At 42.5% G+C, this 72,089-nt stretch overlaps 1 protein-coding gene across 1 annotated transcript; it reads right to left on the reverse strand.

The window, feature by feature from the left end:
- Positions 1-6,249: 6,249 nt before the first annotated feature.
- Positions 6,250-17,440, reverse strand: LOC121859115 (ras association domain-containing protein 10-like). The gene is made up of 3 exons (XM_042355813.1): positions 17,222-17,440; positions 15,981-16,180; positions 6,250-10,699 (listed from the first exon to the last, which is right to left on the reverse strand). Exons 1-3 carry the CDS (start codon positions 17,435-17,437, stop codon positions 9,526-9,528), a joined length of 1,590 nt encoding a protein of 529 aa, XP_042211747.1. The 5' UTR covers positions 17,438-17,440; the 3' UTR covers positions 6,250-9,525.
- Positions 17,441-72,089: the final 54,649 nt, after the last annotated feature.

Here is a 72,089-nt window from a genome sequence, read left to right on the forward strand (position 1 = left end):
CTTCTTTTTGGGTCGACGCTGACGCTCCATACTATCCCCAGATCATTGCAGATTTCTTTGGCATAATTAACTCCATTACTCACTAGCTTGTCCCTGTTTTCAACTAGAAATGTTTCTAATGCCCTGAGTTTTATATCACATTGTTGTATGTTCAAGCCCTTGGTTTGGAGGTAAGTCTGTGTGTCGTTAATTTCTAGAAGGACGGGTCCCCACAGGCCAAGAAAGCACAAAAAGGAAAATGATTGCAACGCACCAAGTAGAACACCAGCATCTGCCCTGGTAGCTGTATTTTCTTCTTCACCAGTTAACTTTTCTAGGGCACTTAAGATTTTTGAGAAATGTTTCTTTACAACACTTACAGCTTCTCCCCTCGCACTCCACCGAGTTTCTATTATGCGCTTGACACTTTGACCAGTGACTGAAGTTAGAACATCCCAGCGATGGGTTGATGAAGGAAAATACAAACAAACGTTCCACACGTCCAAAAAAGGTAACAGAATTCACAGCAACAGAAGCTGCATGAACACCCGCCAAATTCAGCGAGTGATTTGTACAAGCGACAAATTCTGCATTTTTATTAATTTCCTTGATACGTTTCTGAACACCAGTATGAACACCAGCCATCACCGCAGCATTATCATATGCTTGCCCTCTACAATTTTGAATATCAATTCCGTCTTTCTCTAATTTTTCCAAAATCATCATTGAAATGTTCTCGGCGGTTTTACCTTTTGTTTCAATGAAATCGACAAATGATTCCACAACCTTCACCTTATCTCCATTGATCATAACATAGCGTAAAACTTGGCTCGTTTGATCCTTATGTGAAATATCAGGAGTGCTGTCGAATATCATGGAAAAGTACTTTGCTTCTTTTACTTGCTTGATGACTTTGCTTCTTACGTTTTCTCCCAAAATTTCTATAAACTCGTTCTGAATAGTAGGAGACAGATAGGAAGTAGCAAACTTGTTTCCCAGCTGGATTCTTAGATGATGTTCACGTAGCACTGGATCATATTTCGCCAACAAATCAACTAGCTCTAAAAAATTTCCTCTATTTTCCGTTGCTTCAGTCTCGTTTCTCTCATAATTCATTCCTTCTCGGTGGCCTCGTAAAGCCAAATTCTGTTTAGCTAGGAATCTAATAATATCAAGCAATCTTGAAAGGATTTCCTTCCACTTTTTCACTTGGCTTTCAACAACTTCTTGTTCTTTTTTATCAATTGTTGCCCCACGAGCAATCATAATTTCCAACTCCTTCCATTGTGTGAAATTCCGAACGTGAGCTGCACTGGATTCGTGCTCGGATATTCAAGGATTCAGTTTCCACCATATGTTGAATCCATCCTCAGAATTAAATTTTGAGTTACTTCTGTCTGAAAACAGTTTGCAACAAAAGCAGTAAAGAGGATTAACTTGCCGCCGATACAAAGGGATGGATTAACGTCTCCAGTAGCTGCAGATATGGGTGATGAGCAGACCCAAAAGTGTCGCCCCCCAAAAGTGCCGCCCGGGGCGGCCTGCCCCCCTAGCTACGCTAGTGCCTATGACCCTTCAGGCTTTTACGCCCTTAATGTACGAGTCATAAAGGCAAGTATGAACTTTTCATACTTCCCTGTTGGGCGCTGTAAACGCTTCTGCGCTTCACCTTGCACAGGATGTAAGGGGGCGCCCAATAAACTAGCCCCCTCGGGGGCAAATCTGAAATCTGAATCTGCTACTCCTCACCTAGTAACTCCTTAGCACTGCTCTGTACAACAATATATATACAGAAAACCCATCGTGAGTTTCTATTCTACCTGAGTGTGAGATATCTACATGTACGTACGTTTGTGTGGCCATACAAAGAGAAAATAGACATCTAAAGAGAATTGACTACTGGCCACACCACAGTACTCTACAATATCGATGCCTCATTGGTTACGACTGGATGACGTCAGTCAACACTGCGCGTGCGTAATGCGCAGATAACCTCTCGCAGAAGAAGAAGACTGAAAACTACTTAAAATCAATTAAACTCAATTGTGTAGCTATTATTCATTTCCACCATGTATATATGGGATTCAAAATGCTCAGAATAGCGAGATCTAAATGTTTCAGTAGTTTATATTTTTCGGGGGCGCTATGTCCGAAAGTAAAATAATACCCGAAAGTTCAATTCCACATTATTTGCCAACAATATCACTTTCCTTGGCTCCTAAAGAAAATGACTTGTTTTATTTACTTTACAATTATAAGCATTGATTACGTGCAAAAATAAGCAATACTCATATCAAGTCAAGGTTTAACATGAAATATCATATAATCTTCGTTTAAAATGGTTGCACTGAAAGCTATGAATACAAAATATTTTTATATCCAGTAGTTGTTTTAGTTCGTTTCCTGGCTTGGCATGAGTTTTATTCTTCAGTCTTGTGGTTGATTCATCGAATATTTATGTATATTACAGTCAAACTGTAATCAGGCATTTTGCAAAATGGTTTAACGAATTTTTCAATCGGGTGAGGTTAGGTGCTAACCCAACCTAATCTAATCTAACGTTGACTCTAACCTAACTAACGTAACGTAATATTCCATAACCTGACAAGTTACGTTATGTTACATTAGTTAGGTTAGGGCCTAACCGGATTGAAACATTCATTTCACTATTTGAAGAAAAAAATAATTGCGAGATGCCCGATCACTGTACACGGTTTGACTGATAGTTTTTTCTCTTAGTACATTTTGTGTTACAGCATTTACTATTATGATAAAGAGCATAACTGTTAACTATTTGTAAAATATATATTGGTCTTCAGCTGTTAATTCATCTGATAGTGTGAAATACTTAATATAACATCTAATGGAATCATCCAATCCAAGAGTATTTTAAATCAAGTCTGTGAACAATTTTATATAAACTTTCTGTACACACAAGTGCTCTTATATGCTTTATTTTGTTTATGCTATTCCCATAGTTTACTGTTCCTTCCCCCTTTCGGATTTTAGGCTTACAGTACTTTAAAAAATTCTGGTAATTATATAGGATTAACCAGTGAGCGAAATTTATTGAACAAATGATGAAAACACCAGATTTTCACTCTTATATTATAGTGGACACTGTTGTAGTTTGGAAATATAATAAAAATTGGATATTTTAAAAATAAACGTTACATAACATTTGTGGGTATAAAAACAGACCTAACCAAATAAACCTACCTAACTTTACCTAACTTCCTTACTGGGGGGCTCTGCCCCCCGGTATATTAAACAGAAAGAACTTTCTTTGATATGTTGAGATTTGAGGCATTTTCTGGATGTGAGATGATACGGCTGCATTGGCGCCATACACCCCGGGCGGTGGAATGATTTACTGTGTTGGCGGGTTCCACAATAAATGATTATCATATCACAACTCACTGATGAAAATAATGTAAGAAAATAAACAGTCTCTATGTAAAGGAACAATGTCGTGATCTTTAAACAATTGAAGGGTCTCGTTGTCTTTATCCCTAAATCCACAAATTATGTCCATGTAAGATTGGCGACAACTTTCATACATGCTGAAAAACAAACTGCCCGGGCGTAGGAAAAGTCCCTCAGCAGAGCGCATCCTCATTACCACCCGCAAGATAAACTAGTGCACGACTAATTATATATGAAACATCTATGAAACAAACGATTTCCACAGTAAATGATTATCATATTAGAACTCACTGATGAAAATATTCTAAGAAAATAAACAGTAACAAAAATAACTCCCTCACTGGTTAGTCCTATATATTAACCCAAATTCTTCATCTCTTATCTGACAGTTTATTTTTATTCATGTATTGCACTCTTCCCACACCTTTATCATCTACCGCATACGAAGAAATATAAACATCCACTCTGTACTTTATGTCAGTCACTCCTGGTACAAATGTCTCCCAATTGTTAAGTAACTCCCATGTTAGGGCGTCAAATACAGAGTAGGTTGGTCAGATCACAGATATGCGAGTGCTGCTTTGCATGAACCAATGAATCTACTGCACTGTAGTTTCTTTCTTTTTCCTTTACGATTCCTTCGTAAGTGGCTCTAGTCTGAGTCTATCACAAAGTTCTTTGTTGATGCATATAGGCACCTCAACTACCCTGAAAGGTTGGAGCGCCTGAACTTGCCTAGCTTATACTACAGACGGGCAAGGGGCAACCTAAATGAGGTGTATAAGCATCTCAAGGGGCACTACTCAGTCGAGTGTCGTTACCTGGAGCTGGGGGACGCTCGCCCCACAAGGGGTCACAGCTCAATGTTGAAGAAGCCGCAGATCCAGAAAACTGTGAGGGCAAACTTTTTCGGAGTGAGAGTTGTAAACTCTTGGAACAACCTGCCAGAAAGTGTTGTGGCGGCACCGAGTGTGAGCTATTTCAAGACCAGACTTGACCAACACTGGAGCAGGTTCAAGTACATTCAGGAGCCGGTGCATGCCCAGTACTTGCCAACAGTGCATAACAGACGTGACCAATCGCCCAAGCGGCTAACGAGCCGATCAGTGGTGAAGAAGATAAAAGTCAAAAGTAAAATGGTGATATGGGGTAAAGAAATAGTCTTTCAGATTGACACCGGTTCTCATGTGAATACTCTGCCCCTCAGTTTTGCCAAACATGTCAAACCTACAAGTAGAGTCCTTAAGACCTGGAAACAAGGCACTTAGGTTCCAGTTGGTATATGCACTAAGAATTTGTACAACCCTGTAACTGGTCAGAAATGTCCTATTGATTTCATTGTCCTTTAAGAGAATCTTACACCACATTCAAGTACTACTGTCTTAGGCTCTTAGCTGCTCAAGATGCAGCTGGAGCAGCCAGTGGGCTGCGGGTTGCATGTAAGAGGGATGCGGCCCAGTTTGACACCCCTGCTCTACAGTATACAGGCATGGAAACCCTACCTCCAGAAGGAGCTAACATCCTCAGAAAAGGTGCAACACAGAGTGACCAAGATGATTCCGGAACTATGTCATCTCGACTATCCAAGTTGACTGATGCCTTTAGTACTAACAACTCTTCAGACAAGGCACAATACGGCAGATATCAGACAAGGCACTATAAGGTAGATCTCAGTGAAACATTCAAAATTCCTGAAAGGGATGGAAAACGTGAACCTGGGCCATTTCTTTGTGATGTCACGCACCATCAACATGAGAAGACAAGCTGACCAAGTTATTATTCAGAACAAATATAAGGAAATACTTTTTCACACAGAGGCTGGTAGGCTTATGTTAAAGTCTAACAGCCCAAGATGTGAAACCAAGAGCAGTATTGGGCTGCAAAATAGCCCTTGACAAACTTATCAAGAACAATGGAGGGATCCTACACAGGCCACTGGCCTTCCCTTGGCATGGCCACCTCTAGGGGGGGGGGTGGCCATTAGGTAAATAAACTAAGTTGTGCATTTCTTAACTTTAAATGCATTTTACTCAAAACGTAATTTTGGCATTTTCCCCCTTCCTTCTCGTGACACTTCATACAAGTGATAAGGGTTGCGTGTAAACGGGGCTGCCTATAGTTTGTTCACTTGAAGCTTACAATCGAGACCTAGGGTCAGCAAGGCAAGAGCTACAGTACAATACTATAGTGATTCATTGGGTGTCCTTTCACTAGCCAATCAGCTGCATTACTACAAACTGACCCTAGACCTCAATAGCAAATTTACTATACGTACAGTAAAAAAAAGATATGTTTGACAAACTTTATTATCGATAGGATCATATGTACACAAGTTATAAAATCTCTACACAGTATGTACATCTGTTAAGAATATTCATAAAAATAGCATTATCAACATTGATTTCTGAAGGTATACACATTTGTACCAAGATGCAAGTGAAGATGTCAAATACTGATGGTGTAAGGCACGGGGGGCATGTTTGGATTCAGTAGAATATATACAGTAGTACAAGTATTGTATAATCTCGGAGAAAAATAAACTTCCTACAGGATACTTTTAAGCAGCATGAGTGAACTATGTGAGGCACAGGTGTACACAGGTAAATAATGGTAAGTGGGATAATCAGAATAAACTCTTCAGTGCTGTAGTGAGTGTGGCACCTAAAGAAAAATCACACCACAAACATTTCAATGACTCATTACCATATTAAAATATATGATGCTAAATGTATACCAAGTTATAATTTTCCTGACACTTTAAAAAATAATTACAGTACTGTACTGTATTATATCCATGTAGTAAACTACTTGAATATCAAATAATTCTTCTGGTACAATTTTCAAGAAAAAACTAGTCATGGGAAATTAATTTTCATTAACTTAAGTTACTACCCAGTATAAAAATAAATTAATCACCTCCACACTAAACTCCAATCAACACAGCTAGCAAGAGGTAGTGACTGTATACAACACTAACCCTTCCAACTTGTCATTATGATAATCTTAAAGTTTTCTCTCTACAAATGTAACTAAAGTATTACTGTATTATTATTACCGGGTATTTACTTTTAAGTACGTTCCCCTTAATCTTGGATACAATAGCATGCTATATTCCAACACAATGGTGATTTTGTTGATTGTTAGCAAGATAAATTTATATTTTTTATATTATCTATGGTACGTAAGTCACTACTTTGAAAGGTACAACAGTGAATAATGATGAAAAAATAAATCTGTTAGAAGACAGTAAAGATGAATAAATAATACTGCTAGTAATACTGAACAAAACAAATGTTCATTCTGATTCTGCTGCTACTTGTCACTGAAGACTCCATTACTGCTATAGTATTTTGATTTTTGATGTTGGCTCACTGACCATGACAGACTCTATTTCAATTTCCAAGCATTCTTGTTTCTTATAGTGTTAGCAAATGGTGAATTCCATCTATGTCAGTCACAGAAATCCCTCAACTTCTTTGTCAGTTGTTTTGATCATTTCTGGTTTTTTTTCCTTTTTAATAATTAAATGTGTTCTGAAGACATGGTGGCTACTGAAGGTTGTGCTTTGAATATAGAACAAAATATTTAATATAAAGGTAGAGACAGAGAACATGGACACAGTTTTCTCTTAAAATGACCAAAAAATAAAAGAGAACATTACAGGTATTTAAATCGAAAGAATACACTGTACAAATACTACCCAGTTATAGTTCAGTGGTACACTGTATTAAGTAAAATACATTATACAGTACTGTACAGTGTGTGAAATTTAATAAGACAAATGCTTGTTGGAAGACGGACTCAACAATATTATAAAGGAAACAATTTGTAACAGCTAAGAATTAAATCATTGTTCATCACCAGAGGATGATTTATTCTAGAATGTTAAATGACACAAAACTATACAGTATAGTATATGAAAAATGATTTATGACAATTTCTTGAAAAATAACCTATAATGTAATGTAAGTTAGGGAGAAGGGTAATTCTTTCCATGTTAATCATTAAGTATTTTTAAATAACTTTACGACAAGTGGATTTATGACAGTCAGTTATGACAAATGCTTGATGAAGTACAGTTCAGAGGTTCTTGATACTAAATGTACCTCAGACGAGTACAGATAAATATGCATATATTGAAGACAGAAAAACTAAGGACAGTACTATACCTGTACTGTACTTCAATACAGTACAGAAAGTGTGATGGATTCTTGAAGTTTAGGCAATATTTATTTATTAGTATTATGTTCTTTGGATTTGCTTCTATTCCAAGTTTCCATCAAATGTACTCAAGTTATTATGTTTGTGAAAAGAACTATATTACACCACTCCTCGGTAATAAGTATGATGGCTGAATTCTGGGGCTGAAAAATGCAGTAACATTTTTACTACAGTATTACAATGAAGGTTCCACAATGACAAAATAAATAGAATTAAAATGACAGTATGTTTGTTGAAAAATTATACACTAAGTATTTATAAGCAAGTCAATATAAATACTATCAGAGCCTTGGTGTATCTGGCCCCTTTGTTTACTATTACTTTATGTAGCTTATGTTATTTACTTAATTAACACATCTACACTAACTTATGATCTTCCATGTGTACAGGAACAAAATTTAGCTACAGAACAATTAACCAGTACAGTACAAGCAATGGGAACTGAGTGAATCCTTCCAGGGATCTTCATTAAAGCTATCATCTGTGAGCGTGTGTTGGAAGCATGTGTCCAATTCATTATTTGATTTATCACTAAAGTAAATGTGTTTCCAAGTTTACAGGACAAATCTATCACTAAAGTGTGTGAAGCCAATATAGTCTAATTGCTGTATAACAATGAAATTAACTCCTACTGTCACAAGATAATGTTATCTAGCATAATGTGAACTGTAATTAGTGTTACCGTAGTGGTTCAAGTTGATCAATAAAAACTGGCAACATTTACTACCGCTGCAGCAGACTAATGCACAGTTGAATCACTGATACTGGTCCCTGTATTCAACTTCAATCTTAATACATTTAACTGTAAACTGATTCTTTATTGATTTACTTGTTCTGCGAGGATATAAGAGAAGTTTTAAGTTCATAAATGCTTTATCCTTGCTGTGTGTGTTAGTTATCGCTAAGCAGAGTTGAGGTGTAAGTGTGCTGCAGCATCATTACTTACCCACCTGTATACACTATCATTAATTGGCTCATACAGTTTAAATCACAAAAGCCAAAATAAATATTTTTAACTCCATTAGAGAGAATAAAAAGTGATTAACTTTTTCTTGTCAGGAGAATAATAATATGCTTCACTGAAAATCCCTGAAAACATGGATAACCCACACCATGCAGTTTGCAAAGTAGCAGTTCTGCAGAGCACTGAACTTACACATTACTTGATGAGAAAAATCAAGTCAAGGCAGTGTTCCACAAATAAGATAAATAATATGATGAATCAAGTAATTCTGACCTACATGCCCTTCTTCCGTAAGATTAGTCTTCACTTGAGTGGAATAAAGCCACTTCAATGTGATTGATTTTTGTGTTTGTAATGGAAGAAAATCTTGACATAGTGTTCACAAGAAGCTCAGAGTTACCTTACTCTTCACACAGTTATTCCTTAAAATTCATGATAAAGCTTCAAAACTGAGCTGATGGTGACCCTCTTCCCAAAGGCACCAAGGAAGTAAGTAAAGAAAATAATAATCTTTGATATATGAGTATAAACACGGTGAGTATAGATCCAGTCACACATACTCACTATATACATTATATAGTACTGTGCACAGATTTATTCCAGTAAATTATCAATAATTGTCAATTAATAAGAGTATGAGCACAGCATTAATGACTTCACTGAGTACATATTTGGTTCACTGGTTGTATAGTTCTGCAATTTCCACCAACTGTTCACTACACCGTCAGCACTCAACACCTCTACAATGAGATCACAAGACTGAGACGTTTATGGTACACAAACATGTCACTTCAAGACCCTGTCTGTTGAAAAATGTTTCATGGCCATGTATTTTTCAACACTGAAGGGAATATGTGCATAAACTGTATGTTCCACTCTCAGGCACTTTAATGGTCACCCCACATGTATGAAATAGTTTAGACAGGTTTTGTTCCTCAGACGAGAGTGTCCAATACATATACACCTTCATCACTACTACTGTGAAGTGAACTCAACCCTGTGTCTGAATTAGAGTCTGTTGAGTCTGTATCCTTTCCTCCTGTTTCGTTTGTTTTAGAGGAAGAGGGAGGAGAGGAAGAGGAGGTCTTGCTTGGCGCTGAGCTGCTGGGTGTTTTACTGTTAATGCCGCTCGTGCTACTGCTGGTTGATGCCTCTGATGAGGTACTGGACCGTGAACTGACACACAAACTGCTATTTTTGGCTGAATCTCGATCGTCCTCCTCCTCATCTTCCTCCATGATTGGCGGCGGACACATTGGAAGAGGAGGTGGAATGTCACTGTTCTCCACTATTATTTTTTTGTTGGGTTTGGTTGACACTTTTAGGATATCTGTGTTAGTGTCACAACTGTTTAGTAGCGGCACTCTGTTGGTGGTAACTGTGTTTGCTGTGGGCACCTGGGGATCACTGATCTCATCAGCTGGGAGCTGAAAGGCAGAGGGAGGAAGATGGATAATGTAGTCGAGGTGCTTTTTTAATGCACGAGTCTCCAAGTCGGACTCTGTCTCTTCTTTGAGCAGCATCTCGAGTTGTTTCCGCTGTTCCCACAAGATGACCTCAGTATCTCGGAGAGTCTGTTCGTTTTGCCGCACATCTGCCACCAGCTGGGCGTGGACGTGGGTGACACACAACAGTTCTTCCTGAAGTAGCTCTGCCTCGTCCTTGTGTTGCTCGTATGCTGCGGTGACAGCTGTAGACATGCCTGCAAAAGCCTCCTCCTCATGTAACAGCCGAGTGTTAATCTCTTCCATCCTTGCCAAAATGGATGCAAATTCCTCAATTTCCTCCAGGCCCGCAGCTGTCGCTGCCTCCTCCTCTGCTGTGACTCCTTCAAGACTTTGGCCAAGGGTTGCCTCCACCACCTCCTCTGTCACCACACCAGAATCATTACTCTTTTCTTCACTACTGGGTTCGTCCTTGGCCTCACACTGGTCGTCCTTGAGGTAAGAGTGGAGAAGGTAGTCAGTGCCAAGGTTCTGAACACGGAGTAGATGCATCTGCTGCTCGTACTGTTCTATCTGGTGTTCCCTCTCTTGAAGGCGCCGCAGCTGTGCCTGGATAGTCTCCCCTTGAGCCACCACCAGCCGCATCAACCTCTCCATCGTCTCACTGAAAAAACAACGACACGGTAATGTCCACCTCTACCACTGCGTAATATTTGCCATGGCTGTAACATAACCTCCACCACGGCCACACAGCCATATCTGCTAATACATTAATGCAAACACGACCACTACCACAACTCAGCAATGACCACAGGTTATAAGACTGAGTGACTACAGAACCAATAGGATGCTTCCATCCTAAGTACATTATAGAGCAATAGTGAAGTACTGTACAGCACAAGCTGTGGCAGAGCAATAGTGAAGCACAGGCTGTGGCATGGCAATAGTTAAGCACAAGCTGTGGCAGAGCAACAGTGAAGCACAGGCTGTGGCAGAGCAACAGTGAAGCACAAGCTGTGGCAGAGCAATATTTAAGTACAACCTGTGGCAGAGCATTAGTGAAGCACAAGCTGTGGCAGAGCAATAGTGAAGCACAAGCTGTGGCATGGCAATAGTTAAGCACAAGCTGTGGCAGAGCAACAGTGAAGCACAAGCTGTGGCAGAGCAATAGTTAAGTACAACCTGTGGCAGAGCAATAGTGAAGCACAAGCTGTGGCAGAGCAATAGTGAAGCACAAGCTGTGGCATGGCAATAGTTAAGCACAAGCTGTGGCAGAGCAACAGTGAAGCACAAGCTGTGGCATGGCAATAGTTAAGCACAAGCTGTGGCAGAGCAACAGTGAAGCACAGGCTGTGGCAGAGCAACAGTGAAGCACAGGCTGTGGCAGAGCAATATTTAAGTACAACCTGTGGCAGAGCATTAGTGAAGCACAAGCTGTGGCATGGCAATAGTTAAGCACAAGCTGTGGCAGAGCAACAATGAAGCACAAGATGTGGCAGAGTATTAGTGAAGTAGAAATAGCACTAGCACCATAACACTAGTAGTAATGGTAGGGCGAAGCACTAGCAATAATGGTGGGACAAAGCACGAGCAGTAACGGTACAGTGAAGCAGTAGTGGTATGGTGAAGCACTAGCAGTAATGGTACGGTGAAGCACCAGCTGTAACAGTGGGGTGAAGCACCAGCAGTAACAGTAAGGTGAAGCACCAGCCGTAACAGTAGGGTGAAGCACCAGCAGTAAAGTAGGGTGAAGCACCAGTAATAATGGTAGGGTGAAGCATAGAAGCACCAGTAGGGTGAAGCACCAGCAGTAAAGTAAAGAAGCACCAGTAATAATGGTAGGGTGAAGCACTAGCAGTAATGGTACGGTGAAGCACCAGCTGTAACAGTGGGGTGAAGCACCAGCAGTAACAGTAAGGTGAAGCACCAGTAATAATGGTAGGGTGAAGCACCATCAGTAACAGTAGGGTGAAGCACCAGCAGTAACAGTGGGGTGAAGCACCAGCAGTAACATAGTTGAACACCAGCCGTAACAGTAGGGTGAAGCACCAACAGTAAGTAGGGTGAAGCACCAGTAATAATGTAGGGTGAAGCACCAGCAGTAAAGGTAGAATTGAAGCACCAGTAATAATGGTAGGGTGAAGCACCGGTAATAACAGTAGGTTGAAGCACCAACAGTTACAGTAGGGTGAAGCACCAGCAGTAATGTAGGGTGAAGCACCAATAATGGTACATTGAAGCACCAGTAATAACAGTAGGTTGAAGCACCAACAATGTGGGGTGAAGCACCAGAACAGTGAATTGAAGCACCAGCAGTAAAGTAGGGTGAAGCACCAGTAATAATGGTAATTGAAGCACCAGTAATAACAGTGGGTTGAAGCACCAACAGCAATGGGTGAAGCACCAGCAGCAAATGAAGCACCAGTAATAGGTAGGGTGGAAGCACCAGTAATAACAGTAGGTTGGCACCAACAGTAGCAGTAGGGTGAAGCACCAGCTGTAACAGTAGGATGAAGCACCAGCAGTAACAGTAGGATGAAGCACCAACAGTAGCAGTAGGGTGAAGCACCAACAGTAACAGTAGGTGTGAAGCACCAGCAGTAACAGTAGGGTGAAGCACCAGCAGTAACAGTAGGGTGAAGCACCAGCAGTAACAGTAAGGTAAAGCACCAGCTGTAACAGTAGGATGAAGCACCAGCAGTAACAGTAGGATGAAGCACCAACAGTAGCAGTAGGGTGAAGCACCAACAGTAACAGTAGGTGTGAAGCACCAGCAGTAACAGTAGGGTGAAGCACCAGCAGTAACAGTAGGGTGAAGCACCAGCAGTAACAGTAAGGTAAAGCACCAGCTGTAACAGTAGGATGAAGCACCAGCAGCAACAGTAGGGTGAAGCACCAGCAGGATGAAGCACTAGCAGTAACAGTAGGGTGAAGCAGTAACAGCATACCTTTTAAAGGGAAGTAACATGGACAGGTGTGCGGAGGCGCCACACCTGGGCCGACACACATTATGTATAAACTTCATGTTGATAGTCAGTCAATTAAGGAATAACACACATACATCAACAACTATGACTCACTTAGGCCTGACTCTCTATTCTGATATATAATTTTGTCATCTAATAGTGTCTTCACTAGCCTAGTTTTTAAATGGTTAGTTAGTAATAAGATTCTATATCAACTACAGTATTCAGTCTGTCCCCCTGGTGGCCAGAATATACAGGTATGTCATCTGCCTCGTTAGCATCTATATATTGTGTGATATACAGTAGGTCAATGAACGAACAAAATAATTATATATCCATTCTTTGGTGAAATGGGAAAGACGGTATTTGAAGGAAAGAAGCGTGTATGATTATGTTTTTTCCGCCAATCACGTTAATCTGACCATGCTATTACAAGTGAAAGGTCAGCCTTGAGACGTAGGTTCCCGTCCCTTCTCCCACTGGTCGCAGTGCTATCCAGTGCCTAAACATTTCTCTTCACCACCTCATTTATCCTTCATAACCTTCATTAAACCCTTAAAGTCATTGCTTATTTTACATTTACTATCATTAATGTACACTAAAGCCTTATCTGTCCGTGTGGTGGTCAAGCCTGTGTCGCGTGTGTCGTCAGGCGTCTTCTTCCCGAGGCTGATAACGCCACTAATATTCAAGGCACACGTGTCCGGGGGCTTTCCACAAGCAGTAGTTCTTTCTGTAATAACTCTCAGTCTCCTCCACCACGGGAATTGTGAGTTAGTAAGGCGTCCCCCGGGCAACGTAAGTCCCTCCCTTGGCACTACACAAACCAACTGTGGGCCAGGTGTGGGTGCCACCTGGCCACTACCAACGCGCGGTCCGTCCTGTGCCCTTCACCTGCGTGTTGGAGGACACTGCCCGACACTCATTCAGCTACACACACCTCTTATGATATCAACTTAAGAGGTAAACCAATACACAAACTATGCTACTCAAACCATTAGCAATGAGAAAAATCCCGAATACAATTGTAACGCCGTTGTTAAGTCAGCAAATTGAACCTGTATAAGGCTAGACAGCAACTGAGCAGCGTGGACCCTTCACCTCAGGGATGTCCGACCTATGACTTTTTCATTCAGTTGTCTAACTTGTCTATAGTGGCAGTAATGTTTTTGTGACGGGTGGCGTAACGCTGGTCAGTGATAGCGAGAGTATTCACCCACCTGCCTCCTCCCTCACGCTAGACACAATATACTCATGCTACAACAAGGCAACTGACTATAACCTAGCAACAATGTGTTTTTCAGCCTCGACAGCAGTTGATGCACCATGACTCATTCATTCATAATCGCCCTCACGAGGTTGTTTTAATAATAAGCTGACAGTTTATGATAAAATTTCATGAAACACGAGACACGACCATCCCCGTTACCGACTGAGCCGCATCGTCATCAGTTACGACAAAAACAGCCTTATAAAGAATCATTCATTGCAGTGTGGGCAAGACTCGGGAAGCGCGTGTGTGTCGGGATGGTCGAAAACCTCACCTCACCACCTGCCACCACCACTCTTACCCTACCTCACCCACGCTCTCAAAACACGTTCCCGCCACACTATATCCAGTTTTTCGTTTGTCTGTTTTAACTTTCGCGCAAACTCGTTAATTATCTTAATTCAACCAAGAAAATTTAGAGGATAGCCTGAAATCAACCTTTCCGGGATAAAACTAGTTTTTTCTCCTACAAAATTAATTTAGAAAGTAGTTAAAGGAAATATCAAAATGTACAACGTGACGATGGAAAAATATATGTGATTTAGGCTATTTTTATCATTTATAAAGTGAGTTGTTAGTTGTTGCTGTTTGAAAGTCTGGAGGCTGACAGTATATTGGAGACTAGTCGTATTTTGGAGGCCGATACTGAAGTGGCAGTTGACTGGGGTTGCGTAGGCTGTGCGGGACAAGAGGGAGGAGGGCGGCCGTCAGTCAAGATCCACCTGGCGTATGTACACATGGCGGAGGGAGTAGTCAAGAGGCCGGAGTCACGATCCAGGGGTCCACCTTTTCCCCATTAAACAGGGTTACTCAAGGCAGCTCCTTTTGACCCTACTAGCCAGGCAACCCTAGGTGATGACCCCATTAGCCCGGGGGGAGGGGGGTAACAGAGATGAATTGTGCAATATAAGTATAGAGAGCAACAGGAAAGGGTTACGACAACATATAAAAAATACTCAATATTGTATGAAGCGGATCCTTAACATCTAAATTGATCCACGAAGCTTCATAGTCAGTGTGCAAGCTAAGATGACTCGCCAGGTTCGTTACAGTTACCCTCATCATGTACCCAAGGTCACTGGACAATGACAATGAAAAGAGGAAACAATCCTAACAGTGTAATAGTTTTCTATATATGATGTTAACATAACAGATATCTTAACAACGCGGCCGGTAATAGGAAATGATAACGTTAAAATAGTTTCAGTTTACACGAAGTTTGACTAGGTTGCGTTGGCACTAAGACCGTTTACAACAAATTAAGTAAAGTTAGAGGGGTGATTATACTTCCATACAGTTTCCACTACTGTATATTTCAGTTGGGACTCACCTGGAACGGACCTCAGACACGTGGCTTACTTCCGTGTATATGATTCCTTACAAACGTGGCACTCATACCTGCAATTCCTCCGCTAGATGTGATAACCTTACAGCCTTGGTACGCCTACAACTAACTACTATAGATATGAACACCAAACACACTACTTCCCATAAATATGACCCCCACACACAAACACGTCCCCACACATCCCCCCACACATACACGTCCCCCCACACACACAAAAACACGTCCCCCCACACACACACGTCCCTCCACACATACACAAAAACACGTCCCCCCACACACACAAACACACGCCCCCCACACACAAACACGTCCCCCACACGTCCCCACCCACACATGGATCGTCCTCCTTTTCTCCACTCACCTGAACTTGGGGTCTTCTCTGGCAAGCTTCTTCGGGTGGAGTGTCTCTTTGGACCCGTGGGCGTGCTTCCATTTCTGGCGTCTTCTGCTACGTTCAGGACGCCCGCTGCTGTTGTTGTTGACTCCACCGTTCTCCCCGTCTCGTACTCGCCGCAGGGAGAACCGCACCTCGCCCACTGCCTCGCCCCACGTCCGCCACACCTGTAGGAGGCACAGAAGGTATTATCGCTGCCACACACACTTTCCCTTAACCGAATAACTACTGATTTGTGTAAAATTTGCGTAAATGCCACTTTTTTACTTTTTAAGTTATCGGCGACTTGGGTTCAATTACTAGATTTTGTTCCTTAAAATATAAAAGTATTTAACAATTAAGTGCACAATGAAATTTTGTTTCTGTGCGAGTGAGAGACATATACAGTACTAACTTAGAGATTATTTAGCTAACATAACACACGTACAGTCTACAAGGACCTCACCTGACCTTATCTTTGGTTAGGTTAAATCAAAATACTTAGAAATACTCTGCACGTTATAGTGTACTGTATATAACATGCTTCAGTAACACCGGATAACCTGAAGATTAATTCCCAAGCTTAATATTCACCTTTAATTAACTACCCTAACACTAATCTAACCTTATCTTTATGTGACCCAGATTAAATAAAGTGCTTCCATATATCATTAACTGCTTTCACTAGACTCACCAAAACGTCCACCAAATCAATATATCCCTTACATGTCTATATTTACCAAGGCCCTTTATAATCTATACTTGTGAACGTATGTATGTATGTATGTGTGGAACAAGCTTAGCAACTTTGTAGTAAGTGCTGGAACGCTGGAAAGTTTCAAAAGGAGGCTGGGTAGGTTCATGGATGATAGAGAGTGGTAGTAATTCTTGACAGGAGCTGCCATGCACAGGCCAACCGGCCTATTGCAGACTCCTTATTTTCTTATGTTCTTATGTGTATGTTTTCTATAGTGTACTTGACTCAGTTTACCTGTTTCAATGTATACCTTCTTAATGATGATTGTAAACACCCTAACCTAGCCTAATGCTAACCGAGCCTTATATAATGCACCTGCCGAATGTACTGTACCTCCCCGATATGTACTGGACGTATTTCTTCATAACTTCCCAGTGTATTTTCTTCGTTGTATAGTGTACCGTCAAGAGAGTACCTAACTAGCTGTGCCTTCAACAAAGTACCTACGGACGGATTAGACTAACACCCTCACCTTAAGTATCCGCTGTTCGTGGTCAAGTGGTCTCTCAACTTTCCGCCAGCGTTCCACGATGACGTACTGGATGACGTCACTGTCGTCGGCGCGGCCATTGTGCTGGGCTCTGAGGAGCGCCTTGATGATGTCGTGGCAGGTGGTGCGGCGCGTCACCCCCGTCACCCACTTCTGCACGCCCTCCACCCACACTCCAATCTCCACCTCGCTAGTCATCACGCCCCTGGAATATAACAAGGACAAGTTACATCACTGTTAGTTAAGGAAATGTTAGATATTTGTTAGTTACGTTAGTTACCAACTCTTCACACCACGGTTAGTAAGTCAAGGTGTACCCCAGGTATGCCGCTAGAGTGGTCAAGGAAGAGTTTAATTGGCACACCTGCGTGACGCCGCCACTCAGGTGAAGGTCAGACCACCACAGGAGTCAGGTTACAGGTCCGCTAGTCATCGGGTCATATGAATACAAACAAAAATCAATGACAATAACATCCCTTGTGAGGTTTCTGTACAATGGTTAGAATTATGCATGTGTAATGAGATAGTTTTACATACTGCAATACTATGTGAAGCTTTGAACGTTAAGAAATTACCGTATTTTAAGTATGAGAGTAATTAAAGTATCACCTTGAGATTCGCCCCTAGCTTATTTTACCTGAAGATCAACCGCCAAACTGTCCCTAGAGGGTTGAGTTGGGTCAGGATAGGTTGTAAACTTGGGGATCGAATCTTCAGGTGACCCTAATTAAAAACGTGTTAGGTATCAGGAACAAGTATTGCTGACGGAACACCTGTGGTAATAAAACCACAGAGTCTCCAGTAACATGAGTTTCTTCTCTCCACCTCAGCACCGGACAGTAAAACGACTCTAGTTCGTCCAGGAGCCACAAATTCCTCAACTCATCAGCTAATCAAATAGTAAAGCCAAACAAACACAAACTAAACCTCAGCCGAGTCTCTTAATATCTACTGTGTGTGGATTTCGAGTCAGACAGGATGGCCACTTAACCTCCCCCTAGACTGAACAAGATGAGAGTAACATTAAAACATAACCAAGGTCAGAAAACACCCCAATGTAGAGTAGGTTAGAGTAAGTGGACGTGAGGTACTGAGGAGGAAGAAACTCAATTTACAGAGACATACAGACGTAAGTAAAGATTATAATGATGATATTCCTTCCTTACTAATGGCGGGAAAAACAAAACAATCCCATAAGATAAGAAACTGTATATCGGCGACTGTTTATGATTCATGACCTCACATAACACAAAGTCTTTCCTGTATACAAACATGTGTGTATACGTAAGTCTGTACTGTTTGAAGGTTTATCCCGTAAGTGTTATTGACTGATACTTGGCACCGAGAACACTTAGATTTTCGCCGACAGACTAAAAGTTAAATGTTAGTTTAGTCAATATTTCTAGTGATGTAGTAAGTTGTCATGGAAGGAAGTTTTTAAAGGGGACACACACAAAACAAATGATAAACACAGCGTACAAGAAGTAATGACCAAATCTTTACGGGTTAAAGTACAAGAAATCTGATAGATGCTGGTGAGTTGTGTCACCACGCTGGGATATAGGTGGTGGGGGTGGTGTGGGGAGGAGGGGGGGTATAGGGTAGACAAGGAGTGACACGGGGAAAGGGAAGGAGGAGATGTGACAGTTTAGGAGAGATGAAAGAAGGAGGAGAGAATCAGGGAAGGAGGGAAGAGCCACGCTTCACCACACAGGTCAAATTGCACAAGGTCACCGCAGCAGCGTGACACATGACCCATCCTCCCCCACCGATCACCCCCCACTACAAGTTACATAACACATTCTACCATCCCGTATGCTTCCAAGTGTGGGTAAACAACACGGCCTCTGTACACAACCTTCTCTAAAGTAAACAAAGATATATGACAACTTTCCTTACTCACATTTACAACTACGTAAACACGACTTACCAATATATACGATATATCCCGACGTAAACAATCATGCCTCGTGTGATATAATATACGTAAACTAAAAATACTAACGCACATGCATGATATATCCCCACTTAACGTGATATAACGATGTATGTGAATGATTTCTCTTAACTGATTATACAAACTGTGATATATTAATGGTAAATGAATATAACAATGTGCTTCTGAAGACGAACTATAGATAATGGCTCTCTTCAACAATGATATACTTGCAGTCATATATCATGCACAACAGTATATTAATGGCGTATGAGATGACATATTGGCACACACATATTCGCGGTGATGGATATACTGTGATATATTCATGCTAACATATATCCCATGACATGAGTGAATCTCCCTCCCATTTTCATCTTTCTTTTGTACGTATATAGACATTCATAGAGACATTGGCTGTGACAGGTAAGTGGTATCTTCATGATGCTATATTTATGTGGTGATGTATACTACCTGTACCTCTCTCTCTCTCTCTCTCTCTCTCCCTCTCTCTCTCTCTTTGTAATGCGGTGACCTTGTGACCTTGACCTTTTGACCTAAAGAACCTCACATAAGGGATCACATACAGACAGCACTGACCGCTCAACTCAGTGAACTTCGTAGATATGAGGAACAAAAATAAAACGCTTTTAACTCATCTACAATTATCACAACACAATAATACAACAAACTTCATGCTAAGCAAGACAAGAATGTAAACAATTGCCTGCAAAATAAACAAACAAACAAAGGCATAAGATTTTTGACTTCAAAACACAAAATTATGTTACAAAAAAGTACCAAATACGGAACTACAACAACAAACTACAAAAGCGCTAATAAATAAGAAGAAAAGTATATGCACTACTTCTACAACAATATATAAAAGCACTAAATTAATAATAAGATAAACGAACAACTAATACAACAATATAAAAACAATAAATAATGAAAATGGATAAAGGTATCAAACAAAAGAGGAGCCAAACAGACATACAAGAACACAGTCCACTAACGAGCAGTCGATACCTGGGCCAGGCAGGTGTCATGGCCTCACCACCGACACATACAACAGCAGCTAAACGCTAAGTGGTGTTGCCTCTACGTGTCTTACAGGGACTCGTACAACCCTAAAGGAGTTTCCGGGTTACAGTGAAATCCTGTAGGACCCGCCAAGACTAATGGGACCCTGTAAGACCTATCGAGGACACAAGGACACTGTCAGACGTCAGAGGCCTCAGCAGGACCTATAAGGACCCCACAAGACAGTGTAGAGGCCAAGTATCCCTAGAAGGGCCCGCAGGTGAGGACGCGACCACCTGTCCTGATAAGGCGGGTGCTGCGGCTCCACACTTGTCCCGACAAAACACTCAAAACACATTAGAGGAACCGCAGTGCTGCCACCGCCCGGCGCCTCTCTCCTCCTCACTCTCCTGTGGCAAATTAAGCTCGTCCATTAACGTCTAAAGATGTAAATAATGTTACGTACCAAAGAAATAAGTGTACACACGCCTTATGAACCAAACACGATAAACAACAATTATATAAACATCGTCGGCGCGGTAAAGAGAGCAGAATGAAAGACCGAGGTGGAAGGTCATTGTTGTTTATGTTACGCCGGGCTACCTGGCCCACTCGTACACTGCCGTAGATGTCTTCGATAAAAACCAAGCCGCTCGATTTAGGTCGATCTTTATCTCTGCCATTTGTACGACATGTGTTAAAAAACATGGTGGACTCCTAAAAGCATTTTATCTTGCTGGACCATGTGTGCCGCGTCTCCCGATCTTACAGATAAAACAAAGTACAAATATTTTACGAGGAAGTTTTGTGGGGAAGAATTAACAGCTGTGTTGCGTGTTCGTCCTCTGTACCGACAAGTACAGTTACCAGCCATAATGATAACAACTGTGATGTAGTGAAGACTGTTACAAAGTGGCTTTCTAATTTAACATATGTAATCTCACGTAATAAAACATTACTACAACGCTCTCCTCCCTCAACATTATGTTTTAACTTTTATTTACAATATTTTTTGCTTCATAAATTTAATAGTAATTTTGAATCTTACTTTAAATATTTACAGCACCATTTTTTCTTGGGTTTATGAAAATAATAATGAGTTTCTGAAGACAATATTCAACCAAAGAGTTTTCTAATTAAACTGTCCTTCTGGCTAACGAGGAAAACTTAGAACAATTTGATATTTATACTTATTGTATCCCGTATGAATGTATACGGGTACAATATATACTTACAATTATTTTTCTTGATTTTAAGTAGATTTAATATGGCTTCCGGGTATAAAAGAAAAGTTCAAAATACAATCACTTACCAATCAATATATTATTATGAACCAGTAAATAAGGCTCACACGATACCCAACCCCTTTTCTATATTAATCTTTCTTGGGGTTGGGTTGTGTTAGGTAATGAGCCTTGATAACCAATGTAAAAAGCCTCAACATTTGGGTCCAAGCATCAGAGCAGGAACACCTTGGTCCTTCACTTGTTAACATAACCAGTCAGTTAGCGAAACGTGCATCAACTGTTAATTGTATGGAGGTAGTGGAGAGCAAGTGGAGGTGGTAGAGGGCAGGTGGAGATGGTGGAGGGCAGGTGTAGGTGGTGGAGGGGGGATGGCGGGAGGAGGTGAAGGGGCAGGTGAAGGTGGAGGAAGGCAGGTAGAGGTGTGAGTGTAGGTGAAGGTAAGAGACCAAAACTTAAACAACATTTCGCTTACGTAGGAAATAAGGCGACAAAGGGGCAATATGTCCGCTACAGTTTTCTTCACCCTTATGTTCTTAGCTGTCACCCCCCCTATCACACAGACAGACAGACAGACACACACACACACACACACATCAAGCAGTATCATCACCCGCAGCTCACAAGATATACAGTACATCAACAGGTGAAAGTCTACCGCCTGAGGGACCCACAAATGTCACCACAATCACCATTACTTGCTAAACCACACCACCACTCTACCTGTTTCTCTCACCACGAGGTAAAAATATCTCAGACAGACAGGCAGACAGGCACACACACACACACACACACACACACACACACACACACACACCGATGTAACATTTTGCGTCGTACATATTCAATATTTAAAACAACGCTAACGTGCTACAGTACAAATAAATTTCATTGTTAAAATTCCTCTTTTTTTGTTAATCATTAAATATTATTATCTTTTATCAGGTCATAACTGTAATGCTGTTATGTTGTAGTTTATTTTCTGACCTACTCAATATATTCAATAATTTAACGTCTGAATTATTTCATAAAAAAACTGGTAATTATATTCTAAACCGGAAATAAATCCAAGTTTTTAATGTAACAGTAATACGAGTAATGACGGACTCAATGTTACCTAGAACTGTATAAAGAATAAACAGAATTGTGATAGAAATTGAAAAAACAAACAAATATATATGAATAAATAAGCAATAAACAAATAAATACAATAAGTACATAATAAAATAAATAAAAATAAACAAATAAAGTAAACAAAGTAAAAAAAAGTGTATAAACCAATAAATTAAATTCGTAAATAAACCAATAAACAAAGAGAATAAAAACAATCAACTAATCAATCACAAACTGAATCCCAACAGAATGACGTCATCTTCTCTATAGAAACACACTGACGTCATATTCCCTATAGAAACACACTGACGTCATCTTCGCTGTAGAAACACACGACTAACTTTATATTCTCTCGTCCTCGTCTATACCTGAAACGTACGACCAATCACAGTCCTTCACTATCATACCTTAAAAAAAAACGACCAATCACAATCCTTCAATATCATACCTTAAAAAAAACGACCAATCACAGTCCTTCAATATCATACCTTAAAAAAAACGACCAATCACAGTCCTTCTATATCATACCTTAAAAAAAACGACCAATCACAGTCCTTTAATATCATACCTTAAAACCCCCGACAAATTCAGGTAATCAAATCCCATAAATAAGCATAAAATACGTGGAATACTCTGTTCATTCCTCTATAAACAAGATAAACTGTACCACAACGATCCATCCCACCACAGGACCAGATTGACACATCCTTAATGGTAACAGATTGACCTTTTAACCCCTTTCAGGTCAATAATGCCGTAACTTCTCTGACCTCTCGAATAAAACTCCAAAATGGCACCTAATTGCAATCCTTCACGACACAAACTATGAGACAGGGGGGCCACAGGTTGACCCCGGTATGTCAGGGTGATATGTCAGGTAGGATGATGAGGTGGAGGTATCCTAGTTTATTGCACCTGTTGATTAAAACATCCTAACGTTACCTGGAGGGTTGGGTTAGGTTAGGTTTAGGTTACATAAGAACGTAAGAAAATAAGGAGTCTGCAATAGGCCGGTTGGTCTGTGCATGGCAGCTCCTGTCGAGAGTTACTACCACTCTCTATCATCCATGAATCTATCTAGCCTCCTTTTAAAACTTTCCAGCGTTCCAGCACTTACTACAAAGTTACTAAGCTTGTTCCACTCGTCCACCACCCTATTTGTGAACCAGTTCCTTCCTATCTCCCTTTCGGTTGGGTTAGATTTAGGGTGGGTTGGGTTAGGTTAAATTTATGTGATTATTCTGAATCAAAATAAGCTGGGGTGCCTAATCTTCACGTGATTCATCGAGAGAGAGAGAGAGAGAGGGGGTGAGATCTCTCACACACCGCCTGGAGGGACAACAACCACTACACCCTGAGGGGGGGGGAGGGGGGGGTAATGTGTCGGTCCGTGAGTGTATTGAGTCGAGCCTGAGAACTCTTTAAGATCTCACCTGTGACTTACCTGCTGTTTACCTGCAATCACAAGTCACATGAATTATACAAAATGAACGAACACCCGACGATTAATCCCCTTTAGCTTAATTCACTTGATAATTTCCCACCCTAACGCCAATCTAACCTAACCTAACCTAACCTGAACTAAACTAACCTAGTCTAATTAAACTTAAACTAACCCCAAATTAACCTAACTTAACCAAACTTACCCTAATGAAACTTAAATTAACCTAATTCCCAACTTAGCATCAGGGTGGTTAATCTTCAGGTGATGTGAAAGGAACATGGATTTTCTCACGCATCCAAAAATACACATTCCTCAAACACACTTCAACACATCTCTACTCACATATGTAACAAAGAGTCTACCTTACACATCCCTCAAACACATACCTACACATCTTTGTCTACATATATATAAAACCTAAACTATACCTTACACACACACACACACACACACACACAGGTAATGGACCAGTCTAACGGGAGAGAGACAATGAGACATTAAAATTATCTCTTCATGATCTCTCGCAGGACCCCAGGACACATGCCGGAAGGACGCCACACCCCTTAGCTACCCTCAGGGGAGTCCTGCCGACACACACACACACACTGACTTCAGTTTCCTTGTACTATCAAAAATAACAATGCACTAAATCATATACAGGGTAACAACGCATTAAAACGCATAACTGTACACTACAAAGTACATTTGCGCATTCTACATCACTTAACAGCGCACGACAGCCTACGAACAACATCACATAATAGCGCACCAGATAAAAGCATCCGCCACGTAAAGCTACTGACCTATTTAGGAGCCTCACAGCCACAAGCAGAGACAGGATTCTCACATCTCACAATCTAATGAGGATGATCACAGCACTACCCGGCCCCACCGCACCCCACCCTGAGAGCCAGTACAAACCCAGCGTGACGGGCCGCCTACAGGCACAATTTACCTGCAGTTATGACGACAGGTAAACCCACATTGTAAATAATAACAAGATAAACGAGTTAGATGTTGATGATGATGATGCTAAGACCACAAGTGTTCCCAGCAGCTGAACCTTACTGGTGCTGAGACCCGGAGCTTGAGGTTCCCAGCAGGTGAACCTTACTGCTGCTGAGACCCGGAGCTTGAGGTTCCCAGCAGGTGAACCTTACTGGTGCTGAGACCCGGAGCTTGAGGTTCTCAGCAGATGAACCTTACTGGTGCTAAGACCCGGAGCTTGAGGTTCCCAGCAGGTGAACCTTACTGCTGCTGAGACCCGGAGCTTGAGGTTCCCAGCAGGTGAACCTTACTGGTGCTGAGACCCGGAGCTTGAGGTTCTCAGCAGGTGAACCTTACTGCTGCTGAGACCCGGAGCTTGAGGTTCCCAGCAGGTGAACCTTACTGCTGCTGAGACTGTAACGTTCCCAGAAGAATCTTTTCCGATACCATTTGTGTCCCTATACCTATATATTCTCATGTCTCACCTCCTCTGACTTTTAAATGAGAGAGAGAAAACAGATAAATGAGAAATGAACAAAAAATGAGAGAAAGAACAAATGGGTGAGGAGAGAGAAAGGAATAAAGGAAGAATAGAAGAGATGAAAAGGAGATGGAGAAGGCAAGGTGGGATAGAGGAAACTGTAGGACGAAGGAGGGTGGGAAAGAGAGAGACAGGAGGGTAAAAAAGTGGTGAGGGGAAGGGAAAGGGGGGAGAGGAAGTGGGAGAGAGCGAGTATGTGAGGGGGAGGGGGGGGTATAGGGGTGGGGGTAAGATGAAAGGGGTTACCAAGGAAACACAGCTAGTGGTTTCATGGTCAGCTGACGGCAATGGTGGAACAGCTGTAGGAACATCCGCCTCTGTAATACCCCAGAACGGATCCCGGTACACGAACGTCAATAAATGTAGGCGACACAACACAGTGGACCCCTGGATGATGATGACGAGGCAGGGACCACTCATATCTGCTCTCAAATCTGACACCGTTGATTAAAAGTCATATTCAGATTCATAAAGTCTGACAACGTGAGTAGAAGTCAGATTCAGATTCATAAACTTTAATCAGAAACATCACTGAATCCACTTAACCTTGTCCCTGAGCCAGAGAGACAACGCACACACACACACACACACACACACACACACACACACACACACACACGTGGACCCAAACAACTTCAGTAAAACATATCGAGAAAAACCAGAATTTCTTCATGCATGACCGGTGATGATAAACAGTTTCTGGCGATCAGATACGTGACCTAAACATTATGTAAATACCAACACTACAATGAAAATTATTTACAATGAAGAATAATGTTTAAATAATAATGAAATTTAATATAGGTGTTGATGAATAAATATAACTTTGTCTTATTAGCGCTTACGATAAATTGGTAATAACTGAATACCGAAAACGGAAGGAGAAATAAGGGGAGAGGGAGAGAAGGAAGGGGAGAGGAAGAGAAGGGGGGAGAGAAGGATGGGAGTGATGTCCTGTCGTGTACCCCCCCCCCTTCATCATCACCCCGGGTAGCACCGCCGTCCTGGGAACTTATACCATGCTAGTGAACACACACACACACACACACACACACACACACACACACACACACACACACACACACACGAAAACATATAATGCAAATTCAGTAACTGGAAAACATCTGAAATAACAACTATACTACATTAACAATAGTTGCACATGCAGTAAAATCGTTGAATGACATGAAGATTAGACACCCAGTTTATTTCACCTTAACAGTAACCACACTAACAGTAACTTAACCTAAGCTCCCCAGGTAGTGTTAGAGTGTTTAATCATCAGGTGAAATAAGCTGGGGGGGGTAAACTTCATGTGATCCAAACCATTAAATTACATACCAACTAGTAATTAATCTCAATAATTAACCATTATGTATCTAAGAACAATACAGACGTGGTTTACAATGTCGTTAATCTATCACAATCTGGATTACGTGTAAAAATTAAGAGACCAATAACTTTCCTGCAGTTTAATATTGGCTGTGAGAGGCGATACTTACTGCCTAATTCTCATATAAATTGGTAATGTTATAGGATTAATACAATGTTAAAGATAATTAATAATGATATAAATTAGTAATATATATATCAGGTTGTAAGTATATTACTTTTACTTCTACTATGTTGAACAATATGACAAACTGACGAAAAATTCTGTTCAGTGTTCTCGTCTCTTGCTTCATGTTGATAGCCCTGTTGTTCTTGTATGGTAATATGTGACGCAGAATTTACTTCATCGACTCTCTTACTGTTCGCATACATAACAAAATTTATATAAAAAACAAATTTCATTGTTGATAATATTATAAATACCCCTATAATTTTTTTGTCCTATTTGGATCTAAAACCCATTATATACTTCCAAATATAATTCCAATATTTTGAAAAACAATAAAGGAATGGCGTCACAAATCAGGCTTACACAACCCTACAGAGACACGTGAGGAGGTTGTGTTCATTTTGAAAGCCATCGCATCCAGAGGTAAAGGTTATTTATGAACTGACTGCACAGGTAAGTCAAACAAAATGGCATGAAAAACAATAAAACAAAATATGACTTCAGATATAATCACGATCTTAAAACTGGCTCAACATAAATTATACAGACCTTTGTTAAGTATAGCGACGCCTGGCTTATATTTTCACTTACGAGAATTAATATACTTGAATTTATTTTGTATTTTTTTTTAATCTTTTGGGAAACTTCATCAGCTGGACGCCATTTTTTGTGTTTGTTGACACTTAACATGAGCACTCCACCAGAAGAATCACTCCACCAGAAGAATCACTCCACCAGAAGAATCACTCCACCAGAAGAATCACTCCACCAGAAGAATCACTCCACCACAAGAATCACTCCACCACAAGCAGCCTGAGAACTATAACTAATGACAGTAATAATAATAATAATAATAATAATGACGAAGAAAAATAAGTACAACAGTATTAAAATTAAATACTGGTGAGACGATTTATTCTACTACTACTGTTGCTACTACTATTACTGCTTCTACTACTATTACTGCTGCTACTACTATTATTGCTGCTGCTACTACTACTATTACTGCTTCTACTACTATTATTGTTTTTACTACTATTACCACGACTACTAGTAATTTTATCACCACTATGACAAAACAACATGTACCACCACCACCACCACCACAACTACCACAACTACCACAACTCACCCAGACAACAAGTATCTTTCCAGCTACCATCATCACTCAGCCTCACCTGGGGAAGAATAAAGACAGGTGTAAGTAATTAAGTAATCTCTATAAAGGTAACACAGGTAATATTTAATGCAACAACTTAATAAACTTTCCTTAATAAATTCATAGGCAGACAGACAGGCAGACACACACATAGGAATCCTTTCTTTGTTAACCTGACCAATAAGTCTACCCCCTCCCCTCCCCCCTCTCTCTCTCTCTCTTCCTGTGCTCGAACCCGTGTACTCCAGGCAGGACTCGCCCTACCGTTAAGCCAGGAAACAACGTCCGAATGTGCGGTCCTCTCGAGTTGTGTCTGAACTCCATTGACGTGGGTGTGTAAGGGAGTGTATCGGCAGGGTATGTAGTGTATCGGGTGGGTGTAACCGATAACACTTCATATATAAATTAGTATATCGGTATTGAGATGTTGAATCCAAGTAAATTAGTACAAATATGGGATCACCTGAAGTTTAACCACCCCAACGCTACCTTTGGGGGGTGGGGGGGGAGAGAGAGGGTGACGAATCTTCAGGTAATCCAAAACGGGATATATTCGAACCAGTACCGGTATCGAGGTGTTAAATTACATGACACTGATACACAAAAAAAACGGGATGAGTTCTGTACGTGATGACATTTCAAGTTCAGTGCGTTAATTAAGAAGTATCAACACAAAGGCAGGTACAGACATCTCCACATGCAGTTAAATGTGGTGTATTTAAACCTATATAAAACTCAAATATAATAATAAAAATATTTATCATAGGGAACATTGATACAGATTTGATTATCAAGAAACTTTAATAAACACAGGTATATAAATTTTTTCTATAGTAACATTATCATTATTCTTGTGTCTTAAACCAAGATATTTGTTGTGAGAAAATATAAGCAAAAGCCGTATAAATCACGTCATCAACACACTAATAAAATAAAGAAGTTTACTATTGAAATATTAATAAGAAAACAGTCTTAGGTAGAAATTACTGTAATGTTATTGTAATTTGCATATGGTAGTTTTATTATACAGTAGTAGTAGTAGTAGTAGCAAGTAGCAAGGTCAGTCGTATAAATAGCAGCAGGAGTAGTAGCAAGTAGCAAGAGCAGTAGCATAAATAGTAGTAATAGTAGTAGTAGTATTAGCAAGAACAATAGTATAAATAACAACAAATCCAAAAAAATTGTAGATAAACCACTACACAAATTCACGTATATACATAACAAAGGTCAAACCTACTTTCTACACATCAATATTTTTAAGGCAATTTTCATCCATTCAACTATAAACGTAAAAATTAACGTAATAAATAATAAAAACACTAAAACAAATGAAACACGGTCAATAAAAACAAGAAAGTTGAGGAATAAAGACTAAAGAAATGTAAGAAATCAGTCATAATGGGGAAGAAGAGATAGGTGATAACAGGAGAAAGGTAAATAAACAAGGAAAGGTACACCCACTACCACCTTCGCCAGGCCAGCGTGTGGAAAGTGGAGTGTGGGAATGGTGGTGTGAGTAACCGGCTTGGAAGGAAGACGACTCGCTTCTCACACCTAGGAACGAGACTTGACTTCGACATGTGCGATACTTCTTGACACACATGTACCATACTTGACACACATGTACTACACTTGACACACATGTACCACACTTGACACACATGAACCACTCTTGACACACATGTACCACACTTGACACACATGAACCACACTTGACACACATGTACCACACTTAACACACATGAACCACACTTAACACACATGTACCACACTTGACACACATGTACCACACTTGATACACATGTACCACACTTGACACACATGTACCACACTTGACACACATGTACCACACTTGACACACATGTACCACACTTGACACACATGTACCACACTTGACACACATGTACGAGATTTTGCCCATGTGCGATAATTTACACATACTGTATATGCAATACTTTACAATTGCATGATACAAACATACACACACGTTCTCTCTCTCTCTCACACACACACACACACACACACAAGTAAGAGACGATCATGTGTACTTTTGGGTGTAAACAAGAGGCTCTGACTGTCACACCAAGAAATCAACAAAACAAACAACAAATTAATTAAGAATATATCACCGTATGGGGTTTGTTTGTAAAGGTAATTAATTCTTAACTTAATCACCTCATTATAGTAATTAAAATGCTAGTTTATCTTAATAACAGTAGAAAATAAAGGTCTTAATTCTAACTATGGCAGCACCCTTATGGAATCAATAACATACGGTAATTACACTCGTTACCTGTACCGTGTAAATGAAGGTGTGTCTGAGGTGGTGTTTCTGGGTAATAAAGTTTCCGGGTGTGAATCTAGCGGTATATAAGGGGCACTAACACCATTAATTAAAACACGTGACTGTGAAATACCAAATAAGAGCACACACACACACACACACACACACAAACCAGACGGGTTAGGTGCAGGGGCCTGGGAGGTCAGCCAGGGGTGCAGAAGGGCCTGGGGTGTGGGGGGTGCAGAGAGCTGGGGTGTGGGGGTGCAGGGGCCTGGGGTGTGGGGGTGCAGGGGCCTGGGGTGTGGGGTGCAGGGGCCTGGGGTGTGGGGGTGCAGGGCCTGGGGTGTGGGGGGTGCAGGGAGCCTGGGGTGTAGGGGTGCAGGGGGCCTGGGGTGTGGGGGTGCAGGGGCCAGGTGTGGGGTGCAGGGCCTGGGGTGTGGGGTGCAGGGGCCTGGGGAGTGTGGGGGGTGCAGGGGCCTGAGGTGTGGGGTTGCAGGGCCTGGGGTGTGGGGGGTGCAGGGGCCTCAGAGTGTGTGGGGGTGCAGGGGCCTGGGAGTGTGGGGTGCAGGGGCCTGAGTGTGGGGGTGCAGGGGCTGGGGTGTGGGGTGCAGGGGTCTGAGAGTGTGGGGGTGCAGGGGGCTGGGAGTATGGGGGTGCAGGGGCCATTAACCCCCCGTGGCCTGCCTTATCTCCCACATTATTACCTCGACTGTAACCACCTCCCCGCACGAACCAACCCAATATATTGAAAAACTGGCGAGCAGAGATACATCGTGTGGAGCGTTGGCCTTCACGCCGCCTCAGGTCACGAATGCTTGAGCTGCCACCATCAACAACATATATCTTGGTTGGTTTGTTCCGTGCCGGTGCTGCGACGTGCTCCTTCTCCGCCAGGTCAAAATTACATTACTAGTTATGGATTTTGGTCACGGAGAGGAGCGGGCCATAAGTCCTGGGAAACGCGGCGTACAACCAGAAGCTCTTTCCTCAACACATGCCACGATATCGTACGGTGATGCTAAATTGTCGGGTGTTTCGTCTCTTGTCGAGTAACATTATGTCATCTCTCTCTCTCTCTCTCTCTCTCTCTCTCTCTCTCTCTCTCAGTACTGTACAATATATATAGGTTATTGTGTCTTGTCATTGCACAGTATATTAAAACACAAACATTATTCAGTAACAATAAAGTATAAGCAGTTATATTCATACCTAACATTAAATAACGCATTATTATCTGATGTTTTTTTCGTAAATTCAGTCTTGTATTTTACTTTATATACTGTGCTCATTAAAGCTTATAAACAATTGCTTCCTGCATCATAATGAGAGTTGGATCATAAAGAGACAGCATCTTAGTATGAGGGCGAGGATGGGAGTGGGGGGGGGGGCAGTGCCTGTGTGAGGGGTCACCTGGTCGACCAATTGTGTACCGAGAGCGTACACGGGGCCGTTCACTCTCTGTTTGTAATGTTTGTATGCAGATGAGTTAGCAATTGTCTTCTGGCTGGCAGATAGTTAGTGGTCTGTCGCACAGATACCGAAATCAACTTTTTTTTCCTCCATCTATCTACCTGACTTACGAGTATGTCACTGCCACCAGGTGTAAGCTAGAGTACTTTAATCAGTGTATGAAAACATGGACGAGATCTCAGGAGCTCCTATGGTGTACAGTGGTAGGAGCTACTCGAGGGCTGGCAGCAGGAGTAAGGGTGTGCCTGAGGGCGGGGTCCCATATGGCGGCGTGAGTGTGTGGCCTGACGATGCTCACGACCACCAAGGGTCTTCTGACTACTGCACACCAAGCTGTTCCTACTGACGCTGCTACTACTGACGGTGGGTACATGATACTACTGACGCTGCTACTGCTGACGGTGGGTACATGATACTACTGACGCTGCTGCTACTGACGGTGGGTACATGATACTACTGACGCTGCTGCTACTGACGGTGGGTACATGATACTACTGACGCTGCTGCTACTGACGGTGGGTACATGATACTACTGACGGTGGGTACATGATACTACTGACGCTGCTACTACTGACGGTGGGTACACGATTCTACTAACTCTACTGCTGCTGCTTTGTCCTACTACTACTTTTCCTACTACTATTGCTACCTCACTCCTTCCTCCCTGTGCCTTCAAAACACCGTAACACATCACATGCATATAATAACGCACTTCCTTTACTCTTCTATTATCCCATATTTTACATTTATTCTATATGTTAACTCCTTTCACATTAATACTATCACATCTGTCACCAATTTCCTCTAGCATAAGTCAACACAATCACGTACGAAAGATATGCACATACGGACGCGGTACATTTTCACGGACGGGATCACCACTGAGCAATAAAATAATCCTGGAGAGACTAATTGCCGAGTTTTTTCCTTCAGTTCCGGCCATGAGAAAATTCGAGCAATTTTTTTTTTTCAATTTGGTCCTGATTATTCGACTAGTAAATTCTCTCTCTCTCTCTCTCTCTCTCTCTCTCTGATTATGATGCAGGAAGCTATTGTTTGTAATCCAACCGGTCTGACTTAAATCCCAGTAATAATCCAACCTACCAACCTATCTCCTACTTCTAAATTAATCCCAATGATAATCTAACCTTCCTACGAACTCAAATTAAATCCCTCCTAACTTATTTTTTTTTTTTGGTCGATGAAAAAATAAAGGGAGAATCACAGTCTGTTCCCCCTCCCAACAATGACTACACGTTGGTGGAGGTTATACGGTAGGTGAACATTCGCTTACCTTCTGCCCGCACTGGCGATGTTCTGTGACACTACTGTTATCATCAATCATCATCAATCATTATTACTATTATCATTACACCATTACAGTATTATTACTATTATTAACATGAATATACGGCGTTAGTATACATTACCAATACACTAATAAAACAGTGCTTATTTTCCTCCAGTAGAATTGAGGTGAGGACAACTCGGCCGAAAAATAAGTTTTGAGCGACTTACCCATTGAGAGAGTCACATGAACGGGTGTTATCTGGAGTTCAATGTCATGGGACTGTCTCCTTCGCACTTTAAGAGGTACAGTACAAGGTGTCATATCTTGGCGTTATAGGCGGGTAAACATCATGTCAGCGTAGATAAGTAACAACGGAAAGTTTATATTTCAAGTGAACTTTTAAAAAATATATACATATACAGACCTAAGATAATAGATCCAGCGGAGAAGAACCTCACACGTGCCGGAGTAGTGAGCCACGCGTCAGGGCCACACACACACACACACACACACACACACACACACACACACACACACACACACACACACACACACACACACACACACACGATAGAGTTGATTTTGTTCTATCAGCATAAATTATAAGTTAATTACGTGAATAAAAGCAAATTGTTTACACTCTCGGGTTATAAATGAGAGATTAAAGGGATTATTTTTAGTCCCAGGTAAGGTTAAATATTATCTTTAGTGATGTAAGAAAATATATTACTGAGCTTACTACTGTGGGGGAGCCCCTGGTGGCCGTCCTCCTGTGGGTTATCACTGTATACACCCCTTAGGTAACTCTCTCACAGCAGGTACAGGTAGAACAGAGACCAACAGTTCAACAGCTGATGACCGTAAACAAATCAGCAGTACGTGATAAACATGGGTCAATAACACAGGGACAGATGTGAAATAGTGAGATTTAACCACTACGGAGGGCGAAGATCAGTGTAATAATCTCGCTACCTTCCCCGCCCCTAATACCAGGCAGGTGAAGGTGGCAGGACCCAACACACCTGTCAGGCCACCTGAGGCGAGAGTGATTACGTCGAGAAGATAACTTCCCGGTGTGACAGGTGCTGCTACACCATGGCATCTGGAGTCACGACCTCTGGCATCTGCCTGGCGGGGCGGGCAGGGACAGGCCAGGGATCACCCACGGAGGAGCACCACCCTGGGCATCGTCGGAGGGCGTTGGTCACAGCGCTAGTTTTTGTCCCTGTGTAGGTCAGTTGGTGGGGCAGGCCCGGGGCACAAAGTGGCGCCTCCACTGGCTAAATATAGAGCGGCTTGACCAAGGAGCATTTGGATGGCAGACGTGAGAACACAGAAGGCTGCCACGGGGCTCTTGGATACCTCTCCCACGGGATACTCCGACTTGGCTCTCCCGGAGGCCTTTCTACACTCTCTCACAGAACACACCTGCACTGAAGCCTCCTGGCACCCACCACCACCAGGCAAGACGTTCCCTTTAACGACCTGTTCAGCAACAACGAGAGCGAGGACACGCTTCCCCCAACTCAGTCCATTTTCATCACATCTACCAAGAACCATCACCCGTTTTCTGATTCCTGCAGGTGCTCTACCGCGGACCCATCAGCCTCACGTTACCCCCTGAGAATCATTTCAACACCCGTCTCTATAACAAGTGACGCTCCTGCAGCTACAACAGTATTAACACTACGCTACGCCAAATGCTCCTACGTCAGTCTCCGCTACATTAAGTGTACATAGGTGGTATCAGCTTCAGCAAATGTTGTAGGTTTAACACTGATTCAACTGCTGTTCCTCCGCTGACTCACACTTTCATCCACTTATCTTTATTACAACTACCGTAACTAGGTTTAATACCCGCTACCTAACACACAAACACACACCATCACACTATCAATCCTCTCCCGTTAGTTACCCTTTCGTGTGCTGGAGCGAGAGATGCACCCAGTCTCATGTCTGAACTCTCTCACTGGCGACAAAAACGCCACAGTACACAACAGCTCTCAGGCACATAGAGGAAAGCAGTATATTAACAACCAATGTACTATACACACTTACGTACATACAGATAAAATTAGTTCAGAAGACAAATGTGAGAAACAAAACATCACTCTCTACAGTCATCACGTTACTTATATCTATGGTAAACACACTAACCTCTATACTCCTCCACTCCCTCTCCTCGTTATCTCGCTCCACCTCCCACTATCTGCAGAGCCGTGGGCGTTGCGACTTTCCAGAGTTCACGCCCATCACACCCGTTCATCATGGTTTCCACACTGTGCAGTTGATAAGGCTCATATTCTGCCAGTCAAACACAAGCTCATCTCTCCATAACGAGTGTGTGGGTTAGCTTAATATTGCCTCAGGTTTTGGCAATCTCAGACGTATGGGAACTGTGAAATTCAGCCATAAATAATGATGATTTTAAGGTCATGGGCAGTGTGTGTATAGTGGTGGGGGGGGTCGGAAGTAGTGGGGAAAGGGGTGTTAGAGGAAGAAAAGGGGTGTTAGAGTGGAAGGGGGAAGGGAGTGTTAGGGAAGGAAGGGGTGTTAGAGGAAGGGAAGGGGTGTTAGAGAAGGAAGGGGTGTTAGAGGAAGAAGGGGTGTTAGAGGTAGGGGAAGGGGTGTTAGGGAAGGGGGTGTTAGGGAAGAGGGGAGTGTTAGAGGTAGGGAAGGGGGTGTTAGAGGAAGGAAAGAAAGGTGTTAGAAGGGAAGGGGGAAAAAGGGTTGTTAGAAGAAGGGGGAAAGGGGTGTTAGAGGAAGGGGGAAGGGTTGAGGGTGTTTACTAGTGTTACAATGGGCTACAGCTGCTCAGGGCGTGACCCACCTCACCGTACCCACGCCACAGCCACCCACCACTAACACCCCACCCATCTTAACCCACCTTAATTCATCCCCCATACATCAGATTCATCTCTACATGTACACCCCCATCAACACCTTCTGATACACCCCACAATAATAAAAAAACCCAAGTCTTTCAGTAGTTGGATTCGCTCGTTACACCACATGAGAGGAAACAATCGTTCACTCATTAAAGTCGGTCATGCACACAGCCACACCACGACCCACCCACCCACACACACGCGGGGACAACACCCTCTCCTCACACCTTCATATAATCAATCAAAACACTATTCTTTTTCAGGGGATTTTCGACCTTAGGAAGTGTAAGTGGGATAACATTTTCTGTGGGTGTTTTCTTTTTATGGTGGAAATTGAGTTTGTTTATATATTACACACACACACACACACACACACACAGACAGACAGACAGACAGACAGACCGAGCAGACAGACAGACAGACACACAGACAGACAGACAGACAGACAGACACACACACACACACAAAGAGAGAGACTCATGGTGGTGGTGGGTAGGTGGCGCGTGCCGAACTGACTGGCCACGTAATCCACACACACACACACACACACACCTCCTTACCTACCTCTCCTCACCCCCACACACACACCTCCCTTACCTACCATCTCCTCACTCTACCCAACACACCCCTTACCCACCATCTCTCCTCACCCCCCAATACACACACCTCCCCTTACCTAATATCTTCTCCTCACTCCTCTCACACACACATACTATGATTCATACAGTATAAAAACTTTCTTTCCTTCACAATATATATACCTGGTTGGTGTGATTCTCAGGTATGGAGGTTAATTACCACTATACTAGTGAGAAAGAAACTACTTTAGGTAATTAGTATGTGTGTGTGTGTGTGTGTGTGTGTGTTTCAGCGTATTCACAGAACCTGTCCATATCCGGCCCAAGCCCCCCCTTCTCCCCCAACACACCTTCCTTCCTTTTCCTTTCCACCCCAATCTTCTCCTCCCCCCTTCCCTCACTCCCTCCCTCCTAGACTAAACTTCCTCCCCCACACCCCCTCCCCACCCCATGTAAGCAAACATCCGTCGATATTCCTCTCTTATCCTCCAACAAACAACAACAACAACAACAATAATAATAATAATAATAATAATAATAATAATAATAATAATAATAATAATAATAATAATAATAATAATAATAAAAATAATAATAAAAATAATCGGTCTGGTCGTATTCTTTATCCTAAGGAATCATTTTTATACAAGTCTAATTAAATCCGGGTCCCGATTTAGTGAAAAAATCTGTTGAAATCGGCTCACGGTTAGCTGGAAATCCATTTAAATCGGCACAGGGTTAATTAAATAAGCCAAGAACCGTATAGTTTACATTTGTTCTCATTAGTGTTAATAATTAAAGGTGATTCCCATAAAGATCCTGACAACTGTACTTGTTATTTTTCAAGGTTAAATTACTCCAAGTTTAATTATCCATGGACCAGTCATCCCGCTAGTAATTATCCAGAAACTCGCAAATTATGTGTAACCTGGGGAGGTAAACCAGCAGGATATATATGTGTGATTATCCGGAGTAATACTATCTGATTTATGATTATCCGGAGCACTTTTTCTGAATATATGATTATCTGCAATTCTTCAGGATGTGGGCAAGAGGTGGTTGATGGGAAGAGAGGAGAAGGGCAAGAAGTGGGTGGGAAGTAGGCGTGGGGGAGGGCAAGGGGAGGTGCTGTGAGGAACGATGGGTGGGGTAGGGTGAAGCACGAGAATGACTGGGACAAGATTCTTTGCATGGGGAAGAAGTGGTCAGTCGGGGTGGGAGGGGCGGGGCTGTGTGACTTACTGAAGGAGGGAGCCAGCGCCCTGAACATCATACGGACGGAGGGGACAAAGAACCCCACTGAGAAACCCCTCTCACACCCCCCCTTCTTCCTCCTCCTCCTGTTACACCTCCACATGATCTTCCTCCTCCCTCCTGTTGTTGCACCCCACATGATCTTCCTCCTCCTCCTCCTGTTGTTACACCCCCACATGATCTTCCTCCTCCTCCTGTTGTTGCACCTCCACATGATCTTCCTCCTCCTCCTGTTGTTGCTGCACCCACATGATCTTCCTCCTCCTCCTCCTCCTGTTGCTGCACCCCACATGATCTTCCTCCTCCTCCTGTTGTTGCACCCCCACATGATCTTCCTCCTCCTCTTACCTACAAGATCCTACTGTTGTTACTGTTCCTGTTACTATTAACGGTTTTTGCTGCTGTTGAGACATTAGTTGAGGCTGTTGTCACTGGAGGGGGGGGGGTTCCGGGTTCCTTGCTGTTACTGGGTGTGCTGTTTTCGCCACTGCTCCGTCACTAATTTGATTCTATTTACGGTAGCAGTTCATTAACGTCACCCTGCTTGCTGTGAGCTACCTTAACTGCTTCCCTACCTGCTGGCTCCTGCTGGTCGTGTTGCCGCTACCGCTAACTCTCCCTCCCCCTCCCACATCTTCCCTGAGCCATCCTACTCATGAAGCAAATGTCAGGAGCCCCCAATACCAAACCACACTATTCTGTATCGCAAAAGGCAATTGATCCTCCCTCCTACTCTCTCTCTCTCTCTCTCTCTCTCTCTCTCTCTCTCTTCTTCGTTCAATCCCTCCTTCCTTCCTTCTTCTCTCTCCTTCCTCCTCATCTTGCACCTTTACTGTATATATAGATGAAGGTTACTCTCTCCTCCTATCCCTTACCTTCCCCTCCCTCTCTCTCTCTCACCTGTCCCTCTTCCATTCACCTTTCCCTCCTCACCTCAAAAGTTATACAATAAGGGTTGATCCTCATCCTCCATACTTGCCTTTCTCCCCTGTCCTCCCCTAGCTTCATCATCACCCCCACCCCTCCCTTTCCCCTTACCTCCCTACCCTTCATACCAAACCAGGCCGGCGGAACGATACAGTGAGACGTGATCGAGCTACTATTACCAGTATGAGAATCGTTATAATCCCGTGTGTCGTCATCTTAAGTACGGGTCGCTGGGTTGGACTTATTGCCTCCTGCCCCCTCCATCCCCCTTCCCCTAACTACCTCCAAGGATCTGGCGGGGAAGGGGTGGGTAGGGGGAGATAATGACCACAAGCAACATCCAGTTCCATCACAGAAGGTAATTGCTCCTAAAAGGTCAAGTTTGTACGAGGTCAAGTCCTGAACTTCCTCAAGGCGGGTCCTGTTTACACCCCGTCCTAACCTGGAGTTACACACACACACACACACACACACACAAAGTCCACAAAGTACATGAATATACACACACACACACACACACACACACACACACACACACACACACACACGCACGCGCGCGCGCTCACAGAGGGAAACGGCACATGAACAGGGTGACCCCATATTGGAGTGGTTTAACACCTTCTTGTTCCTACAGCCGAAATCTCTTCCTACTCTTGAGATATAACAATACCCTACACGCAGGTAATTACAACACAGGTGAGTAGTACCGTTAGACGCCCAGGTAACCTCACCCTACCTACCTTATCTACCAAGGGTAAAAAATAAAAAAAAAAACAGAAGAAAAAATCGGAAAAACATAGAGAATTTAACACTATTATTAGATGATTTTTCTTTTAAATCTCACACGCAAGCTTTTAAACCTATGAGGACGATTTTTAACCCTCTGAGGACGATTTTTAACCCTCTGAGGACGATTATAACCCCTTGAGGACGCTTTTTATCCCTTTGAGGACGATTTTTAGCTCTCTGAGGATGATTTTTAACCCTCTGAGGACGATTATAACCCCTTGAGGACGCTTTTTATCCCTTTGAGGACGATTTTTATCCCTTTGAGGACAATTTTTAACCTTGTTCAGTTATATGTTTTATTCTGAGTGACAAACCATCGTCCACAAAGGGTTATACACTTTAAACCATCAATCTATCATGTAGTCAGTAAGCTCTTTCAGTCAGTCAGTCAGTCAGTCAGTCAGTCAGTCAGTCAGGGTTCATATAACCTTAATTGTCCCACATTTTAAATCTTTATCTCTCTCTCTCCTCAACCAAAAACCACCTGAAATTCACCACCATATTTATCTTCCGTCTCTCACTATAGCCAGAACAACAGGCAACGATATCAGTATTACCAGAAAGAAACAGTGTACTACCTCACCCTCCCTCCCCAACATCCTCAACCACAAACACGGTAATCTCTTCACCACAATCAACCACTTCCCAACCCTAACTACCCAACCATTCCAACAGACATATTATTACTCAAATATTTCACAGGAGTTTAATTTCACGTAATAAAAATAAGAAATATATATGTCTGCATTTAATTTATTCCAACCTTTACAGCTAATATAAAACTCTATTTTATTTTATGTTACCAATAGATATTTAAAGTATGTGTATTGTGTTAATCTTTAAGTAACTGGCAATGATTAACTCGAGATTAACATTTGTCTATTAACATTTATATAGTTTACAGTAATGTCTAGTTATTTTTATATATATTTCATAATAATATTCTTCTATGTAATTTTAAAACATATCATGATAATATTTCTCTATCAAATTAAACATATCGTAAATATTTCCTAATTAACTTAAACATATCGTAAATATTTCCCCATTAACTTAAACATATCATAAATATTTCCCCATTAACTTAAACATATCGTAAATATTTCCCCATTAACTTAAACATATCGTAAATATTTCCCCATTAACTTAAACATATCGTTAATATTTCCCCATTAACTTAAACATATCGTAAATATTTCCCCATTAACTTAAACATATCGTAAATATTTTATTGACTTAAGAAATTAGTACTATTTCCCTCTACGACTAAGTATATCCTATCTCCCGACTTTAATATAGCGTAATAATATATTTACCTATGGACATTAATATATCTGGTAATACAATATTTACCTATCGACTATTATATGTATATATAGTAAGAGTATATATTTATAGAGCTGATTATGTAATACCCAACTACGCCACCAGCCAGCCTCGATAATTACAGCTTATATTGTTGTTCGGACCAGACGCTATCGTAGGGTAATGGTAGCTAGTGAGGCTCTTAATGGTAGCGAGGGAGTCTTTAGTGGTAGTTCTTGAGGCTCTTAATGGTAGCGAGGGAGTCTTTATGGTTGTTAGTGAGGCATAACGATAGTTAGTCATAATGGTTGTTAGTTAGCCTTAATGGTTGTTAGTTAGTCTTAATGGTTGTTAGTTAGTCTTAATGGTAGTTAGTGTCTTAATGGTAGTTAGTTAGTCTTAATGGTTGTTAGTTAGTCTTAATGGTAGTTAGTGTAGTTAGCGTGAGTCTTAATGGTAGTAGTTAGTCTTAATGGTAATGTTAGTGTTAGTCTTAATGGTAGTGAGTCTTAATGGTAGTTAGTGAGTCTTAATGGTAGTTAGTGTCTTAATGGTAGTTAGTGAGTCTTAATGGTAGTTAGTGAGTCTTAATGATAGTTAGTGAGTCTTAATGATAGTTAGTGAGTCTTAATGGTAGTTAGTGAGTCTTAATGTTAGTTAGTGAGTCTTAATGATAGTTAGTGAGTCTTAATGGTAGTTAGTGAGTCTTAATGGTAGTTAGTGAGTCTTAATGGTAGTTAGTGAGTCTTAATGGTAGTTAGTGAGTCTTAATGGTAGTTAGTGAGTCTTAATGGTAGTTAGTGAGTCTTAATGATAGTTTGTGAGTCTTAATGATAGTTAGTGAGTCTTAATGGTAGTTAGTGAGTCTTAATGTTAGTTAGTGAGTCTTAATGGTAGTTAGTGAGTCTTAATGGTAGTTCGTGAGTCTTAATGATAGTTAGTGAGTCTTAATGGTAACAGATTTCCCTTTACAATTTTCTTACCTTTGCCCAAATACAACCTTCCATTTCCCTTCTATTGCCAACACCCGTCTCTACTGCCCTCTCTTGCCCACAGGGTCCTCTATACAGTCTCTATTGGCCATCCTTGCCCAAATAACTGTCTTGCTCTCTTGCCCACAACCTCCTCTGCGTGCTCATTATTGCCCATATACCACACTCTACTTCCCCTCTCGGAGAAACACTACTTTCTACTGCCCTCTTTGGGTTCAATGACTTGTCTATTGGCTACCCCCCAATGCCCATACAACTCTTCCTATTGCCCAATCTTGATTTTTAACTCATAACCAAGTCTCACAATTCCTTAAACATATCACAACACACACACACACAGGAACAGACACACACACACACACACACACACACACACACACACACACACACACACACACACACAAAATAACAGATAGACAAACAGACGCACCACTACAACACCCCTATACGTAATCCCTCCCCTCACACTTTACTCACGCCACCCCTCCTCCCTCTCACTTTACGCACGCCGCCACCTCCCTCTCACTTTAAACACGCCGCCCCTCCTCCCCATTTACGCATACCACCCTCCTCCCCTCACTTTACGCACGCCGCCACCTCCTCCCTCTCACTTAAGGCACGCCGCCCCTCCTCCCCCATTTACGCATACCACCCTCCCCCCCCCACTTACGCACGCCGCCACCTCCTCCTCTCACTTTAAAGCACGCCGCCCTCCTCCCCCCATTTACGCATACCACCTCCTCCCTCACTTACGCACGCCGCCCTCCCCCAGGCTCGTAGTACTCCAGGTGGTGGGAACATATGGCAGCTGTAATTACTGTTACGTGTACACTGTTGGTGCCCGGCAACCCCTCCCCCCCACCACCACCCCCTCTCATCCCCAACACTACCACCATCACCACACCATCACCACCATCACCCCACCACCACCACTACTACTACTACTACTACAATCACCACTACTCTCATCTCTACACCACCACCCCCACTACCACACTCACCCTTACACCACCACGGAATAAGACCCACTTTATCACTTCTTTAAAACCGATTGGCGTGATTTTTTTTTCGTGTTTCACCTCAGGCTTCGTCTACCACTACAGCGTATAGTAATTTGTTGACTTCTTTAGCTAATGACAGTGTTTATGTGCAGGAAAACCAGAGAACAATAAAGATGTAGGATCTTGGATTTCTTCTTCACCAAAGGAATTTTATTAAGCATGAAATAATTGTTAATGATTGTGAAATAATTGTAATTGATTGTGACATAACTGTAAATGACTGGAGTTATATATTTACTTATATTAAAATTTTTCAGTCACTTAGAAAACAAAAAAATATAAACAAAAGCTTCCTCACAACCCGGAGATATTAAGTCACAACATAGTGTAGTGACCTCGTACAAGACAGGATCACAACAACAACAAAACACACATCTAGGACTTGTTATATTCACGTATCTATCAACTTTCCCCTCCTTTTTATATCGCAATTATTGACCTCTTCCCCTATCAAGGTTGTGGGGTGAGGGGGGGGGGTCGTTTTCCCACCTGAGAGAGTTAATTAATGTTGAGGTGTATTGGTGGGCAGGTGTAGTACTCCAGGTGATCTATGCCCCTTAGAGTAACATCACTACATCTCTCCTTTATACAACTACAACCACTACTACAAGTCTACAACCATTCAATACTAATTCACATCTACCAGTATACCAACCACAATCATCTTAATCCACATCCACCCATAACTATCCGCTCAAGCACGCCACTACAATCAACACCACCCCCCTCCCCCTACCCACACTCTACCACACCCCACACCCTACCACACCACAAAATCACCACACCCTAAGTGACCACACCCCACACACTCTACCACACCACAAAATTACCACACCCCACACCCACACTCAACCACATCACAAAATCACCACACCCCACACCCTACCACACCACAAAATCACCACACCCTAAGTGACCACACCCCACACACTCTACCACACCACAAAATTACCACATCCCACACCCTACCACACCCCAAGTCACCACACCCTACCACACCCTAGCAACCTGCCTCTTCCTCCTCTGTCTCTCCACAAACCGGTTTTTCTCCTATTATTGTGGTACCGTTACTAATAGTATCTCATCCCTTTATATAGAAACGATAACACCATCCCTTATCCTCCCTCACACTTCCTCTATCCTCCCTCACACTTCCTCTATCCTCCCTCACACTTCCCTTATCCACCCTCACACCATCCCTTATCCTCACGCCATCCCTTTATCCTCCTCACACTTCCTCTATCCCTCCCCACACTTCCCTTATCCACCCTCACACACCATCCCCTTATCCCTCCCCCTCACACCATCCCCTATCCTCTCATATCTTTCCCTTATCCTCCCTCATGGCTTCCTCTATCCTCCTCAAGAGCACTTTATCCTCCTCACACTTCCTCTATCCTCCCTCACACTTCCCCATTCTCCCTCACGCCACATCCCCTTTCATCTCTCACACTTCCTCCATCCTCCCTCACACCTCCTTTTATCTCCTCACGCCATCCCTCATCCTCCCTCACACTTCCCTCTATCCTCCCTCACACTTCCCTTATCCTCCTTCATAATTTTCCCTTTATATCCCTCCTTCATACCTTCCTTGTCCTCCTTCACACCTCCTTATCCTCCCTCACACCTCCCTTTATCCTCCCTCACGCCATCCCTCTTTATCCCCCACGCCATCCCTTATCCTCCCTCACACTTCCTTACCCTCCCTCACGCCATCCCTTATCCTCCCTCACACTTCCTTATCCTCCCTCACACTCCCTTATCCTCCCTCACACTTCCTTATCCTCCCTCACACTTCTTAGTTCCCCTTATGTATGGTGACTATAAGAACATCATATATAATATAATCAACACGGTTAAATGGACCCCTGTGTGTTGTATAATAAAGCGAGTGTAATGTCCTCTTTAACACGAGTTTACTGTATTGATTATATCATTATGTCCCGTATAAGACAAGTTTACTGTACTGTGTCGTTAATATCAGCCCAGATACAGCATACAGGTTACAGTAGTGGCCGTTCTATATAACCAGCCTTAAATATACCAGCCCGGAGCGTCTACTAAATAATCCAGAGTGACTGTATCTGGCTGTATCAACGCCCACGGGAATAAATCTGAATAAATCATCTTACAAAAACAGTGATCAGGTTACAGCACGAGGTAATAACTTTGTTTAACCAGTCGTATGTTCCTTTAACCGACGGAGTGTTTACTGTACCCGAGGCCCACTGTGTGAAGTAGCATCATGTTCGTGATATCATGTCAAGCGTCGGTGATAAATGACAGGTTCTCAATATCCGGTTTTACTGTGAGGAGGAGGGGGAGAAGGGGAGGGAAGGGGGATTATCAGGTGTTCACTACAATACCTGGTTCTCACCCCCCCCCCGCCCCTCTGTCCTTCGTCCGCTTCTCCTCCTCCTCCTCATTCTTCTCCCACCTCCTCCCTCCCTGTGCGTGTAATAAATTCAGTAGTTTATAACATTGTCATCCACTACAGGTAAAGAAAAAGAGGTTTTTAACAAGTCTTCGTCACACGTCATGAGACCAGTAGTCGCCCATTAAAAGTTCTGCCAGGGGATAAAGCAGATATCGTAACATCAACAACTTGGAGTGATAACTAACTTTAACTCTGACTCCTCACTGAGACTGTTAGAACGTATGGTAACTACTTGAGCGATAACCTAACCTAACCTACCAAGACGATCACTTAAGCGCCAGCACGTCAGTTGGATAATATATAGCTCAAATGTTATCTTATTTCTATATTTTAATTCAAATAACATAAAAACAATAGAAATTAGTTTTGGTAAATTAATATTATAATGTTATTGAATCACCTGAAAAATCCCTCCCCCCCACCACCCCCCCGGGCAGTGCTTGAGGGGGTGCGGGTCTTGAGCAGGAGCGGGGCTGGGGTGGAGAATCTTCAGATGAGGTCAGGACAAATGGATGTGGAGTGTGTGACTTTGACCTTACCTGTATAACTGACGCACACACACTAAGATGACCTGACCTGAGGTTGGGCAAGGTTAAGTTAGGTTAAGTTAGGTTGAAGCAAATAGGACACTGCTTTCCCTTGACACAAATTTGATCGGTGGGGGGAGGCAACTACCCAGGCTTACTTAACAGACACAACGAAAATACAGTTATGATCTCCACTAATGTCTCCTGTAACTGCGGGTATAGGAGTGAGGGTAATCTTGTACACTCACTACAAAAGTTCTCCAACAGCTGGGCACAACATATCTCGGAATAATATAAAGTATGTTGCTCGTCTTTATAGTATTTACAGGTGAAAAGAAGTAACTTAATCAGACAATGTTCAGATTTCTCGTTCGTTTTGTCATAATGTACAGTACAGCCCTTAAGAGCGTTTGAGAGCTCTTTGTGGCGAGTATACAAACAAACACGAAATTTGTAAGCGAAGTTTGGAGTGTGGTGGCTGAGTGGCTACAGTGCTCGCCTTCTGTTAGTGTAGGGTCGTTGGTTCGAAGTCCAGGGCATCCCTAGTCTATCCAACTATGAGTGGGTATCTAATTCTACAGCCGGGGATGGGAGTTCTGTAATCAATGTACTATTTGGATAAAGTCCTAAATAATTGGTTATAGTAACACAGAGGGGATACAGCTTCTCCCTACATGCAAACAGACAGACACACACATTACCACTACTAAACATAATAATCCATACATGTCTAATAACAATAATTACATATCATTACTGCTAAACCGGGAGGGAATGACAAGGTTACTTTAAGGTTACGTTCTGCCTCTTTAACATTACAATCTGACATCACCAATAACTGTACACATCACCAGTAACTGTACACATCACCAGTAACTGTACACATCACCAGTAACTGTACACATCACCAGTAACTGTACACATCACCAGTAACTGTACACATCACCGGTAACTGTACACATCAATAGTAACTGTACACATCACCAGTAACTGTACACATCACCGGTAACTGTACACATCACCAGTAACTGTACACATCACCAGTAACTGTACACATCACCAGTAACTGTACACATCACCGGTAACTGTACACATCACTGAAACACTAACAGTTACACTCAGCAGTACTCTACATCCCTTGGTCGATAATATATTAAAGTTTAGACGCCGTGGTCTTGTTTTGTCGGCTGTCACGTGATAAACAAACTAATGGGTTAACTATAATTTGTCATTAGCTTCATTAAAGTGTACTTATAGAGAAAAAAATGATCCCTCATGCGAAAAACTCTTATTAGATAGATCAGGAATGGCGTATATTAGGTTAACTCAACATACCTAACATTTAATACACAGTAAGGTATTTTTGTATACCAGGTGTGTGTGTGTGTGTGTGTGTGAGAGAATGTTTTTTTTTTAACCTGTGCAATATTTCAGATCAAACAGCCTATAATAAACACGAAATACTGTCGCCAAAAGATGAAAAGTGAAAACGGTGAAAGTTACAAGAAGATGCTAGGTGTGTGGCAGAGGGGAGGGGGTGGGACACAGCCTCATTCATAACCCGTACAGCGTGAGTCAAATAAGGAGTTTTAGCGTCCTACTAAAAACACCGCCATCTTTTTGGACAACTTTTACCCAAATGTTTTATAAGACTGGTGAAAAATATTATCCCCCAGAAATCCATGTGGTTAAAGTAGTGGTATTATACGTGTGATAAATACGGTAGTGTACGTCTGGTCACTGCAAGTCACCGTTTATAATGTAAGAGTTACTTGTGGCAAATCGCTATAATCCCACGTGAAATTTGGTGGCCAAGATTTTAGCATGGGTGAGGAGAACTGCGACAACACTGAAATATAGTGGTGGAAACATTACAATATATACGATTACACACAACCTGGCATCAATCACTTCACGAGAGAGAGAGAGAGAGAGAGAGAGGTAATCGACGAAAGAAGATGGAACCTGAAAATGGAAAGAAAACAATATCAAAGTAGATAAATATTAAATAAAAACTATGTGTGCTAGTTGGAAGCTCTACACACACACACACACACACCTGCCAAATTCGAACCCCTGAACTGACCTCGTAAGAGATTTCAAACCGGAGCTTCGCCTAACCGATATCATCTATCACATTATATCCTTCACGTTGGTAACTAGTCATTATGGTAATATTATGACTCAGCACGCAGTTAACGACTACCGTATTAAATTATCGGTTCAAACTAATGTAATTATTTGTTCAAGGGGTGATGAGACGCCTGTGAAGATAACACTGTATACACACGGTTATTTTGATAGGAATTGTCTGTGTGTATGTTTGATTTACTCTTGGAAAATATAATAATAATAATAATAATAATATTAATAATGATAATAATAATAATAATGATAACAAAATAATGAATAAATAATAACAAAAAAATAATAATAATGAAACAATAAAATAATAATAACAATGACAAAATAATATTAAAAATAGCAATAATAAAAGAAAAACAACAACAAAAACAACATTATTTACCGCTACAACTACCACTCATAATAACATGAGTAACAATAATAACAAGACGCTCCCGTAGCTACTTCCTCCTACAGTAGTATACCTGGAGGGGGAGGAGGTGGGTTACAACAGGTGGTGGCAGCAGCAGCACTCACGACCACCAGGTAAGTAATGACTGCTGAGTTACGCTAATATACTACTACTTCAGTACTATGTCAGAGTCTGGGGGGGGGGGGGAAGGGTTAGGAAAATAGTTGGAATCTATTTAAAACCTAAAAATAATAGTTCAAAAATAACATAAATAGCAATACTGAATTTTATCGTAATATTGTATATATAATTAGTTGAAAGTCCAAATTTAATGTAGATTTGTTAGGTTAATTTTGGTGATTTTTTTTGGTGGTTTAGTTTAAATCATTAATCACCAATTCATCACCTCAGAAATATCGGTACAGATAGAGTTACAAACACAAGATTCATACACGTTTATATCACTTAAAATCATGTAATAAAAAAACAGACGAGTTATTAATATTGCTAACATGTCCGACTAACCCAAAACAGAACATCTCTACCTGTCAACAAAGTAATTAATCTCATAACTTACCTGTACATTAACGATGGCGTCAGTAAGGTAAATAAACAACAAGACGGATTATACCTTCAAGACGGACTCAACGGCGGCCACAAACACATTTATCAAGGTATGTCGTGTTGCCAGGTTGAATTATTGCTGTAATGGTGGGGAGTGATGCCGATCAACTAAGGCCCCTCATCACCCAGTGTGTGTGTGTGTGTGTGTGTGTGTGTGTGTGTGTGTGTGTGTGTGTGTGTGTGAGTGCGCGTGTGTGTGTGTGTGTGTGTGTGTGAGACTGACAACTACTTCACATCTTCCTTTCCTCATATCCTCTCTCTCTCTCCTTTCCCCCTCACTCTCCCAGGCGACACACTCCCTCCCCGTCTCTCTCTCTCTCTCTTTCCCACAACATAAAGACCCCCTCCACCCCACTGGTGCCAGGCCCTTAATAACTAGGTCTGGCACCACCACCAGGTCTGGCAAGGGTTACGGCACGGCTTTCAACAGTCGTTACTGAAGATAGAGTTAATGTTGAAAGAGAGAGAGAGAGAAGAGACGGAGAACGTATGCTTGCGTCCACATAACATTGAGGGAGTGCGTGCAGGCATCCCCATTAAGAGCGGAAGAGTGTGTTTGCGTCTTAATGAGCTCAATAACCCTCTTAACACATTCCTCCCACACACACTAACACACTCTCCTAAATACACCGACATCCGGGCGCTCTCCTGCACTGTTACGTCACGACTCTTTTAAAGTGTTTTGACAGCTACAACCATAATACTTAATTAACTCCTCTACTTAAATGACAACAAAACACTAACCTACACAGAGTTGACTAATATAACATCACACATAATTTTCTACTTTAATCACCACCCAACACTTACAACACTTACAACAACAGTCCTGATATACTTAAACGTCGACAATAAATAAGTAAATAAATAAATGAAAATTAATTATCTACTGCATTTAATGTAAGAAACACCAACTGAAATAAAATCCCTCACGCGCGAAATTGACCAATTAGTCAGGTAAAGGAGACCGGAATTTCAAGGTTGACTGAAACTTTCTTCAAAAACAAGAATATGTAATCATTTCCAAAACAACGGTGATTAAATATTTTGTAAATTAATAATAACATCACTAAGTTTTACATAAACCTCAATAATAATAATGAATAATATCTGTCCACTTGTTCCATCAACTACAACATATGAAAACACGTATTGAAATGTTATCAGTTTCCTCAATGATAAGTGGCGATACTACACTCACCAGTTTGGCATCACGACGACTAAATCACCATTAATGGCTTCAAAAGGACTGTCACCATCACTTCACGCCACTATCACCTCACACTGTATCACCAACACACCATCCCACTTCCTCTCCCTTCACTTTCCATCTCAAAACTGACCCCGTGGTTCACGCTGGCCCTCACTCACACACACACACACACACACACACACACACACACACACACACATCTACACACGCATACCCTAAGGACAGAGCATCTTTGAGGGCCACACACACATACCCACAGGTACTTGCCCGCCCAGACGCGCACATGGTGACCCACAGCTATGGATGGGAGGGGTGGAGGAGGAGGAGGAAGGGAGAGGGGGGAGGGGAAGGAGAGAGGGAGGAGGGGGAGGGGGAAGGGAGAGAGGGAGGAGGGGGAGGAGGAAGAGAGAGGGATAGGTCGTCGGGAGTAAAGGTGATGGATGGATCACCTGAGAATACACTGAGGAGAAGGACAACTGAACTATATGCACACACACACATAATGATAATGGTTGCCCGTCGTGTTTGAGGATGTCGGCCTTAGGACCACCTAGGCGTGAATTGTCAAGGAACAATCCGAGAAGACCGGACAACTCGCCGACAGCACTGGCTAACCATTACCAGGTACACGATCCGAAAATCGATTAACACCCAGGTCTCTAATCTCTCTCTCTCTCCCTCTCTCTCACACACACACACACACACACACACAAAGCCAGAGGAACAGACTCCCTAGGATAAGTGGCTCTTGTGACCCTTTTTGTTGACCTGTGACCCGGGGCAGGACGGGTTAGAGGAGTTACCAGGTAGTGTGGGAGGGAGTTAGGTAAGATAAGCCCCAGATAGCGGTTGATGATGCACCACACACCCATATCCTCCCCTTCTTCAGGTGGGTTGTGAGCTTTAGAGGGGGTAGTAATATCTGTATTTTAATTCAAGTGATATTTTACAAAAGAAGGATCACCTGAAGATTAGCCCTCCCACCTTATTTCACCTTAAAATTAATTACCCTAATGCTACATATCTGATAAAACAGGTAAACAGAGGTGATATAACAAAGGTACTCAAACTATCCAACCAGGAGCGAACCCGTAGCAATGGTTTTAAATTAGACATATTTAGATTTAGGCGCGAGATAGGTTAACATTGGTTTGGAAATAGAGTAGTGGATGAGTGGAACAAGTTACCAAACATCATCATTAACTCGAATACGCTGGATAGCTTCAAACATAGATTGGATGGATATATGAGCGATAGGGGTTGGGTATAAACGGAACTGCCAATAGGCCCGCTGCAGTTTCCTCAATTCGTTTGTTCTTATATCTGACAAGCAATGTTCACTATCTAGCAGCCAATCACGTTTAGTTTGGCTAAGTTAGTGTTAGGATGGTTAATCTTTAGGTGATATAAACTGGGGTGGAGATTCTCTTTTAAGTCTTTACAAAATTTTACACTCTATTCTCAAGATCTATAATTTTCAGGGAGTAAATTCATCATCGTTGCTATATTTTTTTTCCTTGATAAAAGTTATATTACAGATTGGCCAGAAAATGTGAGATATTTGAACTGTTTGAGGAATATTTTTAGGTTAATATATTTACGAGTGTTGGAGTAAATATTCCTTTATGATGGTCGTGCATATATTAAATAGTTATATACATCCTTTACTCAGACAAGACAGACAGACAGATAGACAGACAGACAGACAGACAGACAGACACATTGTTTTCATTATTGTACTTCTTCCTCTTCACGTCCAAATACACAACACAATCGTAGGAGTGACCTTTATAAACATATTAATAATACCACAATATGTTCCCTCTAAAAACCTAACCTAAGCCTACACTCTCCGTACAGTTTCACACCCAAGTACTGTATTAATGTTCTAAAAGGTCAAGTTGTTGTTGTTCTTCTTCTCGTTTACTTCCCATAAGAGGATCAGCCAATGTAGCCCGCCATTGACTCGCCTTGTTACTGCTCACCCACCCGAGGACAAGAACAATGACAGCCCCAGGAACACCCGCCGCCCCACAACATGATGAATGACCACTTAACACACGCACTCTCATCTTATATTTCTCTTAACATCAGAACCCAACTACGTCCAAGATGCCGTGGGCAGCCCTAGAGGTGGAGAGAAAGTGACGGTGGTAATCAAGGAAATGATTTTTATTTTTTTAGGTTCGTATCTCAATTTTCCTCCCGACAGGCGTAAATAAACTTGGGTATTTCCCGGCGCTAAAAGGCATGATAACGACTATTACTTGACATTTCCCGCCAAAACAGACAAAACTGGTTCAGTGGGTTGTTTTCCGTAAAAAAAAAAAAAGCTGGTAGCACCTGGAAGCTTCAAGAGCATCATTCAGATCTCTGGTTGGCTGTTTCGCGCCACTATTGACGCGGCCAGCGGTGAGGACCCAAGGTAAGGTGGGCAATTTCCTCGCTACCAGACCAGATCTTGATCTTGATCTTTAAAAAAACCACATACCGTTTGTCCCACTTTCCGGGAATGGTAACGGTCTTCCATAAACTATGGGCAGCCTTTTAAAAATGGCGCCACAATCATTGTAGTGCGCAGTTGTATGGTACACGAACCATTGTGAGGATTTAAAGGCACGGGAAGAATGTCCAAGTACTGGTCTTAAATGTTTGAAGACATTCTGAGGCGGAATCCCACGATGACAATATCTTGACCAAATCTCTCGCTACTAATTATTTTTCCTCACAATTCACTATTTTTTACGACTTACAACAATACAACAGTCCGCCATCTTGCTTCACACCCAACAGCACACTAACCCTGCTGCAACACGATTAATGGATCACTGAGATTAGTCCCCACTTATTTCACCTTAAGATTAACCCCCATAACGCTAACCTATAACCAAATATAACCTAAATTAACCTCCAGGTGGCGTAGGGTGGCACCTGTCTTACCTATCACTCAATGACCACGCCAGGTTACCCATGAATATCTTGGATTAAGTCATCAACAAACTTATGGATGGAGCCATTGATGGTGTTCACGTCACTAGGACCCCCTAAAGGACCCTATAGGACCTCCCACCACAAATGCGACGAGTCCTTAGAGGGTGGCCCGTCGTGAAGAGGCCGAAGACCATGACACATTACAGGTGTATACTGGTGGTAACCCCCCCCCACCCACCGCCTTCACCACCCACCACCCACCGCCCTCACCACCACCCACATCCGGGGACACTTGGCCAAATAGTCTGACCGAGAATGACCGTCAACGCACTAGATTGGCCAGACCTGAGGCAGGGCAGATAAGACGTTAAGCTGGCCAGACACACCAACTGGCCAGAACCCAGTTTAACCAGACATGATGCAGAACAGATAAGCAATTAAGCCGGCCAGACACACTAAAAGTAGGCTACATAAGCAGGTCAGGCATGCAGCAGGCAAGTTATGAAGGTTGGCCAGGTAGGAGGCAGGTCGGCCGGTGTTGGGTGTGACAGGTGCATAATTTGCTACCCAAATTTAAGGCTCACTATCACCCGGGTCTTCTCAGTGCCCTGGTAATGACTCACCTGCCCACACTCTCCACCTGAGCCCCAGCCTCTACCGCACCAATATATTCTAATACCAACAAACAACTTGAATTGGATTAATTATCTACACGAAATAAAAACCAGAGTCGAGTTTCGGTAATTTTTTTGTTCTTGGTATTAAATTTCCACGTTAGGGATCACCTGTAGCTTGATCCCAACCTAACCTAATCTAACTCAACCTAACGTAACCTAACCTAACCTAACCTACCAGGCATCATTAGGTTGGTTAATCGTAATCTTCAGGTGAGATAAGCTAGGGCATAATCTACAGGTGATCCAAGACTTAAATTCTATTAATTACACAACACGGTGGAACAAACACACAAGCAATAAACCAAACAGGTGACTTGTTTTGATTATTACTATTTTTTTTCTACACGTAAGAACAAACACCTACTTTGCATACAAGGAAGAAGCCAATCAAGAACGCCAATTACCTGAAAATAAAACAAAAACATTAATTACAGGTAAGAGAATAGGTCAAGATATCATTAATAATGGTATAAATATTAAACGGTGTCTAAAACTACGCGACTCAATAGGTCATGCAACAGAGGTGAGGCGTCATAACAAGCCGTGGAAGTGATACGCCAATAAAAGGTTATGCACGGCAAGGCGCCATAATAGGTCATAAACAGAGTTGCACCTTAACAATTTACTCGTTTTAAGTAAGAGTATCATATCGGGTCATGCATTATTATACACAAGTTGAGTTACCCGATTTTGCCCTGGTTGGAAGTAGAGTAAATAGTGCACAACCACGCCCCCCCACCCCCTCTATAGATCACCCCGCACCTCCCTACCAAATTTCAAATCAACATCTTCAAAACTATGGAAATGTATAAAACACACACACACACACACACACACACACACATAAACACACACACACACACACACACACACACACACACACACACACACACACACACACACACGCACACACACACACACACACACACACATAATTCTTTTCTTTGTATTATTTCTTACGTGTACTGTTATATTTAGATTATCACCGCTCCAGTTTCCTTATATATTAATAAAAGTGTGTAAGTGTATAGTTAAGTTTGACCCACACAGTACACACTTAAGTAATGACTGTATAAGAAATCATAAGTAACAGTAACACCATAAGTAATAAGTTACATCACCTTACCGAGAGAGAGAGAGATCGAAATAACACATCAGCCTCCCAAAGATCGCCATTAACATCAAGAGGCCACCCCACCCCCCTCACCCCCATCCTCCATATAAGGCTAAAATTGCAGTATTTGGTCACCCGGGGCTATGTAGCAACAATGCTGCCCTCCCCTCCCTCCCCAAACAAAACCCCACCCCGCCCGTAGCCCATGAATCCCCCCCCGTACTATTTTTAAATTCAAAATCTTCGTTCAGCAGCCCCGCCATCAATAGTTTCCTAAGTTATTATTGTCTGATTCACGTCACCGTTGTCTTTATATATATCAATATCCTAATTAAATAAAATTGGTTTTATTTTAGCTACTATGTACTGTATATAATAAGTACAGTATATATGGGTATTTGAGATACGAGAGAGAGAGAGAGAGAGAGAGAGCAACTCAAAACTTTACAATATCTCTCGTCTTAAATATGACTCCAGACTACTTCATTCAGGGCTCCGACACTCCTAATATCACTAAATCAGTTTGAGTGTCTTGTCTAATATCTCTCTGATGATCCGCCCTCCAGTGACTCTCTCTCTCTCTCTGTACCTCCTCAAATTCTCTCTCTATCTCTCTCTCTCTCTCACACACGCACACACCTTGTTATATAACTTTTAAAGGCCGCTTCTTAATATGGTTAATGATTTAGATTTTAATATAGCTATAAGCATAGTTCTTATATGACTGAGGTAAATACATATACCTGTATATATATATAGAGTTCCTGATATATTAAGTTATATAATTCATGGTAGTTCTTGAATAAATCTGTTATTGTTCTTGTTATAGTTAGTGTTCTTCATATATAATTTGTTATTGTTATATCATAGCAATAGGTAGTTCTTAATATATCACCCGTTACTGCTCTTATAACATCTGACAGCAGCTCTTGAATATATCACCCGTTACTGCTCTTATTATAATATCTGACAGCAGCTCTTCAATATATAACCCGTTACTGCTCTTATTATAACATGACAGCAGCTCTTGAATATATCACCCGTTACTGCTCTTATTATAACATGACAGCAGCTCTTGAATATATCACCCGTTACTGCTCTTATTATAATATCTGACAGAAGCACTTCAATATATAACCCGTTACTGCTCTTATTATAACATGACAGCAGCTCTTGAATATATCACCCGTTACTGCTCTTATTATAACATGACAGCAGCTCTTGAATATATCACCCGTTACTGCTCTTATTATAACAATCAGTCTAACATCAATAGTAGGCAAATTACTGGAAGCAATCATTTCAAACTCTATACGAAATCACCTGGAGAAGCACCGATTGATCAATGATTCCCAGCATGGCTTCACAAGCGGACGTTCTTGTCTAACTAATCTATTAACATTCTTTTCATCAGTTTTCGAATCGGTGGACGAGGGGCACAATTATGATGTGGTATATCTCGACTTTAGCAAAGCTTTCGACAGAGTCCCCCACGAAAGACTAATTAGAAAGGTAGAAGCACATGGCATCAAAGGTAACATCCTTAAATGGATTAGGGCGTGGTTACAGGACAGGAAACAGCGAGTGAGCATTAACGGCAATAAGTCCCATTGGAGCAACGTCACAAGTGGAGTTCCCCAAGGCTCAGTACTTGGACCATTATTATTTATTATATACATAAACGACATAGATATCGGCATAGACAGCAACATATGTAAATTTGCTGATGACACTAAAATAGGACGTGTTATTAAATCTGACGAGGACTCCGCAAAACTACAGGAAGATCTAAAAAAAATTTTCGAATGGTTTGAAAAATGGCAGATGAAATTCAAGGTGGACAAATGTAAAGTACTCAGTATAGGAGATGTAAACAGGGAAACCAGATACCAGATGAACAACGATGCCATAGAGAAATCCGACTGCGAGAGAGATTTAGGAGTAATGATAAGTAGGAACCTCAAGCCAAGTAAACAATGTGTTTTTGCTCGTAACAAGGCTAATAAAGTACTTGGGTTCATACAAAGGAGTGTTAGTTACAAGACTAGCGAGGTTATCCTAAAACTGTATCTTGCGCTTGTGAGACCACACCTGGATTATGCAGTTCAGTTCTGGTCACCGTATTACAGGATGGATATAGAATCATTGGAAAGAATTCAGAGGAGAATGACAAGACTAATCCCAGGCATTAGGAACCTTGAGTATAGAGACAGATTAAAGCATCTTAATTTGCACTCCCTCGAGAGACGTAGAGCGAGCGACCTGATAGAGGTGTATAAGTGGAAGTCAGGGCTAAACAAAGGGGACATTACAAAGGTACTCAAACTATCAACCAGGGCGAACTCGTAACAATGGTTTTGAATTAGACAAATTTAGATTTAGGGTTGAAATAGATAAACACTCGTTTGGAAACAAAGTAGTGGAGGGAATGGAACAAGTTACCAAATATCATCATTAACTCGAATACGCTGAATAGCTTCAAACATAGGTTGGATGCTTATATGAGCAATAGGGGTTGGGTGTAAACGGGACTGCCCAGTATGGGCCAATAGGCCCGCTGCAGTTTCCTCCATTCTTATGTTCTTATGTTATTATAACATGACAGCAGCTCTTGAATATATCACCCGTTACTGCTCTTATTATAACATGACAGCAGCTCTTGAATATATCACCCGTTACTGCTCTTATTATAACATGACAGCAGCTCTTGAATATATCACCCGTTACTGCTCTTATTATAACATCTGACAGCAGCTCTTGAATATATCACCCGTTACTGCTCTTATTATAACATGACAGCAGCTCTTGAATATATCACCCGTTACTGCTCTTATTATAACATCTGACAGCAGCTCTTGAATATATCACCCGTTACTGCTCTTATTATAATATCTGACAGCAGCTCTTGAATATATCACCCGTTACTGCTCTTATTATAACATGACAGCAGCTCTTGAATATATCACCCGTTACTGCTCTTATTATAATATCTGACAGCAGCTCTTGAATATATCACCCGTTACTGCTCTTATTATAACATGACAGCAGCTCTTGAATATATCACCAGTTACTGCTCTTATTATAACATGACAGCAGCTCTTGAATATATCACCCGTTACTGCTCTTATTATAACATGACAGCAGCTCTTGAATATATCACCCGTTGCTGTTGGCATCATATATCCTGACAGTTCTTAATAAGGCTAAATAGAGTTTCTAAAGTGAGTAGACCATCAGACTTAAAAGACTTAATTTACATATCGACTACATAATTTACATATCGACTACATAATTTACATATTCAAAACAGCATAAACAAAAACTAGCAAACAATAACAAATGCAACATGTCTCCTTCATGAGAGAGAGAGAGAGAGAGAGAGAGAGAGAGATGAATGTATTCTGGACAAAGGAACATGTCTACCAAGTTACTAATAAATAACTACATCCTGAATTTGAAGGAGTGACCATTAATTGTTTACAAGAGGAAATAAAAGGAAAAAATAAATAACGACTTCGATACCGCCACCTTCTGCCACTTGGGGTAACTCGTCCACATAAAGCCGATACAAGACCCCACACAGAAAGTTATAAGACCATCCTTCCTTACCTAAAGCTACCTTCCACATGACTGCAAAAATAATAATAATGCTTGATAGTTAACTTGTATGGTCACTATATGTTTCTTTTTAATTTCTGTATCGACAGGTTTTGCTAAATGATCCACTCTTTAATGTTACTAGGTGTTTTGTGTTGTATATATGAAATTAATGGGCCATTTTTATATTTTCAAATTTCGGATGTTGTATTTTTTTTTACAATTAAAAAAAAATTGTAAAATTACATATATACAATGTAAAAATGCAGAGACAGACAGACAGAAACAGACCTATTCAAATCTTACTTTCATCCCACCGCTTCTTCTTCTATCTCTCCCTATCATGCAATCACTTCAAATTCTTTCTCTCCACCCCTCTCTCCTCTTCCCTTCCTTCCCCCTCCCTCCTCTCCTCCCTCCCCTCCTCCCCTACCCTCCAAGTACCCGAGATTCAAACGTGATCGTGAGCGTCGGTTGGAGGTCACCTCACGACCTCCTCCTCCTCCATCTCATGAGGAGTGATGTCTCAAGGTCATCCGCCACCCATCCTTCTAAAACACAGGGGAGAGAAAGGAGGAAGAGTAGGGGGGAAGAGGGGTGATTTAGGAAGATGAGGCAGCGAATAGAAAGGAGGTAGGAAAAGAGAAAAATCAAGAGGAAGAGAATGGAGGAAGTAAGATGAGGGAGGAGGAAGAGATAGGAAGATGATGAGTAAGTTGATCAGGTGAGTGACGCAACACACACCAGGTGAGTAATGGGTCAACACACACCAGGTGAGTCAACACAGCAATGACCAGGTAAGACAAATAAACAAACCACCAACTCAGATGAGAATAACTAATGTATGTTTATAGTAACAAAGTAATAAACTATTCTGTGTACATTTATATTGTGTGTGCAATAATAATAATACTAATAATAAACAGATTATTAATAGAGTTGCAGCCGGTGACTGAAAATATACAAACTTACATGTGATTTAGATATTATAATATACGTTCAATACATTTACAGGGCTGTACAGTACATAAATCAGGAGCTGTTTATTATTTTAACAATAGATGGGATGGTGCTGTTCTTATATCTATCGGTGCGGGCTCTTATGGGCTGAATTTTGTTGTAGTGGCGGACTATGCGAGGTGGGCGGGGGACTGCCGGTGGCAGTAGGTAGCGATGACGAGGATGGTGCTGGTGGTGGAGGTCACTGAGGGATGGTATTTCCAGGGTGGAGAGAGTGTTGTTGTAGCCGGAGTAGTCTGCGCCGAGCATGATTCTGCAGGCCCTCTTCTGTACCTTCTCTAGCTGATGTTGTTGAGTGGAGTTGAGAGAAGACGACCAGGCTGGTGACGCATACGTTAGTTTGGGGAGAATAAAGGCGTTGTAGATGGTCCTCAGCTCTGGCGTGGGTGCCCTAAGTGACCTGAGTCGTCGTAGTATGTAGAAACGGTACGAGGCTGCCTCAATAGTGTTGTTTACATGAGCATTCCAGTCCAGTTTGTGGTCTATAGTTACACCCAGGAGTTTGGCAGACTGCACTAACTGGAGAGGATGGGCACCCACTGTAACTTCTGGAGCTTGCACTGGAGTGGTGGCGGTGTTGAAATGCATGACTACGGTTTTGGTGTGATTGATGGTGACCTTGTTCTCCGGAGTGCGTGTATGTGTGTGTGTGTGTGTAATTGACCACTAAACTAATAACAATATACTCTAACCAAACATTCACACGTGTACTGGTTATCACCAGGTCAATGTCTAGGTCGAGGTCTGGTGGGTCAATATATAGCGGAAGAAATTAGGTTATTTCTGAGGACGGCAACACGTTTTTCTTTGTCATAATTTGGTCGGTTACAAACTAAAACGACAACGGGTCAAACTAAATGATTTGTTTGACCTTTGACCTCTGAAACATTGAAAGGTTCGCTAAATCACAAACATAAAAATCACACTATAAATCAAGAAGCGACATTCAGTTGTTATTTACCAGACAACAATAACAGAGGAAAAGAAAAACACAGCAATATAAAGTCCCTTATTTCTCAGTTAAAAAACAAAACAAAACTACTAAAAACGGCTCAAAGTTATTTCACCAACATGAAGACAGAAATAAACTAAACTCAAAGGCTGAACAAAAACAGACAATCAGCTGAGGTGATTTATGACCCACACCACATTTCAATATCGAACAGGAAGCATAACTGCGATAAACAACATTGAAAATACTGCTCCTTGAACCTGTCCTCTTTGGCGCCCGTAACAGGAACCTCTCTCTCTCTCTCTCTCTCTCTCTCTCTCTCTCTCTCTCTCTCTCAAAATACTGAATGAAAACGACAATACAAACAGACTAACGAATGGATGTACATATAACCCCTCAGTGTATGTTCTTGGCGAGGCTTAAAAACAAACAAACAGGAATTTCTATTATTTATAAATCCCAAGATTATGTACACAAGGGGCAACAAACACATTACCCCCACCACTGTTGGAGATTAATAGCTGGTCGTGGGCAATGAATCGCCAACACGAGGACAACAAGGAGAGGCATACTACCAGGGAGGGAGGGAGAGAGAGATGGAGGGAGAGAGGGAGAGAGGGAAGGAGGGAGAGAGGGAAGGAGGGAGGGAGGGAAGGAGGGAGAGAGGGAAGGAGGGAGAGAGGGGAGGGTGAGAAGGTCGTGGCAGGAAGAGATGTGAGAGGAGGTTAGTGGGAGTTGGGAGAGGTGCAGTTTGAGGCCAGACTTGGGGTCACCAGACGAAAGGCCCGATGGGGTGACACGGGGCCAGATGGGGCAGACGAGAGGCCCGATGGGGTGACACGGGGCCAGATGGGGCACAAGCGTGGGGTCTGGCGGGGGTGACACATGACCAAACAAGGTTGAGATGGAGTGAAAGGAAGACAAGGGTTCAAACGAGGCAGACTGTGAAGCAGGACGAGGATCACAGGAGGCCAGATGGTGAATGCAGCAAACAGGAGGCCAGATGGTGAATGCAGCAGACAGGAGGCTAGATATTGAATGCAGCAGACAGGAGGCTAGATATTGAATGCAGCAGACAGGAGGCCAGATGAGACAGACAACAGGTGTAAATTGTACCATAGTCGAGAGTCTAGCGCGGCATAATACACAACACACAAATAATAAAACAACCAAAGAAAAAAAAAAAAATTAAAAACAACAAAAATAAATCACAAAAATACAATCACATGACTACTAAAACCACTTTACTCAAGTTATTTAACCACTATAAGTATCAAAATTATCAAATCCTTTTATCATAATTACATCTCAAAATACATAACCTTATTCATACAAAACTATAAATAGATTTTCAGGGATAAAATAAAGTGATCACCTTTGGTATTATTCAACCCACAATCTTAAATAAACAAAATTATTCGCCCCCCCCCCCCCCAAAAAAAAAAGAAGAAACCGTAACACTAAAATCTAGTCCCGAAAAAGTTCCTGAACGCGAGGAGAGGAATTTCACATGCGAGATATTCCAAGTGGGAAGAAAGCGTGAGAAAATAAATACGAATGGGGAATTGGGGCATAACGGAGGATTAAAAGGAGAGATAAAAGGTGGATGCGAGGAGAAGACGTCGATAAACACCTCGAGAGAACGTGGCTCGCTAATAAATTGTGATAAATTGGGAGAGGTGGGCGGGGAGCCAAAAACCTGTGTCGGTAAAGAGAAGATTAATAGGATGAAGGTCAGGGCGGGGTCAGGGGGTCAGAAGCAGGGAGATGAGGTGGAAGACCCCGTTAGGTCCTAAGGTGTAGGGGTGAGGGAGGGAGTGTAGGGGTGTGGGAGGGAGTGTAGGGTAAAAGGGGGGGAGTGTAGGGGAGAGGAAGGATGTGTAGGGGTGAGTGAGGGAGTGTAAGGGTGAGGAAGAAAGTGTAGGAAGGACGGAACGGTAAGATGGAGGACTATGGGAGATGAAGGAAGAACAAGAGAACGAGAAGACAAAACAGAGAAGGGAGCTAATAGTGAGAGGGGGAGACAGGGAGGACTACAGGGCGAACAAGGGTGAAGAGAAGGTGGACAAGAGCATCTGATCGTGTGTGGGAGGGCGCTACACCAGGGCGTGAAGCAAGTGGAGGGAGTTGCGTTGCTAGTGTACGCTAGGGTGGGCGCCGCGACCTTGTATGGCACCTACGTCTGCGTCACTGTGGGCGTCTGACAAGCGCGGTATGTGGCACCCACCCACCCACGCCCACATCACCGACGAGGATGGAAAGTTCTGGAGGAGGGGAGAAGAGAGGAGGGAAGGGGAAGGTGAAGTGAAAAGGAGAGAGATGGAGATAGGAGGATGACGGAGGGAGAGAGGCAGGGAGGAAAGGAAAGAGGGAGGGAGAGAGAGAGGGAGGGAGAGAGAGAGGGATGGTGAGGGAGAGAGGGATGGTGCGGGAGAGAGGGATGGTGCGGGAGGGAGGGAGGGAGGCGTCGTGGCACTCATGGTCGTGAGGTGATGGTGAAGATAACAAGTAGACCCCCTCCCTCCCTCCCTCCCTCACTCACGGACGAACACACACACACCACTGTAACGGACGAATACCGAACGATACACGTACCACGGCGGACGATCAACCAACTCGACAGTGGTCGGCAACGGACAAAGTCACGGACAAGTACTGTGATGTGTCCGTTAATGTGTTAAGTTGTGTTGGTGTTTACCTGGTCGTCGGTACGTGGTAATGTACACAGGTAAATAATTATCTTAATACTGTACTTTTATGTTATTAATAAGTAACTCATTTTAATGTTACAAGTTACTAAAAAACTAAATCCTGTAATCGGAACAAAATTAATATATATTGTACGTCACAAATTTGAGAGAAAATCCCTTTATACGTCACATACTTTGGACACAATCCCTTTATACGTCACATACTTTGAACACAATCCCTTTATACGTCACATACTTTGGACACAATCCCTTTATACGTCACATACTTTGGACACAATTCCTTTATACATCGCATACTTTGGACACAATCTCTTTATACGTCACATACTTTGGACACAATCCCTTTATACTTCACATACTTTGGACACAATCCCTTTATACGTCGCATACTTTGGACACAATCCCTTTATACGTCACATACTTTGGACACAATCCCTTTATACGTCGCATACTTTGGACACAATCCCTTTATACGTCGCATACTTTGGACACAATCCCTTTATACTTCACATACTTTGGACACAATTCCTCAGCACTTCACAAAATGAGCACAAAATAGCTGCCTCCGTCCACACCGTCACGACTATACAAATTCGTTATTCTCAGTGGGTGGGAAGATGGAGGGAGGGAGAGAGGGAGGAGGAGGAGGAGGAGAGGGAGGGAGGAGGGAGGGAGGGAGGGAGGGAGGAGGGAGGGAGGGAAGGGAGGGGGAGGAGGGAGGGAGGAGAGGAGGGGAGAGTACACTGGAACACACATTCGATTTAATGTAAGCACATACACGACGCCGAGTTAGTGAGTGCGTGAGTGAATGATTGAGTGAGTGAGTGAGTGAGTGCGTGAGTGAGTGTGTAATTGAGACCTAAGACACTGGTCCAGTCGACAGGGGGACAGTGAAGAGACACCGGGTGATGATAATTAGGAGCTGAGAGACGAGAGGAGACGGTCATTAGAGACTGATGGGGAGGAAGACGAGGAGGAGATGGAGATCATTAAGAGGAAGAAGCCGCCCTACCAATCATCAAGGGCCAAAGGGGGGGGGGGAGATGGAGGGGGGTAGAGGGGGGAATGGAGGGGGGTAAGGGGGAAGGGGGGAAGGAAATGGTCGGTCTTAGTGTCCCCTCTGCCCTTCCCCCCCTCCTCCCAAACCACCTCCAATCACGGTCGTTTAAAAAAAAACATGGACGTGAGGGGTGTTTTAGGGGATACCACACACACACACACACACACACACACACGTTAATATTAGGATCACCTGAAGTATCTCCACCCCAGCTAATTTCACCTAAAGATCAACCACCCTAACACTAACCTAACCTAACCTAACCTAACCTAACCTACCTAAACACTATTATATAAACCCCATAGTAATTATTTTTTACCGATATAGAAATCAAGACAAAATGTTATAGACGACACAACTCAGGAGATATAATTCACAATAAACAAAGTATAGAGGTCAGGAGAGAACTGAGACACACAACTTAGGGTCCGGATGGGATTAAATCATAAGAGATAGTTGTCGGTTCTCCTTAAGTCCACTCAAAGAGGATTACACGGCCACAAGTGACTCGGGTCCCTCCTATACCTCCATAATCTCACGATATCATCAGTCCACTCTACCTGTGCCCGCCTCCAGGACACATGGAAATAAGTCACACATCCATGAATAGTTGTAATTACACCATAACGTTCTGTAATTATAACAACAAATGGTATTAGTTATTTAGTCATGTACTCAAGAACGAACCGGATCATGTGAAGAATAGACACCCTAGTTTATATCACCTGATGACTAAACACCCTAAACTAACCTAACCAAACCCTAAACTAACCTAACCAAACCCTAAACTAACGTAATCAAACCCTAAATTAACCTAACCAAACCCTAAACTAACCTAACCTAACCCTAACCCCTAAATTAACCTTAACCAAACCCCAAAACAACCTGTAACCAAACCCTAAACCAACCCAACCAAACCGTAAATTTACCTAACCAAACCCCAAAACCAACCCTAAACAAACCCTAAACTAACCTAACCAAACTCTAAATTAACCTAACTGAAACCCTAACCAACCTAACCAAACCCCAAACTAACCTAACCAAACCCTGACCTAACCTAACTTTTCTCCCATGGCAACGTTAGAGCGATTAATCATAAAGTTAAATAAGCTGGGGGTAAATAAGCTGGGGTAAATGGTAAAATAAGCTGGGGTAATGGGGGTAAAAGCTGCGGATCTTCACGTGATCCAACGCCCACCCACACTATAAAACACCATAAAGGTCATACATTAGCTTCAAGTTACTACAAAAATTAGGTCATCCACTGTACCCAAGCCATGTAGTCTGATACAGTACACGTTAATACATAAGAAGTCATAATACAGGCCATCATATACTGTATTACGTAGAGACAGATAATTCATCATGACTGTAACCTCCCTCTCTCTCTCTCTCTCTCTCTCTCTCTCACCAGTCAATACTCTTGGGGTCACAACACAGATCCCTGATAACCTTGTAGCCCACTTCACCTCACAGCTGCTGAGGAAACACCTGTCACCTGCCGTGTGTGTGTGTGTGTGAGCCAGTCATCACGGTTCAAGCAACTCCACAAACAAATACGCAACAGAGAAAATTAAAACTCCTAAGATCCTAAACCTGCTTTGTTACTCCCAACACGCAATAAAAAAAAAACACCCTCTAAGAACGCCCCAGGAAACTGACCTGAAAACTGCGTCAAACAACAGCGTGGGAATCAATAACATGACCCCCACATAAGGTGACCGCTAAACCCGGCTCATCTTGCGGGGCCCGGGAGTAATGCCGGCAAGCGTCAAGAGATGGCGCTGATAACCTCCTGTGACGTCACGACCAGACCCCCCTCCCCCCAACACACATCCTCGTATTAGCCTGTTTGAATGAAATCAGGGGGTGGGGGGAGGGGGGGTGGGGTGACGAGTTCTTACATTTCCTCAGCGGCCGGTTTTTCCTCCCACCTACTTTTCGGTATTTATTCCTTATTCGGTTTTAAAGGATAAGTGGAAAAATATATACGCCAGGACCGCAAATAAGACACAACAACGGGGGTACATGAGGGAGGGAGGGAGGGAGGGAGGGAGGGAGGGAGGGAGAGAGGGAGGGAGGAAGAAGGGAGGGAAGGAAGGGAAGGAAGGGAGGGGGTGGGGGGACTAAACTAGATGCTCGACAAACCAACTTGATCTGGCCAACAGCCGAGAAAGTTCCCTGGACACTGCTTTCTCACCCCGCCTTTCCCTCCTTCCTCTGTCTCTTCCTCTCCCCACCTGCACAATTTCCTCCCCTACCTCCACCCTCTTCCCTAAACGCCCCATACCCTTAAGTTCGAGTGTAAAACCCTAAAAGGTCGACCTCAAATCCCGTCTTCCCAAGTTCGTATCCTTGAGCTCAATATATTCACGCCTCGAGGGGCACCAAGTTCAAGGCCAGAGATCAAACTCCCAGCACAGAGTTTCTCACCCAATCTCACACATCCTGATCTCCTCCCCTGACACTCTAATCACCCCTCATTCTCCCCATCATCTCCCCAGTCCCGTCACCTTCCTTCTCCCTCATTTATCTCCCCTGGGTGGGTATTCCTTTTACCTATCAACACTCTGGTCGTATCTAATATCGATTGCTTTTTATCTTATCAATTTGGAAAAGATATTCTAAGTAACTTATTATTATTATTATTATTGTTGTTATTACTGACTGGCGGGAAAATAATTGGGGGAGGGTGGCTCTTAGGGGGGTGGCGAGGGGGTGGCTCTTGGTCGAGGGGGATGGCTCTTGGTCGAGGGGATGGCTCTTGGTCGAGGGGGTGGCTCTTGGTCGAGGGGATGGCTCTTGGTCGAGGAGAGGATCATGTGTGTGAGTGACCCTCCAACCACCACACCTCTACCACATCACTGCCCTCCACCACCACACCTTTACCACTATATTATACCACCACCACACCTCTACCACTCCACCACCACAACTCTACCCTCCACCACACCACCACTACCTCTACCACACTCAACCATACTACCACCACCACACCACACAACCAACTAATACTCCTCACCTCCCTAGTCTGTCAACACATAAATTCCTGACTTCCTCAACTCAGTCAACAGAAATTATCTCCTTTAAATGACATCCGACTCAGTCAACAGGGAAGGGTCTCCAAGCCAACACAAAGATGACTATCAAGAAGCCTCCATAGGTTCACTGCCCAACACTGGATACTCCCTATTGAGTCGGACTATACCCTGTACTGTTAACAAGCTGGTTGGGACTGACAGACAGATGAACGAACGGACGGACGAACGGACGGACGAACAAGTGGAAAAATTATGCCTCCTATAAATACACAGTTGTGGCATAAATCATTAAGTCTTTACCGTCCATCTGTCTGTCTCAATAAACAGTAATTACTCCCTACTGACCAATGGTGCTTCATACAACACAGCAGGCAAGATATCGCGCAAACACACCCCATTGGTTACGACTAAACACTAAGATATCAAGGAAGAGATATGCTTAGTTGAAAACGGTTCTTCCAAAAGTTTAGTAACACAAAAATGGTCAGAATTCTTCATTGGTTAGTTATCTTCAACACCTGTAAATGTATCTGGGCGGGATTCGAACCACAGTACCTGGATAATGAAGATCAGGGTCAGAGTACCTTGAACCAGCAAAGTCAATGAATTCTGTTTCAGTTGAGTGTTGATTTAGTGGATCAGGTGTAGAAGATTTACCTCCCCACCCAGCGCCTCCTCCCGCGTCGTGAGCCTCTACTGGCGGCCACTCGAGAGTCTTCCCGGTTCAGGAGTGTCCATCAAGGCTCTTGTGGGCGCCGGAGTCTACCTCAAGGGGGAACTAAATACCCCACTTGACGGCCGCTCACCGTGACCACCTCCACACGCCCCCCCCAGTTCCTCTCAGATGGTCTCCTCCTCAAATACTCGGGAATTATTCGAATTTAAAGGTTACGTTACTTTTTAGATACAGGAAAAAGGTGAAGACAGAAGACAGTGAGGAAGAAACAGACAGTCGTTCATGTGATTCACTAGTAATGGACAGTCAACTAAGACAGTATTAACACGGTTATTAACAGTCGAAGTTGTTTGCTGAAATGAGAACTGTTACACACAGCCTTGTGCCCGGGTGTACTGTGCAGCGCGAGGTACAACACCACACGCTTAAGCTGGACCACTATACACAACTGATGAAATAATTATCACACACAGGGGAAGCCGGGAGGTTATTACCATCATGGCGGCTACAGTAACATGACACTCAACCACAATTATCTAACTTTATCTACCTTAACTATAATATATTCAAAGATCGTAAGGTTAAATTTGTTTGTTTCGTGTCAGTCGTTCTAAAGATGTTTTGTACGATCTTCACACAAAATAATCATCGATGAGTCTTGATCTACACTAATTTACTCTTTGAAGCTTTTATTCTTCCAGATTTTAATATATCTTGTAAGTTGCGTTATGTAAGATATTAACTTTTGTATCTAACTATAGGTAGGTTGACACTCTTTTGAAAGTTTATTACAAAAAAAAATCTCAGGTGATGGAGGGAGACAAAGGCGGCCTCCCACCAGCTCAGGGACGCAGTAACAAAGTGCTGCTCCACATCCTCTAAACAGCACTTCATATAACAGGCACATGGAGCTCTGCTGTTGATTTTGGCCATTATACTGCGGCAGTCTCTTGTTTTACCCACAATGCCCGGCGCCACCCATGGCCGGCCAAGCAGAGCCCGCTGTTTCGCTGACTGACCCCGACGCCTCCTGGCCAGGGTTGTGGCCATGGTCAAAGGCGTGGAGGTGGCGCCACGTGCAACACCAACCAACCACCCACCTCCTCCACGCCTTATACTGTATATACTGATAAGCTCAATGTGTCTATCCTTATACCAGGGACTGATACCTTATAACGATGACCTCAACGCCGAAGGAACTATTTACATTCAAACTTCTCACACAACAATACATCAGTTTTTAATGTTTTTATTTCTGACAGTCGCGAGTCAGGGTGTCCAGCAGGTATTCACACCGTACTCACTCGTGCTCCCCCATACACGTACCACCATAACCCACATACTGTACTGGGTGCTGTACCCCCCACAGCCCGAGAGAACACCCCAAAGGACCGGTTCTACTCGATCCTTACCACTAAAGTTATTATTGACCTTTTCTCAGTACGGTGATCAAGTGTTAAGTTTCCCCAACATACCATTTTGTACCTGACATTTATACGTGACTTTCCCCTGATAACTGTTATGCTGGGTTTTCTGTACAGCGACGGGTTACACAAAGCACTGTGGGGCCACACTGGTTACAACTGACCTTTCCTTACAGGCAAGTAAATCACCTGTCTCACCTGCTGATCAATTAATCGTTCTACCGGCTTACCTGAAGATTTGGGACACCACCTAATCTAACCTAACCTACCGGCTCACCTGAATATTTGGGACACCACCTAACCTAACCTTCCGGCTCACCTGAAGATTTGGGACACCACCTAATCTAACCTAACCTTCCGGCTCACCTGAGGATTTGGGACACCTAACCTAACCTAATCCAACCTACCAATCATAACACTAACCTAATCTACCCTAACCCCTTGGTAGCGCTGGGGTGGTTAATCTTCATGTGAGAGAAGCTGGGGGGTGTAATCTTCAGGTGATCCACTCTACCCGCCCATTGTAACCAGATGAAAGGGCGGAAGTGGGATCATGTGTCAGTGTGTTGTATACATGTCTAAAATACATGATACATAGCTTACCTTGTATGTATATGGCTCTGATACATATGAATTTATATATACCGTAGCTAAAAGTGACAACGGTATTTAATTCGGTAGTAAATGTCCAAATAAAAGTAATTAAAAATAGCCACAAGATTAATGGAATCCAGGAAAAAAATCAAGTATTTTATATGATATATTATCTCTATCCGGTAAGAAAATAGAGACTTAATTCTTTGTATGATTTTAAGTTAATTTTGCTTGTGGTTATCTTAGGTAGGGTCTCTCTCTCTCTCTCTCTCTCTCTCTCTCTCTCTCTCTCTCTCTGCGTGGTGGGCGGCACGTGTGTGTGTTGACTTACCTTGCCTCACTCAGTGCTCACACAAGGGGAGAGACACTACGTATGTACACTTCATCTACCACACGTATGGCTGAGGCCAGCAGGTGTGTGTGTGTGTGTGTGTGTGAGTAGCTAGCTGTGTACGAGTGAACGTTGGCGTGCATGTGTGTGCGTGAGAACGATGATGAGTGTTGGAGTGTGTCTGTGTGAGCCACGTGTGTGGGAGTGAACGTTGGTGTGCGCGAGTGTGCGTGAGAACGATGATGAGTGTTGGAGTGTGCCTGTGTGAGCCACGTGTGTGGGAGTGAACGTTGGTGTGCGTGAGTGTGAGCCAAATGTGTACGTTTGAAAGTTGGTGTACGTGTGTGTGGGGCAGGTGTGGAGGGTGTCGGTGTACACAGACAGGGAAGGATGGTGGACCACCGCGCCGGCCAAATATTGACCCGAGACAACGAACGTGTTTTGTGGGCCAGGAGAGGCAAAACGGCCGCCTCGCTAACTCTGGTTCACCCAAGACTCCCCCCCCCCACCACCTCACTACACCGTCTTGTGAAGTACCACAATAACTCATAAACAAACACAATCACAGTAAACACAAACAGATATCATGTCCGCGGAGTAATAAAAAACGTCACGGGTTTTAGGGGATACTACAGCAATGTGTCGAGCCTGTGAGTATTGTCGCAGTGAGTAACGCAGGTGAAGGACGACTAGGAGAGCCACAAAGGGTGCCGCGACTACAGCCTGATGAGAGTCTTATAGTTAGGTATTTGAGACGTTGGAGTGTTCATCGCCTGTGTGTCTTCTCACGTTTGTTGACTGGTGATTCAATCGTGAGAACCAACACCACTAGCTCAGGTATTTGACTGTTACTCCACCGGTGTAACGAGTTTTGGTGTCTCTCCCGCCAGTGACGCCGAGGCTTATTATGAGCACGATGCACAGTGTCTTGAGTGGCGGAGCATTATTCGTGCTCAGTGGACAGCATACCTACACTCACAAGTAACATTAAACATCATATAACTATGCAAATCTTATGCTGAACTAAACAACATTAAGTCATGCTGATCACCAAGGCTGTTTACTGACTTCCTATTAAGTGAGAAAAACTGCACACACTAACTAACAATACTTACCCCCATAAAGATGATAATAATAATAATAATAATAATAATAATAATAATAATAATAATAAGCATCACACAACTTTTTGCCACGTAAATATAAATAACATCAAGTGTAAAGTTGAAATACAATTATCTGTAACTATCTATCTATGTGAAAAAAATAAACACTCTTTCAGTACACGCTGGAGATAACTTAATCCCCTCACTCACTCACTCACGTCTCTCCTCCCCGGCACACACACACACACACACACACACACACACACACACACACACGAGACAAGGGAGGGAAATTATACACATGACAAGAGCAATGTGACACAAATGAGGAAAAGTTATAAGAGGAAAAAATTTACACAAAAGGAAACAGGAAAATTAGATGTGTGTCATATTTGTATTCTGTTGTATATTTTTTTTCCTCCTGTGTCTAAT

The sequence above is a fragment of the Homarus americanus genome, unplaced genomic scaffold, assembly GCF_018991925.1.
Source record: "Homarus americanus isolate GMGI-L3 unplaced genomic scaffold, GMGI_Hamer_2.0 scaffold50924, whole genome shotgun sequence".
Taxonomy (NCBI): domain Eukaryota; kingdom Metazoa; phylum Arthropoda; class Malacostraca; order Decapoda; family Nephropidae; genus Homarus; species Homarus americanus.

What these genes read in the sequence shown, in the direction of transcription:
- LOC121859115 (XM_042355813.1), bottom strand. Translation starts at nt 17,437, where the DNA reads ATGACTAGCGAGGTGGAGATTGGAGTGTGGGTGGAGGGCGTGCAGAAG. An exon ending in ACGAACAGCGGATACTTAAG is followed by an intron (nt 16,181 to 17,221) that starts GTGAGGGTGTTA and finishes TGCCTCCTACAG; the next exon opens with GTGTGGCGGACGTGGGGCGA. An exon ending in AGAGAAGACCCCAAGTTCAG is followed by an intron (nt 10,700 to 15,980) that starts GTGAGTGGAGAA and finishes TTGTTTTTTCAG; the next exon opens with TGAGACGATGGAGAGGTTGA.